Below are 70,197 nucleotides of genomic sequence, written 5' to 3' on the forward strand. Positions count from 1 at the left end.
CTATGCACAGAGCACCCTTTAATTGGGATGCATTGAAATTGTTATATATCATTGGATTATCATCAATAAAGTCAAATTTGTATCTGCAAAGTAAAGGTAATTACATTACCCAATACTGTAGCCTGATGTGTACTTCCCTAGATATGCAAGTACACGAAACAACGACCGTGATTGGTCGGACAAGCACAGGAAATTCGCTGTCCTTCTGTTTGGGTCAAAGGGCACAAACGTCATCCTCTCTGACGTCTTCTCACTTTTTGGTGTTGCAGCACCTTCAATAAGAGCAATGGTAATACTTAATATTAACTATACACTTTTCATTCATTATTAACTAGTTGCTTATTAGCATGCATGTTGCACATTGGCTTTACATTTGTCATCATAAAACACATAATGTTGTATTCTGCATGACAATATTCTACAACCACTAGGCTATTTAACAAAGAGTTTTACCTCAATACCCTCCTCACTACTGCTTATTGATTGTAAGTCATACGTTTTCTAGACATTTTATAGCAGATGTTAATACTTTAAAGTGTTACCATAGTAACTTACCACCCAAATTTAGTGTTTCGGTGGTGTAACTGCAGAGTGACACACACACACAGACACAAACGATCCTACGCAGAAGTACAGTACACCATTAAATTTACTTGTGTTCTGGAAAGCCCTGCTTGAGTACAGTAAAGGTCTGAATGCCAGCCTTGGACTTGTGCCGTCCCGTTACAGAACTGTTTTGATAGGACTTTGCAGACTTTGTCACTTAAAAAAGAAAAGGTTGTCCAATTTCAAAGTTTCATAGGCTGCTTTCCAGGACAATTGGTGATTGGTCGTAAGAAGGAGGAACAAGAGTTTCTCACAAACATTTTTCATTCTCAGGAAAGAAAAAGAGAAAACTGATGGAGCAAAGCGATGGAAAAGGAGGAAAGCGGAGGAACATCTTTGTAGCAAAGTGGTCTATGGCGAATATACTGGACATAGGACTGGTAATGGCACTGTTGTGCTACAGAGAGGCAACCAAAATGTTTATGGTTATTATTCCAGTCCATCGCATCTAATTTGACCATGACTATTCATGGTTGGAAATGCTGCACCTAGCACCTTTCATTCTGAAGAGCCTGTCAGGGACTCGGGCAACGAGCCAATCTAACCATTAAACACTGAGACAGAAATAGGCCACGGTAGCCGCCAACAGTAAACATTCTGCTGTTGTTATCTTTACTGTTCCTCAATCCATCCTGACAGCCTCGCCATCCTTTGGGGGAAGGAAGCGGGAGTCACTGGTGATTATAAAGCCCCCGCCACCACCACCGCCCCCCCATCCAGGGAGCCAAATTATGCCCGCATTAATATTTCATATTACATGGGACTTGCAGAGAAACCACATGTGTACTCAGCCCTTTGTCTTCGTGTCAAATGAAATGTGCTCGGCAATCATCAGAGGGTGAACCGGGTTGCTGAGAGGAGGGGTGACTGCGGGAGGGGGAGGCGGAGAGGAGAAGGGGTGGGAAAGGTAGGACAGAGATGAGAGGAAAGGATGGCAGGAGGGAGACGAGGGAGGACGAGAAGTGTGAAGAGTTGAGGGCAAAGAAGAGGGATTGGGACCAGACGGGACAAATACAAGGACTCTGAAGAGAGGATGTGATGTATGGATGAGTAGACAGGATGAGGCAAGAAGAGGAGAGGAGTAGAGGAGATGTGATAAAAAAGATTGGGGGAATCGTCGAAAGGCAAGGAGAGCAAAGAACAAAGTAAAGGGAAAAATGAGGAGGGAGGAGGAAAGAGAAATACCTTGCTGCTTTAAATAATGCAGGTGAAGGTGTGAGCTGGGCTGAGCAGAGGACAGAGAGCTTTGTACTACGTTTGAGTGTTTAACAGAGAGCAAGACAGGGAATGAAAAACATTTTTAGTTAGTATTTAATGACCAGCTGTCCTGGACATTATATTTGTAACAATAATGCAAAGTTAAATTGGCTTACAAATTCATTATGACAGACATGAAGACTGGAAGTAGCACCTGGGTTCTGGTCAAAGCTACTGTACAAAGCACCGGACTGAGGTCATCGGCCCTGCATGCCGTCACTGTGACGGTTAGCAAATAGAGCTGTTGTCCCGTCAACTCAAGTCAGAAATAAGAAACAAAATCCCTCAGCCTCAGGAATATCAGAGAAACAGAAGAAGACCCACATGCCAGGGACGCTGGAAGTCAGTCAGAGTTGAGGGTACAGTAATGTAGCTGCATAAAGCATCTTTTCCACCATATTCTTTATATTGACCAACTTTTCTTTTATTGCCTCTCCCACTGTGATGTTACAGTTGGACTCTTTCGGGAAAACGCCACCTGCGATTTGAGAATCTCCTCTTTTCTGGCGAAGGGGCGTGGCACTTCCGACAATTTTTTGAAAATCGGTTGACCAATCACAACAGACTGGCCCAGCTGGCCAATCAGAGCAGACTGGGGTTCATCGGGAGGCGGGGCTAAAAGAAATCCAGGCATTTTAGACAGAGGGTGAAAAGAGGAGCTGCAGGAATGGACAGTATGAGAACACTGATGCCTTTTCTGAACATTAGAGCATGTAAACCTTTTCAAGTGGTCACCCAAATTAAAAGTATGAACCTGAATATGAGCATAATATGTCACAGTTAAGAGGCTTTCCAGGCAAGGTGAGCCAAAATGTTCTACATCACTCTTTCGGGACTTCTCTTAAATTGGGTTATGGAAATGTTCAAGGATAATTTTGCTTACATCTGGCATATTATGTGTGTCGCCCACCTCTTGTATTCTTAAATAACCACCCTGGAAGAAAACCATGTACTTTATAGCGGTGAATGTGAACAGATGTGAGAGGAGGATCCCAGTTTAGGCAGCGTTCGGTTTAGTGATTGCTTGAAGGCTTTCCAGTGTCTTGTAATGTGTTGCCAAAAAATAGTGGTTTCAATGCTGAGGTCTGTTATTGGACCTCCTGTATTTGCTGGAAATACAAAGACAAAGGACATACTGGTAATTATGTCAGAAACCTTAGGTGTTTTATGTTCTGGCTAGAAAAAAATGTGGAATAATTATTCTCATACTTTGGTACACAAGTCAACATCACTGGCAATAATGACAGGTAGATTTGGGATATTTGTGTGAATTGTATTGTGTCCAGTTACCAAGATGCACGCATGATGATTATTTTCCTTTCAATTGTTTACATTTCATGAAATTTTCTGTTCAAAGAATAATAATCTGTCAACACACCTACCACTTTGACTTAAAACCAAGTTCAAACAATGTTGTAATGAACGTGTAACTTTTGAGTTTTCGAATTCATCTGAAATCCTAAACTATATTGTACAAATGAAAATAACAATACGATACTCCACGCGGACATCACTGTAAGGGACGGTTGCATTTTAACAGTGAGCAAACTTCCTGACCATTAGCCTGACCTTTATGCATGATTATATATATGTATATATATATATATTCATATATATAATCTAAAATATGTCCATAACTTCATGTCATGTCACAATCATCAGTTCAGCACTGTTTTCCGCTAGTTTTCTCCATTTTGCATTAAAAGAGGACATTAGTATCCTTTGACTGACAGGGGGAACATTTGTGCTATGGTCAAACGGTGCAAATGCTGGAGTTCACAGCATTTAGTCTTCCTTATGCTCAAAATAACCAAAGCACTTCTGAATTCTGAATAAGAAGTGACAGCGCGACCAGGAATCAATTTGAGCTGGCGGGGCTCAAATTTACAGAATCAGGTTCATGTAAGACCTCAATCAAATCAAACAATACCCTGTGGACCGGGGCCCATCCCGAAATTATTATCCAAGGTCGTCTGACCCACGGCAAACAATCAAAGCCACAAATCAAGCTTCTCTGCCTGTCGAGATAAATGGCACGCCCCCGTATAACTTTGATAACACAGATACAGGCGGCGCTGGGTTCATCCCATTGTCCACAAATGGGGATGGTCTGACCGACAGATGGGGTTCCTCTTGTTGAAAACAAAGACGCACGCACGGACACGAGTGGCGACAAGGTGACTGATAGATGCTTTTTAACAGACATAAATGTAGAACGAGGGGGGAAAGAAAAAGATCCTCTGCTTTTCTCTCCTCTGTATTGGTGACTACTTAGAGCTTCATGCTTGTTAATTACGCACACACACACTCACACTCACACACACACACACACACTTGACAGGAAGCTACGAGCTGGTTGGCTGGCTGATTAACACTAGCCCGTCTGCGGGTTGAGTATCTCCCATCGTGCTGAGATTGCTGCAGCCTCTTGTTAACCCTCATTGTATGAATCAGCCCAGTGGCTCACCTTCAAGCGCACTTAACCAGCCTCTTATTCCCGAAACCTCTCTCACTGTCAACAGCTATATCTGTGTGTGTGTGTGTGTGTGTGTGTGTGTGTGTGTGTGTCTGTCCCTTCCCTCCCACAGGCTAGGAAGTTAGCAGCGGCAGCAGCAGCTTCGAGGGCGCTTCAATTTCCTCTCCCTCTAACCTGATTATTAATTACAGTCTGCCTCTAGCCGTCAGCAGCCCAAACATTGTCTAACGGCGTTTCCAAGGAGACCGGGATAAAGTCATTCACAAACTAGATTCTGCGAATTAAAGCACGCTCACAGCTCCGGGTTTTTTGGTTTTTTTTCCGCTCCGTCTGACTGCGGCGTTTTAATTAACGCGCATACCAATGAAAAAGTCATTGAATCAAGTCATATGTATGTGAGGGGTATTAAGGGTCACCTGTAACTAACTTGGCGTCGTCTCAAACGCCCCCCCCCCCCCCCCCCCCACCGACTCCCCGAACACTCGGGATGAAACCCGTCACCTGGTTGCAAAGAAGCAATGTAAGCTGATCAAGGTGACGGCCTGCCAGAGAGCCAGTCATGCCTGAGCTGCACAGCACTCAGCGGTAATCAACCTGGAGCTGTGCCTGCAGCGAGGCGGAGGGACATCACTCTTTAAATGGGCCTCTGGCAATCAGGCCGTGCGTGTGCGCGTGACACACTTGTGATATGAGATGCCAAGCAGATTAGGTCCTTGCCAGCAACAAAATATGGCATATAATGCCCCACAAGTGAGCCCTATGTTATTTTAGTACTGGCCATACGGTGTTGTGAGACACGCACGCACACACACACACACACACACACACACACTTAGTGTTCCAGTCATCGGAGGAGCTTCTCTTCTACCAAAAAAAGAGAGGAAATTTGTTGTGATCATTTACTCAAACGTGTTTCAAGTTGCCTTGTTGAGTTTTTTTCTTTTTTGCAACATTCACTCACCACTCACCAGAGTGCACCGTGTGTATCCTTGACGCAAATAAATGGGTTGAACAACCTTTCTCACTAGTAGCAAAGACATTTTTTATATATATATATATGTATATATATATATATATTTCAAAATGTTGTAATGTTGAAATCCATGGCTTGTTATGTTCCTTCTTCCTTCCATTTGCTCCCCCTTCCTCCCAACTGTTAATCAGTGGAGGAGTGTGAAACAGTCTGAAGGAATGAAGGTCACGCATGTCCACGTTCCATGTGTACGAACACATCTGGCAGCCCAGTCATTCATACATTGCTCCTTAGACGCCAAAATGTTCTACCTCTTAGGTGAGGAGTAGGGCTAGCCAGCGTGATAATTGTGGAATATTGTAAATTAAATAAATCCTGCATCCCGGTTCAAACCAACCAGGGCCTTTTCTGTGTGGAGTTTCTTCAAAGTGCATTTTCATGTCGTGTTCTGTCAAAAACAAACATACTGCTGGAGATAAAAGTAGAAAAATAGCACTCATCTTACAGTTCCCTCATTTCTGTCCACAGGGGGGAGCAGAAGAGGCGACCACATTGGCATACTGTGACAGATGGGGCAGGAGGGATTGTGGGCCGGGGTCTCCCCATTGGTAAGAGGGATTAAACTGGGTAGGGAGACCGCGGTGCACAAAAAAAAGGAGGGGAGGAATAGATGAAGAGCAGGATACAGAGCTAATGACGGCCAACGGCTATTGGCTGTGACTCCCAGCCAATGGGTGCAAGAGAAGACTAAAGCGACTCTGATAGTGATTAGAATGTCTCATCTATTAGCGGCTGGGGGGAGGGGAGAGATGAAACCAGGCTTAGTGTGTGTGTGTGTGTGTGTGTGTGTGTGTGTGTGTGTGTGTGTGTGTGTGTGTGTGTGTGTGTGTGTGTGTGTGTGTGTGTGTGTGTGTGTGTGTGTGTGTGTGTGTGTGTGTGTGTGTGTGTGTGTGTGTGTGTGTTTGTATTTGTGTGTGTGTTTGTATTTGTGTGTGTATGTGTGTGTGCTGACTGTGCTTGTGGTCGTGCACTCGATGAATGAAAAGGAGGATTTATGTAGTAAATGGAAGACGGAAGTACAATGATCATCTCTACGAGTGTGTTCAATCCGCAAATATTATAACATAACACATGTAGTATTTGTAAAATGTTTGTTTTTATTTAAAAAAGAAACATAAATATGCTCAACTTCCCATTTGTACATATGAGAAACACAGTCATTAACATAACAGAAAGGAAGAAACTTTTCTGGATCAACTCCCCGTTTCCAAATCCTCTCATCTCATCTCTTATTTTCTATGTCTCCGTGAAAAAGTTGTTCTCATATAAACACCTGATTTCTTTCTTCATCTCCTCACGTCTTCTTCTTCTTCTTCGCCAGGTAGCTGTGGTAAAAGAAGTTACCGAAGAGAGCGATGAGGCTGAGGGAGTAGGCCAACACGACGACGTTCATGGAGTCAGGGAAGTCGCAGTCGGCAAACAGGTTGTGGCCGGTGTGGATGGTTACTATGAAAAACTGGAGCTGAAAGGGGCGAGAGACGGATGGAAAGACACCAGAAATGATAAAGGAATATAACAACCACGCCTTTACCATAGGAAAACTCAAACACCAAGAATTCAATGCTTTCTCCGACAATCACAAAATTACTTAATAATGAGCGGAAGAACTCACATTCTTATGGATACCGCTATTATTTCGAAAATTAATTAAATTAAACGATTTCAATTTCTTTCTGCCATGACACAGTTACTGTATGGTTTTGAAATTAATTATTTTGCCAAAAAAAGGGTTAAAGATTAATCCCACTGATTGCTTTATCGTTATTATTTGATTTTCTTTATAAAAAAAAAGATTAAAAGTTTATAGATAAGATGATAATATCACTGTAGTGAACTCTTTTGGTCACGATAATAGTGTATTGAAAATCTGATATTGCCACACCAAACAGAAAAAAGTTTATTTCCTCATTAAAAAAAATCCTAAAAGACACAATACGGACACTTTAAAAGACACAATATGAAATCTCAGTGAAAGACCAGTCTTATGCTAAAAAGTGCAATTAAATAACTAAGTTAAAATATTATAAGTCATGAAATAGAAGGCACAGTAAAGTTCAGACGACTGTGCAAAGTTGGCCGAAGCTGTTACACTGATAACCACCGTGATCAGACACAGACAAGAACGCCAAACCAACTTAGCTGGAAAAGTGATGCATTACTAGTCTACATGACGCTGATTAGATCGGTCACTGCCATATAGACTGATCTATATCCATGCGCTTCATAGAGTTCCTGCAGTATTTGTGCCCCATGCAGACAGAAATTATGTTTGAATGTACATAATTGATGCTGTGCATGTAACAATGCTTCCCACTACACATCACACCCCCTCCCCCTTTCAATGTATACAATAATTACCTCTAAAAAACCCCGCAAAAGACCCCACCTGCCCTCCCACCCCCCGTACACACAAAAACAAAGAAATACAGTCTCTAATCTCCCCAATCAACTCCACCATTTTAGCTTCAGCTCACCACATTGTGAAGCCGAGTGTAATGAAGGCTTGGGGGGGGGGGGGGGGGGGGGGGGGGGGGTCACGTCTAAGGTCAGTACTATTATTGTTACATAATGGCCAGTCAGCCACCATACTGACCTATATATGCTGTGGCCACATAGAAGGAAAAAAATCACACTACAGGGTGTATTGTCTCCTCATCAACTCAATAAAAAGAAAACAGATGGTCCAGTAGTTGTCGTGTCTGCGGCGCATCAGTGCCGCTAATCTGTCTAGCTATGCCAACAGCCAGCCAGAACAATGGCGATCCGAGCGGGAGGTGTCCACGTCGGACCTCTCAGGAAACTCTGAGCTTTTCTTAGGTCGGATTCTTGGGCACGTAACCAATCTCTCATGAGAGGGAAAAAGGCTCATGAGTTTTCAGACGACAAATCTGGTAGTACCATAATTTCACATGCGTGCTGCTAAAAGGAAAAGACTTTATTCAAAAATGTTTAAAGGGGGAGTAAGTGTTTTTGGAGAAAGATTGTTTGTTGTGGATTTTATGACTGCACTGGTTCTGGCTCGAACCCACAGCCTCGGGTTTGGGAGACTGACGCGCTGGAGGTAAAGTTCCAAACCGCTGATTCCATTTCCGGTTTCCGGCAGCGCTGGAAATTCAACGCGAATGCGACGTATTCTGGACTGTTTTGTTTAACCGTATACAACACGACGTAGCAAACATGGCGACTTGCACGTAGGTCGGGTCCACCTCATGTAACTGTATTTAACTCATTCAAAGTTGACGAAAAACATCGGTCCTTTGTTGCTGGTGATTATACTTATACGAACACGCAGTTATGGACAATATATTGAATTTCTGCGAACACAGAAACCGACAGCTAGTGGACCATGAGGAAATATTTGCTGATTTTTGGCAAAAAAAGTGTATTGGATTACAATTGCTTACTGCAATAGATGTTTGCAGTAAACAGAGTGGGGAGGTCCGCTGTCTTTATGTTACAGGTGGAACTGCAGCTTCAAATTTTGCTTCACAAATCAACCAAAAAATAATTAGACTGCATGAAAAGCGAGCAGATCACAAAAAAACTAAATTACCCAAAGAGGTGACCCAAGAGGCATTTGGCCACATTAACATATCAAAGTGGCTTGAAACAAGGAAATGAAAGCGGCACAGGGGTAAAGTGGACGTAGAAATGAATGTCAGTGAGGGGCACTCGGATACTGACCAGCTGCAGGGAAGTGAGGTGGCGTTTCCACCAGAGGTATTTGGTCACGCTCGGCCCCAGAGCTGCCAGACCATAGTACACATACATCACTATGTGGACCAGGGAGTTGATCAGACCAATCAGAAAAGCTATGGACAAATACACAGCATGAGTATTACATTTCGTGCCATTAGATGAACTGTATGTGTTCTCCTGTTAATAGATGGATATCATTTGCACAAGTTGTTCTCTTGTCATGACATTTTGTGTGACTCATACTCACACTGGCCGCCGGCCACATATTTAACCCCGGCCCACCAGTTGAAGATCATGGTGGCGTGATGGTAGACATGGAGGAACGTCAGCTGGCCGTTCTTCTTCCTCAGGATGAAGAATATCTGAGCCACGTAAAAAACACAGGAAAGGCAGGCCTACAGTAAAATAACTTGGCCGTGTGTTTTACTCAGCAGGTACCGGAACACGTACACGTGAGAAAAGTCTATCACTATAATTTTGGAGATTTTACATGTCATTTGTGATTAGTTTTCTCCCTTTTGTACTCACAGTGTCACTGAGCTCGATCACTTTGGAGAAGTAGAACCACCAGCAAACTTTAGCCATCTGTGCAACAACATGAAAACGTTTGTTTATATATATATATATATATATAATTTTTATTTATTTTATTTTTTTCTCGTTTTTTCTGCTGTTGAATATTCATCAGTTAACATTCTATTATCTGGCTGTGTCCGTTTACAGAAAGATGAATATACTGAGAATGTGTTAAAATAGTAGATTTAGGCGACACATGAACATGTGGATGGGTTCTTTTGGAGGCTGTAAGAGATCATATGGGGCTTTAGCTGGAAAATTGTCACGTAAAATGCAGGCATATGAAAAATCATTTACCCTGAGGGCCAGCGGGCTGTCACCGTAGTCGACTGGCTGGCACAGCAGACTGTATCTGGCCAACCAGGAAGAGGCTGTGAACTGGAAAGACAAAGGCTGCTTTCATGTCCGCTTTGGTTTCTCTCTCAATCAGCACGGGGACCTTTCATCCCATTCTGTTTCGCACAGAGATTTGGCCGTGAATGAGCGAAATCACTTCCTGTTGGACTGACGATTGTCACGGTGACCGGGAAACATAAAAACCGTGGGATCCCCTGAGATTTACCTCTGGTCTGACCTCATGTCTATGGAGGATGTTTTTGTCCTATTAATAGTACAAAAAAAATTGGCCACAGGGGGCAGCTGATTATCGGCCTGGCCGATTATTGGAGACGATATTGAACATTTTTATGATTATCTGTATCTGCCTTTTTTTTTAACGATTTGCCGATAACATAATTTCATTTTAAAATGTGCTACTTTGGCTCTGATGCAGCCGCAGTCACCGCTCTCGGAACTTTAGCAAGTTCCCCGTCCATGGTTGTTGTAATAATCAGTATCAGTAGCGGCCCGGAAAAAGCCATATCAGTCGACCCCTAATGTGAACAGGAACAGAACCGGTTCCATGTTGGTGGAATAGGAGTAGAAGAGAGCATCGAGACCAAAACAACAAAGGTGCCCATTAAAATCAAAAGAACAACCTGAAAGGCGTTAAAACGCTCAATAGAGCTGAAGGGAACTACATAGTTGGGTGAGAAACCCCTTTCACGTAGTGATTTTATGATCGTTCACAGGAAAATATTGATCACCGCAGCTTTGACGACAAAATCACGTTACATCTTTTTGTTGTTGTTCCATAAATGATTGCCCCTCGAACTACTGGACCAGTTCGGAGGGTGGAGGTTTACACAACCCAGTTGTTCCTAACCTGATGAACGTTTGGGAGGTTGTCGACCCACATTCAGCACAGCAGTACCTCATAGAACATGTAGGCAGACAGGCAGACCATGGCAAAGTTGTAGGCTACGAGGACAGGCCTGAGGTTCACTGGCTGCCTCTTGGCCATCAGCTTCGGCCCCGCCCAGATGATGACCAGGTAGCACAGGAAGATGCAGCTGATAGGAGCAGGGGAGTGGACCAGCAGCCAGTTGTCTGTCCTCTTGTCTAGACGGACAAAAAAAGAGCAAGAGACAAGCAGAAATCAAGGCAAAGATTGTGCCGATAACAACATAACAATATATAATTTAAAACATTTTTTTTTGCAATTGCACTTATGAAGTGGAAATAAAGACTCGCCTCCATTGTCCAGAAGCCCTTGGTAGAATAGCTGGATTTTCTGCCACAGGGTGAGAACCTGGAAACCCTTAGATTCAGAAACACAACAGCAGAGGAAATGACTCTTTTTCTTCTTCTTTTTTTGTACCTATGCAGAAGTGAATCAAACACTTTGTTCAAAAACTAAATTTGGCAGACGTACAACATAAAAAAAACTGGTTGATCGTATTAAAGAATAGACGGACCGGAAATGTATTCCTGGAGACTAATAAGCCAAATACAATGGGTATGAAAGACTCTTTGTTTAAACGTAAGGTTGTAGTTTTCCTTTCCTTTCATTTTAATTTAATTTAATTTGTTTTTTTTCTTCTTCTTATCTCATGCAAGATACTAGTTATTTACATATTAACAGCATTTGTATGTTGTTTAACACATTGGTGTTTCCATTGTTCTTTGTTGTGAACTCCAAAGGTGTAATCAAAGACATATTTGTAATAAAGAATAACAACTTTACCATTGTGTTGTATTAAAACAGGGCTTTGCTCTTTTAATCTTCACCAAAGCCAATAAGTAAAGTGCAACAAATGGAGAAGTGACACGTACAGAAAACACATCACAGAACTAATTAGAGCTACTTTGTAGAAGCTGAAAAACTATAATCTATAAATTCATTTAAAAAAAAAAACTCCTTTGAAAGGACACCACAACAAAATTTGAACAAACCACCCAGAGATGATCTGGATTATAATTCAAGGATTATGTTCACTAATCCAAACGTATCTCCTGCTAATGGATAATAACTAATAATCCTCTTGATGAAGGCGGCCTCACGCGGACAACAAGGGGGATTAGCACGTGCCGGTGCTGCCACCTAGCGTCAGTGGATGAAAGCTTTGCAGACCACAGGTCACCTCCTCTTCTTCTTCCCTCACATTTCACACAGAGCCGAGTGTGTCGGTGGCTTTTGTCAAGGCTGGAGCGCCCCCTTGTGGCTCGTCCGCTTACCAGCTGAGTCGTGGTCTTTGTAATGATCTATATAATGTACTAAATATGTTTTTAAGTTGAACATTTTGGGGTACAATAAACATATATCTGAATACGCACTGCTGACTTTGGTTCAGAGGGTATTGGATTGGATTCCAGGTCATCCCGGTGTGGGCCCCGAATGCTGCCTGCCTCGATGATTGTAAGTCGCTTTGGACAAAAGCATTAGCAAAATGAATGCAATGTAATGTAAATTGAATTAATCCAATACGGATCACTAAGGGATTTAGTCTTTCTCCACCTAAATCTAATCTCGGAGGTGTGGGAAAGAATTTGATACATTCATTCATTGATATAAAATGATCTCCCTCAGTAACTTCTCCCGGTCCCCTTCCCCACCATCTCATACTGGCTCAAAGGTGCACGTTGTATTTGACTGCAGACAATGACACAATTACGATCTTATTTTTATTTTTTATTATTGGAATATACACTGAAAAATGAGAATTGCTTACCAACATTAAAAAATGAATTCAATCGGTAACACACAAATGAATTAAGTTTGTTCAACCTGAAGTTTTTTGATAGTTTTAACTTGAATCTTACCAATTGAAGTTTTCTTTTTCAAGTCGGTGAGCAAACGTTCCTATTTTCAGTGTCGGTAATCACACCTTCCTCTTTTATTCCTTTTGCTATTCACGTAACATATATTTATCAGTCCATCAGATTCAGATCCATCATACATTATCAGATTTTATTTTTTTTCAATCCAAACGTTGAATGGAAGTCAAAGCAGTCATTACTGTATCGGATTGTGATTAGGTGACGGATGCTGCTAAGTCGTTTAGCCTCTCGTGGAGCCTCTTCACAGGGGTTTAGAGAGGGAAATCCCTGACAGAGCCATGTACCACCTGTTGACATTTATATAAGGCAACAACCAGACCACAGAAAAATCATAATACTTGAAGATCAGTGAAGCAAGGAAGTATTATGTTGCAAAATACACCTAAGTACTGTTGTAATAGACAACTGGATGCGTTGAAACACCAGCTGATGTTGTCCTACTCATCCGATCTGGTCACATGCAGGGACGCATGGATGATAACGGCTACCAGTTCATTCTCAGTCATATTAATACCGGTAAACTGATGGAACACGTTGATTCATGAATAAATAGCAAGAGAAGATACGTACTTGTACGCTTGTGTTAAATTCAAACATCTATTCACCTCAGTTAGATAATGACACATGTGGCAGCGCTGAGAAAGTGACTTACCTTCATTGTGGCGGTTCTGATTTTACTCCTCAGTTCATCCTACGGCCGAGCGGTGCTGAGTCTCAGTGTGTTGAGCAGCACTGGGGCAAGCCACCTGTTGTCACTGTGTGTGTGTGTGTGTGTGTGTGTGTGTGTTTGGCTTGACATATGGCAGTGTGCCACCTTACACAAGTGCGGCAACTTAATACTTTCCAGCTAAATCTCATCTGACACATTTTCAAGTGAAATACTGAGTTAACTTTCATTGCAATCGTAGAAAAAACAATAACAATTAAAATGACATAACATAAAATGAAAAAGATACAATTGTTGAAGTCTGATATCAGGTGTCAAATGGGTTTTCTTTATTATAAAGGGAAGAGGGAAGGACAATAAAGGATAAATAACGTCCCAAATTAACTACACACAGGCGCAATTCTTTTACAGATGAAATGCTAAAATGAAGCTTCTTTTTAAAGAAACGTTACGCTCAAGCAGTTAATTCTCTTTTCAGGTCAAGTACGTAACACAGAAATCACGCGTATAGGTTAATCCTGTAAAACAGCTTATTGCACTAAAGTGAACTACATTCACACTTTGTTCTTCTATACGTACTGACAAACAAGTGAATCAGTATACTGTGTTTATTGAATGATTAGACCAAGTTAATATATGAATCCTTACACTATCAGTAAAAGATGGCGCTTAAGTCGTGTTATGACAAGAGAACAGTATATATAGTAGCCAGCGGGAAGAAAGTATTCATGGAAGTACAAACTGAAGCTGGAGGAGAATTGAATCCATTTCAAACAGTAAGCTGACGCTGCAGGTCACACCATCCTCTGTCTCCGCGTGACTGACTCTACCTGTCGGTCCTCCCCGTCTCTCCGCACACATCCACCTACGGCCTCCTGCGGGGCAGGTTTCTCACCATAGACTTCATTAACTGGAGAAGACGGGGCAGGACGGCCTGGTTGGTCCACACGGAGGAGTGAGGTGCGTTGGAAGAGAGACCATGGTCTGATCTACTGACCAGAACGGATTCAGCTGCTCAAAGAACTGCCGACTTTCAACACATTCTAAAAAATATTCCCAGGAAACAGAAGATACTAAGTCATCAGAACATAGACAAAGAAAAAAAAAAGCGATTCAACTTCCGAACTTGCTAACGATTGTGGCGATGACGCTCAGGCTGGTGGTGGTTGTGGTGATGATGAAGATTCTGAGTTTCGTTCCGGCCCGTGTCCTGATGCCGGGACTGATTCCGCTGACTGGCGGGATGGTAATGGTGGTGGTGGTGATGATGGTGGAGGTGATGCTGATGAATGTGTTGGTGGATTACAGGTCGTGCCTTGCGCCCCTCCTCTGGATCAGCGGTGTCCGGCTGGATTGTGGGCAGAGTAGTCGTTGGGTCGGTGCTCGGTGCCGTGGCATTCTTCGCCAGGCCGCTCTTGCCACTTGATAACGTAGAATTAGCCTGCAGAGAAATATTTTTCCATTTAACAATTTGGTGGCAGCAGAACAAGCTAAAAACACAATATGACATTATTATATTATTTTAAAGACTGATTACAATTGCCTGTTTACACACCCAGCCGACATGACACACCATCATCATTCATTTTGAAGTTGCGTTCCTGATCATTACGCTCTTAGCTCTGGTTTGGTCTCCACCAACTCTCAAGGTTGCATTGTATGTATCTTTTGACTGAGTGAGATTGCAAATGACTTGTGAAGGGGTTTGTGTTACTATTCACACCCCACTGTGTGTGTGTGTGTGTGTGTGTGTGTGTGTGTGTGTAGTTCAAAAGCATCGTTGTGTGGCAGGTCCTAACAATTTCAAATGGATGTTTGAGGGTTAAGACTTGGTTTTAGGGTTAGAATTGGGTTAGGGATGTGTGTGTGTGTGTGTGTGTGTGTGTGTGCGTGTGTGGGTGCGTGTGTGGGTGCGTGTGTGGGTGCGCGCGGCTGTGCGCGTGCAAGATTACTCACCGAGCAGTTGCAGATATTTTTCTGATAAGTGGCTCTGATTGCAGCCTCTACATAGGGGTAATGCAGGAAACTGAATGGCAGCACAATGTGGAAGGTGAGGAGACCACACCTGGAGAGAGAAATGACAGCGAGAATCAAAGTGTAGATGGGACTGGGAGTCACTGGGAGTTCCCTATTTATATATCCTTGCTTTTTTTCACAATATGACATAAAGAGATTATATAGTGACGCAATTATTGTTTTGCTTCATACGATGAACTCTCTACTGTAATCCCAAAATTTCTGATTGTAAATTTGTACAGTATAATTAACCTGAAGCAAAGTGAGACATTTTAACTGTTTTTCATTCGAGTGAATGTTTGCTCTCTAGTCTCGGTAAAACTGCCATGAAACCTGCTGGAGGTGAAATAATCTGAACTCGATCTCCACGAAGAGGTGGCTGGCCCTCACCGGTCATAGACCAGGAAGTCGTCCTTGTCACCATCCAGCGCCTCCCACACATCGTTTTGAAGGGGAGCCTGCTGGTACACAGGAATGCCGGCTGGCGCCCGTCTCTTCAGCTCCCAGTACATCGCCCTGGACTGAGCCTCTCGCTCGTTCACTATCACGAAGGACACCTCGGTCAGGTTGCTGCGGTTCAGCTTGTCACGCAGGCCCCCGATGCTGCAGAGGGCGGAGAGAGAAAGAGGGGCAGCATGGGGGTGACCTCAGCCCACTGCTCATCCACACTAGGGCTGCAGCTAACGATTATTTTCATAATCGATTAATCTGTCGATTATTTCCTCGATTAATCGATTAGTTGTGTGGTCCATAAAATGTCATTAAATGGTGAGAAATGGCCATCGTGTTTCCCCACACCCCCAAGATGATGTTTTGTTTCGTCAACACACCAAAGATATTTAGTTTACTGTCACAGAGGAGCAAAGGAGCCAGAAAATATTCACATTTAAGAAGCTGAGAAAAGAGGATTTTGACTTTTAATCTAGAACAGATTAATCGATTATCAAAATAGTTGACGATTAATTTAGTCGTTACTAATCGATTAATCGATCAACTGTTGCAGTTCTCATCCACACAGTTTGAAAAGGCGCCTGAGGAACTGCAAGACACTGTGGACATCCACACCACCAAGAAGGTTTATTTTATTTCTACAGAAATTAATTTGCCCACTCGGTTTGGTTGGTCATGTTGAACGAGCTGTCATTTGTCTGTTTGTCATTCACAGGAGAAGTTGCGAATTGCATTGCCTTCTTGCTGACACCGCAGTTCTTGACATATATCTATCTATAAGAATCACATGGTTATGAAATATGAAAATGAGGCCTTTATGTGTCCAAATTTACTTAAAAATCATTTCCCTACGCAACCTTTTACACACGCAAACAGTGCAACTACACACGTGCGCGTATTCTGGATTATGGCTTGATATTAGATGGTCAGAATCTCCACTTGAGTTGTGCGAACTCATTGAGTGTCTAAATGAGTAGAAAAACTCAAAGGGGCAGTAAGCGATTTTGGAGAAAGCTTGTTTCTGTCTTTGTTGTTGTTGTTGTTGAATTTACTGCCACAGCCCGGGTCGCAGTCACACAATCTCCTGTTCGGGAGTCCGTCGCACTGACCACTGGGCCGAAACCGCGGCGTGGCAGCGCCACCTGCCAGCACGTTTACGAACTACACCCGAAGTGTTTTCTTGTTTTCGATTTTACAGAGCCAGGGCTGAGCCGAAAAACAGCGCGCACACCCAAAGGCGACGACTGTTTGGACGGTGAGGAAATATTTGCAGATTTTTCCAAAACGTGTATTGCTTGAGAATCGCTTACTGCCCCTTTAAGTCTCTGAATATGTCGCACACATTGAATTGTATCAGTCTAACTCGAGAATGCTAAGGGAAGCAGAACCAAGACAAATGGACGACTCACATTATAATTTACTGTACCATTTTTTAACTTATTATGCAGCAGCGCAAAGTTTCTTTCAAGAGGCGAGTGGCCAGTAATGTGAATGCATTGCGGTGCCTGCATAAATACAGTATCAGTCTAAGGAATGAATACTCGTGAACGAAGAATACAATATGACAGATACTGACAGAGAAAACAGAAACTTTGATTTTGTCCTGGGCAATTTGTACATTTCATCTACACCAAGAGGAAAGCTGTGTGATGTGTGAGCTGCAGTTGTCGTATCTGTGCCACAAGGTTACTGTGTTTCAGACTTTGACCATGAAATAGCAGTTTTTTTTCTTACTTGCGGGCCTGAGTGAGACAGAAGTGTCAGCTGGCCTTCAGCAGCGCCACCACTGCCACGTTTCCCAGCAGCTCTTGCATGGGCGCCCGTCCCTTGATCTCCCAGTGGGGGGCGGGCCTGCAGATCCTCGAGGCGTTGTTGTCCCCCTCCACCACCAGGGTGACATGCGAGGCCCACAGCACGCCTGGCAGGGCCGCGTACAGCCACAGCGACGAGAGCGAACGCATCGCTCCTCCCTGGCTGCAAAAGGACTCAGTGTGTCTGAGGAAAACACGCGTGTGACGACATTAGCTACTGACTGCGGCTTTTTAACCAAAAACATAAACCAACCAAGTCATCAGCCTCTGATCTTAAAAAAAATTGAATTACTATAATAAAGTAATAGAAAAATGCAGTCTGTATAAGGCCTCAGTGCAGAGCAGCCTGTACGGGGCAGCCGGTCTGATCTTGGAGCAGATTCAGTCTTTTGTCACTCTTTCACCTTCCCAGAACAAAGATGGGAGAAAAAAAAAAGTACACACTCTTTTGTCTCTCTCATTACATGCGGGGATAATCAGCAGCACAAGTTTGTTATGGGGTAAACAGCCAACAGACAAAAAGAATGTCTGGACAATGGGACGGGCAGGCTGGCAGGCGAACAGGCGAGCAGAAAGACAAAGAGGCGCAAAGAGACATCTGCAGCCACGATCCTGTCAGATTGCTGCGCCTCTTTTGGTTGTTGATTCAAGATTATTTTAGACAAACTCACAGCCAACATGACTCAACGCCAGGCTTGTCCCATAAGCAGAGGTTTACCTGCGGCGTTCGGATTATATTAAGTGTGTAAAAGTACAATCAATTTGAAACGAGGAGTAGTCTAGAGAACGAGACCCTACCAATCTGATGCCATCCCTGATCATCAATTTAAGAAAATGAATCTAAAGAAAAAATGAGGCTGAACACAACTACATGACATAGTCTGTAAATTACTCTTCAAAATAAAGGACTGACAGATAATAAACCCTTACCTCTGGCCCCCGACTCTGTCCTGTGACCCACATCAACACACAGTTGTTTTTAAAGCCTTTGGGGTTTAATAAGGACTTCCCCCAAATCAAACAGAGAGAGAGAGAGAGAGAGAGAGAGAGAGAGAATACGACATAGGCCCCTCCCTCATCAGTACATTCACTGTCACACTGCATTTCCCACTATCAGTTCACTCACTGCCATATAAAAATCAACTGTACATGAGACGGAATCAGAACCTGAGCCTTGTAAAATGACATTGAGTAAATAATCCCTGTACGCCGCCGCCTGACGCTGAAGTGAGATAATCGACCACAAAACACAGGGCGGAAAAAAGATGAGGTTTGAACACTGAGGGAATAAAAAACAGATTATGAGACGTGTGTATGAGACAGAGGGTCCCCCCCCCTTTCTGTTTTCTCCCCAGGTGCTTACGACCCCATTGGGTTCCACCTGTGAGCAGGCCAATCAGATGCTCCATTCCCAGGACCCTGGGTCTCTGCCTCTTTGTTTTTCATTGTGTTCTGTCTGTGAGACCATGTGTTTGTGAGTTAAACTCTGTGAATGCATCTCTGTGGTGGGGGAGATTGTGGACTCGTAGGTGAGTTGGGTACCCTAACATGCTCGTAGGTGATTAATGTTAGACACACTAGTATTATGGGTTGGTGCCAGATGTGTATTACTTCTCTAAAGTCTTTTGTTAGACAAGTCAGGTGGGTGTTTTGAGAATTTTTCCTTGTTTATGATAGCAGTCAGTTAGGCCTTGTTTTGTTTTCTTAATTTCAATCATTTGGCACCAGCACCTCTTCCCATCCCGTTACTGCGAATCCAGGAAGTGGGCCCCTCCAAAAGAGTCCCGAAGACCGACTGGTCAAATCACACCCAACTCTGTTCACCCGCAGACCAGCACTGCTTTCCAGCCACCAATCACAGGGAACCAAATCGTTAAATTAACATTAGATCTGGCCTATCTGGAACATTAGAATAAAAAAATCCAAAAAAATCAAAACAAAAACTTAATTGCTATCTGGCCCCAAACGGAATATAAATTGCCTCGTTGCTTGTCAGACATACAAAGCAGAGACAGAACGTGACCAGACACAGACTCGGTGACCACAGTGTGGCCTCAGAGAGGGACAGACATGCACGACCTAAAATGCGACAAATATTATATTATTGAAGTGGAAAAAAACATTAAATGTAATGTTGATCCCAAACTTCACCGGGCTACATTACAGGGAAAAGCAACATATTCTATTAAGAGAGATGATGATGCACATTTGAAAAAAAAATCTTTGTCTGTTTATTTTTGGCTTACATTGTACCATTAGTGTAAATACACAATTAGCAACTGGTTTTTCCACTTGAATCACTCTTTAACATGGTTCTTTACTAGGTGGCTCAACACGAAATGATCACTTCAATTTATGTTATTAGATCAGTGTAACTTCCTTTCTGATAATTCGTTGATTCCACCGGAGGAACAGTTATCCTGTTCCCCCAGTTCTCTGTAAGGTTTTTTTTGCCATGTGAATATTAATGAATGATAATATGAGTCGGTCCATCAATTTCGTCCAGACTTAAACATCTTAAATGTGTGAACTGTCATTCATGGTCCCGGGAGGATGAATCCTAATGACTTTGGCGATCCCCTGTCTTTCCCTCTAGCACCACCTTGAGGTTGGCATTTATAGTTTCAACCACTGGATGGATTCTCATGAAATTAGACATTCCTGGTCCCCTCAGGAAGAATTGTAATAACTGGAATTTTCAGATAATCGTGCCGCCATCAGGTTCAAAATTAAATTTCCCTAATACTTTCCCCCCAACAAAAGGACTTTCCCATGAGCAGAGCTTTGTGTTTGGTACTAATTTGCAAATGTTAGCATGCCAACACGCAGAACCAAGATGAGCATAGTAGATATATCTAAAAAAATTATTATTAGCATTGTCTTTATGAGCATGTTAGCCTGTCGACATTAGAATTTAAGTTTAAACACAGCTGCCCTTGCAGAGATGCTAGCGTGACTGTAGATGCTTCTGTTTACGCTTCAAAAGGCACCTTTTTTGTGTTGTTGTATTGATCCCATCACGGACTAATATTTGCTTTACTATGCCCAAGTCAGGCTTTGGACTGTGCCGGGGGTGAACGACACCGCGGCAAACGGACCCACTGTTCCACTCTTGTACGACGCAAGAAACAAGAAATCAATGACAATCTGCACAAGAGGGGTCAAAGGCACAAGACTCACTGTAGTGAGTCAACGAAACGGTCGTAAAAACTGTGCGGTTATGCGTTTTTACTGCACTGTGCTTTTAATGCATTGGTCACTCCATACACACCCGTGTGCAACAATTTGTCAAATTAATCTTTCGACCTCGTCTACTGTTACGGATTCACCTCAGGCTACGAGCCAGCTGCTGGACCAACATCTGTCATGTAAGCGAGTGCTCAAAGTCCAAACAGGGACCGAAGTATGAATGAGGCTTTTAATTCAGGTTATGGAGAACTTTAACAGAAGCAACACACATCAGCCCCATTCCAATGCTGATAGAACCAGTGTAGTGATACCAAACAATGCCGTTCAACTGATACTGTTCAACTGATAGCTGCATACTCTATAACTTAGATGTAGTACACACACACACGCAAACACGCACCGTGCACGCACGCACGCGCACACAGTACACAAATCTTTACAGCCCCTTCATTGTTTGTGTTTTGGTTACTAAATGTCATGTGACTTGCTGTGATTAGCTTGAGCTCCTCTGATAGTCTGATTTGTGTTAAATGCACTGCAACTGTAAAAAGACAGAACAAACAGTCAAATGTCCAACTAATTTACGTTTTTAAATCTAGTTTAGAAACTCCAGTGGATATTTGCCTTTATTTCCTCGACTGAAAACGGCTCCGACAGTGTGCTCCTTGATAAATCTTTGAATTTGAGACCGATCGAAGACTCTGTGGGAGAATGGCAATGGTTTTAGTTTTGCATCTGTGGTTGAAATGGAACTATACGACTTAAGAAATCAACATTAATTTATTTCAAACTGGAAGTTCTCAATTAAGAAAGAAACACTCGGGTGTGGGACATTCGGAACACGAGCAATAAAGTCAACAGGCTTTGTGCAAATTACGTCAGTGCTTCCCCCACAGTCTCAACCTCTCGGTGGTAGTCTGTTCTGCCAGACTGCGTGGTTCTCGGTCACGTGTTCAAGCTCATACTGCAGCTCAGCATCTTCGTGGTGAGAAACACTATGAGCATTAAAGCTAGGCTAACTGCAGTGCCAGCAAGCAGTGTTAGTGTAGTAGTGTAGATCCCAAACACGTCCCCAAAAAAAGTCCGTCAAGAGAAGCGTTTGTATCGACTCTTTCCTAGATGAGATAAGAAGCATAAGGTGCCCGTCTTCTTCAGCTTGACAACAAACCTGCAGATGTCTAAACACGGCGACTTCTGCACATTCTTCCTTTGGTTAAAGTCAATTGTTCGCGTTGAACGGCCGGGATCAGGACAAAACGCCCGCCAGCTCTTCCTCGTCATTGTCGCCGACACCCTCGGCGCGACTGTCGCAAGTGGTCACGAGCCCGAGTCCCAGCTCTGCCAGCTCCTCACAGCTCATGTCAGTCCTCACCGTGATCTTGGTCTCCAGGCGGTTACACAGAGTCCTGTATGTAGGCAACGGGTAACCCAGCTCTCGCAAGTACTCGTAGCCCTTGAAGCCAACTGCGCAGCGGATCTTGCGGGCCTTCAGGATGGTCTCTGGGGACCAGACGGCCCGACGGGAGCGCTTGGTGAGGGACAGGGCACGGATCTGATCCTCGTACAGAAAGTTCTGCAGGCCCCTCTCGAGCCGGTCCAGGCGATACAGACGTTTCTTCATCTCCTCTGCCTGACAGAGACAAAGAGGACGTTTGTTAAACTACACGTTGCTGCTTTTTTTTAACTAATGATCAGGGGTTGGGTGAGGTTTCCTTGAAATGCAGGCAGTTACCGATTACAAATGACATGGCAATTTATGTAATAAGTATATGCAAGCCGTTGGATTACAAAAATAATGTAATCTAATCAGAAAACTTTTGGATTACTTGAAAATTCAAACATTGAAATATAATATATAAATATATTTGAGTTCCCCAAATTACTCATTCATTTTTCAACTCAAATAAAATGCATTGAGCATATTCAGCATTTACAAAACAAACAAAAAAAAGCATTATCATTACCTATGAATCATAGAAAAATAAAATGAAACATTAACAAAACTGGCAACCTGAGAGGAGTAAAGTGTTTAGTAATGTACACAGTAACCTGTATATATATTTTTTAATTCTGATTTTAAAATTGCCCTATTTTGAAAGAGACATCATCAATATGCAATGAAGTCATCCTTGAGATCTCGACAATGTAACTAATCTAATCACTAATTTCAAATGTAATCTGGTCTGATTATAGTTACTTATTTTTTGTAATCTGATTAAGTAATCCAGATGAAATCCATTCCTATCCAGCCCTGTTCATGATTCTTTATGAGTTCCTTAGACAGTTTCCTTTATCAGAGTCCATATGACTAACAGATAGTTATAAACGGGTATACCCAGGTGATAAACTAACCACCACACATTTCTGACAAAGTCTGCACCAATGTTGGAAGATAAGACACGCGTATTCATCCCACCTCCTTCTGTAGCCTTGCAGTGTGCTGCATCTCATGCTCCAGCAGTGTCTGGAGGAGATGACACTGTGTGCAGGGCTGCCGACCCTCGACCGACCAGTCCGCATCATACTCCTCCATGCCAGGCAGAGGGGTGCGCCTGGCATAGCCATGGTCCCCAATGTTCAGCTCCTTCTCCACTAGGAACACAAAGCATCGCCTAACTAGTACAGGATTCCCTCAATGGGATCTGGTGCCTTACCATCGTTTTCAACAGATTGTTTTTTTTCAAATGATCAAAAGTATAACGTTAAGATATTCTAGGATAATGACATTTGACAAAGCCGCAATGTTTGCGATCACTTTTTCAATTACCAGATGAACCTGGTTTAATCAGTTCTAGCCCACTAGGGGGCTGAAAAACATCAAATCTGACAATACAGTAAAAACACAATATGAAAAGGTGTTTCTGCTTGCATGTGACCAAACAAAAGCATATTTACATAATGAGCCGACACAGAGGAACATAACTGTTGAATACGTCATGATTCCGGCACCTACATTTAGAGGAAGCCTGTTTCTCTCTTTGATGTTGATGTGATTTTACTACACTGGCCAGGGCTATGGAAGCAAGTAAGAGACATAAGTCTTTGAACTTTAACAGCCACTGAATACTTAATATTGAAATATTTTATTTTGAAAAACATGTATCTGAATTTATTTGTTCGGAATTCACCTCTTTGAAATTATTTTACTTCGGTATTCATATACAAAAAATTCAGATCTCAAATTTCAAAATATTTCAATATTAAGTATTTAGTGGCTGTTAAAGACTCATGTCTCTTATTTGCTTCCATACAGGGGCGCGAACCCGCAGCCTCTGCTACGGGACACTGGCGCGCTAACCACCAGGCCAAACCCCCAAGTCCTAGGGTCATCCGCTAGCACGTCTGTTAAAGGGATAGTTCAGGGATTTTGAAATGGGGTTGTATGAGTTCCTTAAGCACAGTTATTATGTTACCTTGTGGAGATGGTGATCATCGATTTCATTTTACGGAGTTTGGAAGAGAAGTGGAAGAAGCGAAAGTCCTAGTCCCACTGTTGCAGAGGGGACCACCGAAAAACGGCTTTTTCGCCACATTTTTAAATGCAAAAAAATGTATCTGTTCAATTGTACGCTAAAGGACGTATTTTTCATAAAATAAATATTCATAAGTAACTCATACAACCCCACCTCAAAATCACTGAACTATCCCTTTAAGGTGTCGGGGAGTGATGTGTTGTGTTGTGGTCTGTGGCATGTTTGGGGGATTTTGATTAACAGAGCTCTTTTCGGTGCACACACAAGACCGACAGCTAGCAGACCGTGGGGAAATATTCGCAGATTTTTACAAAACATGTATTGCTTTAGAACCGCTTACTGCCCCTTTAAGATATATTTTGGTTCCGGTGTAAACCACGTGTGTTGTGATGAGAGTGGCGACGACCACAGTGGAGGCTGGATGACAGCAATGAGATAAAGGTGGCTAAAGAGATCTGTAGATCTGAGGAGCATGAGGAATTCTTACAACACGGCCATTTTCATTCCACATTTATATTAAAAAAAAATTCATCCAATCATTTTATTAAAAAAAAACCTGAGAAACCAGCTGAGTAAGTGTTGTTTCAACAATGATGACATGGAGAGAAATTTCCATCCCCAATACAAATATTTATGTAGAAACAATCACTGGTTGCTTGGATCTGAATTAATGTTGTATTCAATGTGTTACAGTGCTGAGGCTTGTGTTTGCCTAGACCGCAATGTGTAGTGCTGGCTGTCTGGAAAGTGCCACACTGGAGACAAACAACGCCGCGTTCGTCAGTCCCTCAGAAGCTTCCTGGGAAAAGCAGACGTGGTTGAGAATGTAGTTCGTACAGTTACCTGGCTCAGGTTTCAGGGGCAGCAGGATGTACGGGGTGGTGACCGCGGGGTAGAGAGGGTCTCCGCAACTGAACAGAGTGGGGATGGCATTGGGCTTCAGCTTCTTGCCGCCGGCCGGAGACCTGGCTATCTCCTCGAACTGGCTCTGCTCAAAATGATCCTTGGAGACGCAAGAGAGATGCACACACAGATCCATTTTAATCCAATTGATGATGCAGCTCAAAGGAACACAGTCAGATGTGGCATACGTAAAAGTGACCATATATGAATGAATATAACTCATGACTTTATCTTTAGTGATCAGCCCGGTCCAGTATTACCCAGGGTCTTATTTTGGACCAATGGCATCGTCTCCGTGCCAGTGTCGGCGCGCACTCACCTGACAGAGCCTGGAGTGAGAAGTTGGTTCGAATTCGCGGCGACTGTTCATCACCCACTTCTTGTTGCGGACGGGGTCCTTGGGGAACCGGAACAGCTGTTTGCCCATGTTGGTCGAATTGGAGCAGTTCGGAGCGGAGCAGCCACCCATCGCAGCAGCTAGAACAAGACAGCGCAGCTCGACTCAGTGGACGCTAAGTTAGCTTGGCTGTGAGCGAAGCTCAGCTGGAGGGGTTGTTCTCATCAATATCGGTTGACTGCTAACGCGGTGTGAAAGCAAGATGAACGTTTTCTTGAAATGTTCACTGGCGGAAACCAGAGAGTCGCCCTGCCGATGTCGACGTGGTTTTTAAAGGATGTTATTTAGACAAGTGCGTCTGACATAAGTCGCTTCTTACTTTGTTTGAGCCAAAATGGCGCACGGCTCTACGACGGCTGAGTAAAATGACGCATTGTTTATATGCGCCCGTTGTGAACGCCTGACTGCAATTTTTGTTGAAAAGCGAAAAAAACGAAAACAAATTGAAACAAAACACACTCCACGAATCATTATGAAATATTTGTTTTAATATAATACCTATGAATATTTTTTTGATTCATATAGCGACAAATTATATTTATTTACGCTCTGGTAATAGTCAAACTACTATTGGTTGTTTGTCAGAGGACCCCAGGAAGCACGTTTTGAAATATTTACTGTCGAGCCGCTGTAAGTTGTCGCCGGAATAAATGCCAATAAATGAATAAGTGTATACAGCATTCGTGAAGAAAGTACAACACGTGCACAGCAAACCAAGCCTCCACATCGAGCAGCCGGCAATGAAGACCATTGCAAGTTAGTTCGCTAAGTTAGCTAAGACTGAGTTAGCATCGATAGCTTCAGGAAAAAACGTGTTAGCCGCGGGAAAAAAAAAGCGTTGTCGAGACAAACATGGAGCCTCCACTGGTGGTCCCGGTCATCGATGTCCAGAATGATAACTTCAATGATCTTTGGCCTGCAATGGTAGTGGCCATTAAAACGGCGTCATTCATTGCACTGGACACGGTAAGTGAAATGTTCGCGTGTGTGTGTTTGACCAGCGTGGTTTTCCCACTTATGACAGTTGCAGCTTGGGAGCCACGAGTTGCACCAGTGTCACGTGATTAAAGAAGCAAGCATCTCTGTTTTGTTTGCAGGAGCTGAGCGGTCTTGGGAATAGAAAGTCCCTGCTGGCCGAGTGAGTATCAACCTGCCCCTCCTCTCCACTTCTTCCCAACACACACATACACACACACACACACTCACACACCAACTCACACACCCGAGTCATCCACTTGCATCCTCTGAAGCAGGGATGGGCAACTCTGATGATAGGGAGGGCCACAAAAGTGTTATCCTCACTACCAGAGGGCCAGATTGTGACCCTGCATTTTCACCAGTAGGACACTGTAACCACATCGTTCAATTAGCCAGTTATAGCTACTAAATAATTCATGAATACAGCAAAAAAATAAAGAACGTTAATCAAAGTTTATTTTACCAACATCTCTATTTTTCATATTCAAATGCATTTAGTAATTATCCTATTCAGAAAAAAGCTGCCTCGATCACGTGTCACAGGGTGGAATCGAACTCACGACGCCTGGTGTGTGAAACAGACCCGCTAGCAGGGAGCAAACCCAGAATGAAGTGTAACCACATTGGCCAGTGCAGCACACAACTAGGGCTCTGACCACCGTTACAGGTGCACGACAAAACCAAACATGTATTCTGTTTTGGCCGGTTGTGTCTCTCTACGTCATGTGGAGTTGGCATTACGGGCAAGACCAGATGAGACCGCAGTTGCTTGGAAAAAAAAGTCTTGCATTTCGAGGGAGTGACCTCTAACGGATGGGCCGCTTGCACCTGTTAAATGAACAAAAATCAAAAATTTATATTTTATATCTTTTTTTTAATTTATATTTGGAAATTGGCCCGAGGGCGGCCAGTTGCCCATCCCTGCTCTAAAGTGTCTGCAAATCTCTTGAGTTCGTCCCTGACCCTGCTGCTGTGTTTCAGATCGATAGAGGACAGATATAAAGCCATATGCCATGCAGCGCGAACTCGCTCCATCCTCTCCCTGGGAATTGCCTGCTACAAGAAACTGGACAATAAGGTACAACAAGACGATGCCTCCTCAAACTGTAATACGTCCAATTAAATTGTTCTCACGCATTGCAAGGTGGTTGGGAGACATACCACAGCCGTGTCAAGGACAAGAACTTGCCGCTGCAGATTCCTTATGTGTTATTATGTCTGTGAAGTTCTCCACCGTCACCTTTTCTCTCATCTTCCCCCTTCTTCAGGCTGCAGACACATACCTGGTCCAGGTGTATAACCTCACCCTGCTGTGTTCAGAGGAGTACATGATAGAGCCGCAGTCAGTCCAGTTCCTGGTGCAGCATGGATTCGACTTTAACAAGCAGTACGCTCATGGAATCCCTTACTGCGGGGGGAATAACAAGGTAATGACACCTACATGCTTCATGCTCTGTCTGTCCTGTGCCCACTGTGCTTCTGTGTTGCACCTATTTGTACCAAATGCAGTTGCTGTGTAGATGCTGATATTTGACTTCTGAATGTCCGTTCTCTCTCTACCCTCGAATGTCAGGGAGGATCTGATTACCAAGGCGTCCACATCAGGGCGCTCTTCACTGAACTGCTGCGCGCCAGGAAACCCCTGGTGTTCCACAATGGCCTCATCGACATGGTCTTCCTTTACCAGGTACCAGTATTATTCATTCCTTTTTTATTTTAAGATGTTAAATGTGTTTCGCAGTTTTCTTTTGTAGAAGAAAATCCCACTGAATTGAGTTGGTTAGAAATCAAGTCTATGAATAAGTCAACTATTGTTCCAGTGCTAATTACGGATAATAAGTTCAAGTCCCCCTCCACTTAAAAAATGGTTTTCTTCTGTTTCTGTCTGATATTGATTATAGGGACTTGTATCTGAGCAAATTTTGTCACTTAGAGGTGTTTTCACATTCTTCTCCTGGAGTAGGAGATTTCTGTGCACTTCTCATTAATTTGAAATTCAAATGAATCCTGGGCGAGCTCGATTAAGTATGTCACAAATACAGAAAACCAATCGCTGTAGAATATGCGATTGTAGGCAAAGAAACCAGGTATGTTCCATGCACGCATAGGCAGCGCACCCACGAGAGAACGGCAGGTGTGTCTGCACCCGTCACAGTGGGAGAGAAATCTGAACCAGTGGTTCAGAGCCAGGCTGTAGGGTTTAGCCAGCCAGGGTTTTGGGCAGGCAGGCACCACAGATACCAAACTTTATGTGCACAAACACTGAAAAAGGGATTTTTTTTTTTTGGCATAATATGTAACATTTAAGTTAAAGGAAAACCTGTGTTGCACTTGTGGTCCATCATCTTGCCTGGTTGTTGTACATGTCTAGTTATACAGCATGTAAATAATAAAATATTATACATACTAGCTTTATAGTGTATGTCAAATGTACAGTATCAGCTGTGACTAAATCAAGAACGTAATATAATCAGTGATCTATATTGGTTTTTTTTCTTTGTCACAGCATACCTTTTTTTTTTTTAAATAACTTCTTTTTTGAATTTCAATTTATTTTGTGTTTCTCTCCCAGAGTTTTTATGCTCATCTGCCTGAACGCCTGGCGACCTTCACAGCTGACCTGTCTGACATGTTTCCTGCTGGCATCTTTGACACAAAATACGTCACTGAATTTGAGCTCCGGCTCACTGCCTCCTATCTGGAGTACGCCTATAAGAAATGGTGAGCATGGGTTTATAACACAATACACATTCATGTGAAAACACCGTTTGATGTTTAATAACAGTAAGAGATTCATGAAAATACAGATGGAAGTGTGAAAATAGGTCCAGTTGCCTTTGCACTGCGAAGAGAGAAGAGGTTTATGGTCTGTTGAACCTTTTTACATCCCTTTGTCAAATGGACCACAGCTGATTGGAACATGTCTTTAACCTGAGTTCTGAAATGATTCATTAAAACACACCAGTCACTAGAAAGGAGTATTAAGTTATCAATGACCTGGACCTACTAAAATGCAATCAAATTCAAGTTTGTACTTTTGAAATTCCCCAAACTATTTGCCTTGTGAACAGCCATATTACAAAAGCTGTTTAAAAGATTTTACCCTTTGTGTAGATTGATTAATGCACTTTTTTTTTTGCATAATTTGGCTTAATGTACCTTTTTTAGATAATAGACCTAAATGGTGTGGGGTACTTTTGGTCAGCTACTGATTGGCCACCATTAACAAGTTTTGATTATTTCCATTTCTAATTTAATTTAAATGTAAAATATTTTTGGATTTTTAAATTGTTGTATGCGTGGAAATTGATAGTTTGTTGTGTATTTGTATCTGTCAGTCGTAGTAGACAATGCCAGGACGCCTATCGTGCTTGTATCATTGCTGTGTTTCATCAGTCATAATTTTTCCTCATATTATGTCCTCCACCTTCCAGTCAGCTGGATAACAGCCGCAGTTTGACCTCTGGAGGAACCGGACATCATGTTCACGTAGAGTTCTGTCAATACGCCGGTCACATGTCCAGCTATGTGGACTACAGAGTATGTCCAGTTATAGAGTCTCCTGAGGGACAGACTGACATCTGCCAGCGCTTCTCTGTGAGTTTCCACCTTTCTTTAAAATTTTTATTTCCTGAGGAAACTTTTTCAAAAAATGTTCAAGCTTAAGTGACATTAAACAAATGGAGTACTGGATAAGAGGTACAGAGGAAAGTTACAGTCCCTTTTTATTTCTTATTTTTTGTATCTGACGAGCAGACGAGCTACGTAGACTTTGTGTATTTAGGGCCCGAGCACAAGGACCCTATTGTTCCCTTAATTTTCCATAATTCCACACATTTTTGAGGACAAAAAAATGTTCTTTGCACACGTCTACTCTGGTCACTCGCATGGACATGGTGAAATGGCTTGATTGCGCGCCCTAACAGTTTTAAAAACCATAAACTAACTGATTGCACTTGGCCGGAGATTCTTAATATTTGTGAGACACATATATTAGGCAAAGACTTAAACACCTACTGGAAACTAGGGGAAAGTGAAATTTCTTGCTTTGATATATTCTCCTAGCAGGCTCAACAGATGTAGACTTCTTTTTTTTCAAGGTACTTGGCTGTTAGATTGTTCTAAGTATCTTGGAGAACTTGCCATAGTTTCTCCGGCGTATTGGAGCTTTTCAGTTTTGTCTTGTGTAAACCCCTGAGGCCTGTTTATTACCAGTTTTTTATCCCTATCCCTAAATAAATGTATTTATCATTCTGTGTTTATGGCACAGGTTCAATTGTCATTAGTTGAAATGTGGTACAGCCTCATATTTTCTATTTACAAACCATTACTATTTTAGAAAGTAGAATTCATACCACAGAACAGCCTGCTCCTTTGTGCAGAATCCAAAAACCACGGCGTTTTTCCACGGTAATCGACATCTGTACCGACTCCGATGCGAGGTGCGAGGGCCCCTTTAATGCTGCTTGCCGCTTTAATTGTATGTCCTTTGTCTTTGTTTTTGTTTGACAGGCATTTGGCTGGTGTCCAAATGGTACCAAGTGTCCATTATCCCACGACACGGACCAGATCATCCTACTGGATGAGAAAAACAAAGACGATAAGAAAAAAAGGAGGAAGAGACGTCGAGAGAAGAAGGGCGGAAAAGCGGAAGCAGAGGGCTCCTTGGTCTTTGACGGTGCCCCCAAAAACAAAATATCCTTCCTGGAGGTGGATCAGGATGAAACTGCATATGACCAGCCAAAGGTGACTGCCGATCCGTGCCCAGAAAGTGGGCCCCTGATGGACATTGATGGAAACACCGGACAGAATGAAGGAGAGATCATGAAAATAGAAAGCAAAGGGAATGGAGTGTGTGAAGACAACACAGACACTAGAACCTCTGCAAGAATAGTCATGAGTGATGAGGTGACAAACATGACCACCGACATGGATGAAAGCAGAACAGTCGATGGAGGAAGAGAGTTCAGTGACCACGCAGCTGTGACTGATGCTCAGAAGAAGAAGGCTGAGGCGGGAACACACCGAGCGGGCTTCGACGCCTTCATGACGGGATACATCTTTGCTCACTCGTGCACCTTGGTCAAGACTGATGCAGTTGGAGCTGCAGGGGTGAAGGAGGAGGAGCAGTCGTGGCTTCCTACCTGTCTCAATAAGGTTTATCTGAGTGGCAAGGCGGCACCTCTCAACGTGGTGAAAAGCACCTTCTCCAAGTCGTCCAAGGCCCACGTGCAGAAGATGGCAACTGTGTGGGGACAGTGAATGCAGTGTGCACACTTGCACATAGCAAGACACTTGTCGTTTAAACAATTGGAGGTTCACAATTTAAGTTTTTTTAGCCATGCTAGCAGTGAGGCTCTATGGATGGCAATAACGTAATACCACCCCATGTTGAAATATCTCAACAACTTGTTAGCATTGGCTACCATGAGGTTGATTTAATTTTTTTCCTGAAATATCTTGGAGACTTTTTGATGGATTGTAAGAAATTTGGCAGAGGTGTCCATGTTTCCATTAGGCTGAGTTTAAAAAAACAACCTTTGATTCCCTCATGTTCGATGTAGGACCATGAACAGTTTAATTTGTCCAATACTTAATTCATGACCAAATACCTTCAAAACTAATATTTTCCTCAGCTGTACTTTGTGTTAATTCAATGTTGGCATGCTACCAAACAATTCGTCAAGAAAATAGCATATTTATCAATAATAGAGCCCCCCCCCTTGTAATTTGATTAGCAATTATGTTTCTGAAAACAGCTAAAGAGAGATGATGACTGATATGTTGTCATTCCACATTTTGTATTAAGACCCGATTCCGGAGAAAAATAAACTGACGCTCTTGACCACAGATTCTTGTCTTTATTTTATGTTCTAGCTTAAGAGGAAACATTATAACAAATGTATACAGGTGCACCTCAAATTTCAATATCATGTAAAAGTCTTTGAAAAATGTTTTCGTCATGAAGCTTTGGTGTATTCTAGATTCATTACACGTAAAGTAAAATGTTTCAAGCCTTTTTACTTAAGTTTTAACATTGATGATTGCTGCTTACTGCTCATGGAAATCCAAAATCCAGTATCTCAAGATATTATAATATTCTCTTAGGTCACTCAAAAAAAAGGAATGTCCGACTTCCCTATTCAACTTGTTGCACTATGCAACTTCTGTGCTCGATGCCACCGAACCTAGCTGACATTGGACACACCTTGCTGCCTCCTTACAAAAGGGAGGGAAAACATTCTTATTGTCATAAGTATTTATAATGTGTGGAGTAAAATGCAGAGTCCTTTCACAACTTGGAAAAACATGGCCTGTGACAGTGGTAAGACACTTGTGTTGTGCACGACTTAGCTGATATAAATGTCAAGACAGTTCCTTTGTGTCAAGGTAACTGTAAACATTTTCAACACAGAAACATATAACAGGAAATGAATTTGCTGTCAGCTCCTTAAGTCCTATGTGAACAAAATCACAGCAGTTCAGGTGGTAGAGTAAGATAAGAGGAAAAAGAAACTGCCTTTTCATTATTATACGAAATAATGTATGGTAAGACATGTTAACACTAAAACAGTCTCAAAATTCAGATTATAGCCTCTCTGTCCATATTGAGCTGCAACAGCTCAGAAAAAAATTGTTTGTAAGACAGAAAATATCCGAAATACCATCTCCATTTTCTACATATCTGTTATTATAGGGATATAAAGGTGTAGCGAATATAGCTAGTTTACAAAATCTATATTTAGACATATAAGACTGTTATTGATTATATTATATTTTCATTTGACCTTGTAGAATGTCACTTACATGTTGCTTAAACCAAATCGACCTGCATCAGCGTTTCTTTTTTGTATCATATTGAAAACTGTATTTATGGTTCTGACAATGTCGCTTGTAATTGCCGACTTCGCCTCTTTCACATCAACGCGACGATGACCGGACAAGAAAACCCAGGGTCGACTGAGACAGCTGATATCCAGCTCCGTAGTACAGGTGATCAGGATGATCAATGTTAGGTCAAGTCAATCCAGGGAACGAAAAAGTTATCCTGAATGTGTTTCAACTCGCTTGGTAGTACATGCCCCTGGGTGAGGACTGCAGACGGCCGTGTGTTACCTCCATGACACACATTGACAACCTCTCTGTTTTAATCTGCAGTTGGTGAGCTTCAGTGGGAGGGCATGACATGTGATGTTCAAGCCAGCCAACCCCGGCTCCTCTCCCGGCTCCGTAGACAGAAGGCCGACCCGTAAAAGTCACTTGTCCTGTAACAACAAAGATTGTTTGTTCCTCCATGCCAGGCAGAGGGGTGCGTCTGGCGTAGCAATGGTCCCCAACGTTCAGCTCCTTCTCCACTAGGAACACAAAGCATCGTGTAACTAGCACTGCATTTCCTCAATGGGATGCCATACCAATTATCAACGGTGTAACATTAAGATATATTCTAGGATAATGGCATATATATGACAAGGACGCACTGTTTTCGATCACCTGATAAACCTGGTTTAATCTGTTTTAGGCCACTAGGGGGCTGAAAACTGTGAAATCTGACAAATATACAGTAAACACAATACATAAAAGGTGTTTCTGCCTGCTGTGACCAAACAAAAGCATATTTACACATTGAGCAGACAGAGAGGAACATAACTGTTGAATATGTCATGATTCCGGCACCTACATTTAAGTTCTATGGTAACTGTCCTTTAAAATGGAAGTAAGCGATTTTAGAGGAAGCCTGTTTCTCTCTATGTTGTTGTTGTTGTTGTTGTGATTTTAATGCACTGGCCGGGCTGCGAACCCACAGCCTCTGGTACGGGAGACCGAAGCAATAACCACAAGGCCAAAACCCCTGAGTCGCAGCATCATCCGCTGGCACGTCTCTTAAGCCCCTTTCACACTGGCCAAAAAAGCCGTTTAAACCCGTTAACACCCGGCGTTTTCTACAGTGTGAAAACGTTTAATCGGCATTCAGCCCCGGGTCAAATGACTCTGCAATAGACCCGGTAATAATCGGCTTCACCTCCGATCGGCATTGATGTTAACGTCACACCCGGATGAACGCACTAATTTGCGCGATGACGGAGGCAATGAAGGCTCGACTCCTCCGTCGTAACTGCTGTCACCTCACCAGCTGTAGTAAAGAGACCTCTCGCGTGTAGCTAGCTCGCTTAGCCTAGCTTTGGCTCGTTGGTGGTAACAACTAACACAATCCAGATCATCGATGAGGTTCAGAACGGGGCACTTCATTTCAACCCTTCGACGGACACACACGGCCTCATCAGGCGGTCTCTCATTACACAGTGGCCATAAACTGTCGGTAACAAGGATGATGTGTGGAGCCCATTCTCCTTGTGGCTGCAGTTACGTACACAAACACAGCGTGCAGCGCCAACCATCTTCTTCTCTCATACACACACACACTTAAAAAACCCATAGTGCTACCTGCTTAAAGGACCAGGCTCGGCTCGTAACACTGCGCTGTTTCAAGGCTGGATGTAAACAGCCAATCAGAATTGCTCCCTACCCCCAGTCTATGATTGGCTGGTTTTTCGAGGGATCCACCGTGGATTCAACCACGTCAACCGCCGTATTTTGCGAGAGAAAGAGGGATTTTTACGCAAAGGAAGGGATTTTAAGATACAAAAAATACAGAATGACGGAAAATAACACCACAAACATTTCACCACAGCCCCAGGTGAGTAGAGATTTTTGCGTTTGTTTCTTATTTGCGGCGCCCATGGTCTATGGTTGACTGGGACTAGGCTGTTTACATCCAGGCTTGAAGCAGCCCCCCTAGCATTTTTGATGAGGCTGTGCCACCTCGAGCGAGCGTCCAGGCAGAGTTGCGAGTGCACATGAGATGTCGAGAGCGCAGAGACACTGTGCGCGAGAGTTCAGAGCGAACAGGACAATTTTTCTTTGGTCAGATTAATATCTTCAGCTGGAGAGTGCTCAGAAGAGTCTGACTGCACGCTCACTAATGTGGCACAATAATTGCGCCATACCTTTTTGTTGTTTACTACACTGTTCTTCTTCTTTGTTTTATGGCACGCGCCGCTCTCTACCGCCATCTATGGCCACCACCTGTCTCTACATGATCATCAGACCCTGGTCAGCACGCAGTGTGAAAGTGGCCAATTGCCGATTAAACACGGGTCTACACGGTAATTTTGGTGTGAAAGTGGAATCAAAGGGATAGTTCAGTGACGGAAAAGCAGGTGTGGTTGAGAATGTAGATTATACAGTTACCTGGTTCAGGTTTCACGGGCTGCAGGATGTACGGCGCGATCGGGGCGTATGTGGCGTATGGGGGGTACGGGGCGATTGGAATGGAGCCTGCGCGGTAAGGACGGTCTCTGAAACGGAACAGTGTGGGGACGGCATGTGGCTTCAGCTTCTTCCCACCGGCCGCGGTCTTGGCTATCTCCTCAAACTGGCTCTGCTCAAAATGATCCTTGGAGGGAGACACAAGAGAGATTGTACACACGGATACATTATAATCCAGTTGATGATGCAGCTCATAAGAAACACAGGAGGAACAAATTGGATGATAAAAACACCTTGTCAGGTTTAGTTAGATGTGGCATGAGTAAAAGCGATTATATATGAATGACTTTATTCTTGGTCCAATCTAGTTTTACCCAGGGTCTTATTTTGGACCAATGGCATCGTCCCCATTGTCAGTCTCGGTGCGAACTCACCTGACAGAGCCTGGAGGCAGAATCTGGTTCGAATTGGCGACGACAGTTCTTCACCCACTTCTTGTTGCGGAAAGGGTCTCTGGGGAACCGGAACAGCTGTTTTCCTCTTCTGGTCGAGTTGGAGCAGTTCGGAGCGGAGCAGCCACCCATCGCAGCAGCCTGAACAAGACAGCGCAGCTCGACTGAAGCTGCCTAGCTTAGTTAGCTTGGCTGTAAACGAAGCTCTGCTGGGGGGGGTTGCAATCGTTCGTTTTTTGGTTGACTACTAACGCGGTGTAAACGCACGATAAACGTTCACTTTAAATGTTCACCGGTAGAAACCAGAGAGTCGCCCTGCCGATGTCTACATAGGTTTTGAAGGATGTAATTTAGACTAGTGTGTCTGAGTGTGTGTATGTGTAGCTCTCGTTTCTTACTTTGTTTGAGCCAAAATGGCGCACGGCTCTTCGACGGCTGGGTAAAACGACGCATTGTTTATATGCGCCCGTTGTGAACGCCTGACTGCATTTTTTTGTTAAGAAGCAAAACAAAACTACAAATAAATTACGAAACCCCCACACATTTCATAATTCATTATTAAATATTTTTGTTCATATAATACTCATGAATATTATTATTTTGTATTCATACAGTGACACATTATAGTTACTTACGCTCTGGCAATAGTCAAACTACTATGGGTTTGTTTGTCAGAGGACCCCAGGAAGCACGTTGATATGTTTACGGTCGTGCCGCTGTAAGTTGTCTGCCGGAATAAATGCCAATAAATTAATAAGTGTATACAGCATTCGTGAAGAAAGTACAACACGTGCACAGCAAACCAAGCCTCCGCATCGAGCAGCCCATAATGAAGACCTCTGCATGTTGCTGTCAGTAAACTACGTCAAGACAAACATGGAACCTCCACTGGTGGTCCCGGTCATCACTGTCCAGAATGATGACTTCGATGATCTTTGGCCTGCTATGGTAGTGGCCATTGAAACGGCGTCATTCATTGCACTGGACACGGTAAGTGAGGTTTCGTGTGTGTGTGTGTGTGTGTGTGTGTGTGTGTGTGTGTGTGTGTGTGTGTGTGTTTTTTGACTTGCGTGGTTTTCCCACTTATGACAGCTGCTGCCTGAGAGCCACGGACTGGGGTCAGTGCAATGGCCCCGGACTGTGCGTCAGTGTCACATGTGAATAAAGAAGCAAGCATCTCTGTGTTGCAGGAGCTGGGTGGTTTTGGGAATAGAAAGTCCCTGCTGGCTCAGTGAGTAAAAACCTGCCCCTCCTCTCCACTTCTTCCCAACACACACATACAAACTCACACACCCGAGTCATCCACTTGCATCCTCGAAAGTGTCTGCAAATCTCTTGAGTTCGTCCCTGACCCTGCTGCTGTGTTTCAGATCGATGGAGGACAGATATAAAGCCATATGCCATGCAGCGCGAACTCGCTCCATCCTCTCCCTGGGAATTGCCTGCTACAAGAAACTGGACAATAAGGTACAACAAGACGATGCCTCCTCAAACTGTAATACGTCCAATTAAATTGTTCTCACGCATTGCAAGGTGGTTGGGAGACGTACCACAGCCGTGTCAAGGACAAGAACTTGCCGCTGCAGATTCCTTATGTGTTATTATGTCTGTGAAGTTCTCCCCCGTCACCCCTTTTCTCTCATCTTCCCCCTTCTTCAGGCTGCAGACACATACCTGGTCCAGGTGTATAACCTCACCCTGCTGTGTTCAGAGGAGTACATGATAGAGCCGCAGTCAGTCCAGTTCCTGGTGCAGCATGGATTCGACTTTAACAAGCAGTACGCTCATGGAATCCCTTACTGCGGGGGGAATAACAAGGTGATGACACCTACATGCTTCATGCTCTGTCTGTCCTGTGCCCACTGTGCTTCTGTGTTGCACCTATTTGTACCAAATGCAGTTGCTGTGTAGATGCTGATATTTGACTTCTGAATGTCCGTTCTCTCTCTACCCTCGAATGTCAGGGAGGATCTGATTACCACGGCGTCCACATCAGGGCGCTGTTCACTGAATTGCTGCGCGCCAGGAAACCCCTGGTGTTCCACAACGGCCTCATCGACATGGTCTTCCTTTACAAGGTACCAAGTATTAATCATTCCTTTTTCACGTTTGGAGAAAAAGGAATGAAAGTAATGATGAGAAATCAAGTCTATGAATAAGTTAAGTTTAATGTGGCTTTAAACAGTTTGTACATATGTAAAGGCAGGCACCACATATATATTTTGTGTTGTAGAGCAACAGACATTCGACTATATAGAGGGCAGTGTTATTCAGAAACGTAACATACTTCTTTAATTTCTAACTGTGCATTAACAACTCTACGTGGGCTTTTTTTTTAAAGGGGAAATGCAACGTGTCAAGGTTTCTAGTTCTGTACGGGGCTATGACACGCTCCAGTCAGTTGCTCACTCTGGAAGTCAGCAGTGTCATTCCAAAAGAAAAAGGAAATGTATACATAATAGCTGCAGTATCATTTTCATTTATATTTTCTTCACACAAACATTGATGTGAATTCTAATTTCCGCTTCACTTTAAGTTAAAGGAAAACCTGTGTAGCATCTAGTGTTTCACTCGTGGTCCGCCATCTTGCCTGGTTGTTGTATATTTATAGTAATACAGCAAGTGAATAATAAAATATTATACATACTAGCTTTATAGTGTTTGTCAAGTGTACAGTATCAAGGTAAAATCAAGAATGTAATATGATTAGTGATTTATATCGGGTTTATGTCTGTGTCACAGCATACAATTTTCTTTTGTAAGATTTCGTTCTTTTTTAAATTGCAGTTTACTTTGTCTCTCTTTACCAGAGTTTTTAAGCTCATCTGCCCGAGCGCCTGGCGACCTTCACAGTCGACCTGTCTGACATGTTTCCCGCTGGCATCTTTGACACCAAATAGGTAACTGAATTTGAGCTCCCGTTCACTGCCTTCTATCTAGAGTACGCCTATAAGAAATGGTGAGAATAACACATTACAGACTCAAAAGTATGTAAGACAGACAAAACATTTTAATAACCATCTTAAATTTCTACTTATCTGTTATTAAGATAGAAAGGTGAAGCAAATGTAGCTCGTTAACAAAATCTGATATATTACTTTCTGATTGTTAGATTGTCTAACTAAAGAAATGTTTGTCAAAGACAGAAGCAGGTACCTGTCCTTTTGGTCCACAATCACCAGAAAACTAAAATCTTTTAATTACAGAATAGGCAATATTACACAGCTAAACACAAAAACAGCTTATTCTTAGTAACTTATGCCATATGTCCACTACTAACTACGAACTTTATTTTAACATGGTGCTGATATTTTTATTCATCTGAGGGAAGATAATTGTTATCCACTTGTTTTGTGCTTCAGCTCCATTTTTTTCTGTCACACTCTGCAGTACAGTCCAATTATTGCTAACTCTGGTGTTGACCTGGGTGAGGACTGCAGACGCTCCATGACGCACATTGACATCCTTTCTGCTTTAATCTGCAGTTGATGAGCTTCAGTGGGAGGGCGTGACATGTGATGTTCAAGCCGGCCACCCCCTGTTCCTCTCCTGACTGTGTAGACGGTAGACCGACCCGTAAAAGTCACTAGTTCTGCGATAACAAAGATTGCCTTCATTTTAACACCCAAACAATATAAAAGTAACTGCCAGAGGCAAAACACAGCCCTCAGGGTTTGTCAATCAAAAGACCATTCCACGTTAAGAAATGGTAGAGATAGTTCCTAGTTCAAGACACTAGCTGGGGTTTCACTGGGCCTGCCAGACGCAAAGGCTACATGGGAATCTGTGATCCTGCTAGATACGGAGGACAATCGGCAGTGGCAAAAACAGTCACTACAGCCATCCTGCCAGATGCTCTGGTGTGATACATGTGGGATGGTTTCTCAGCCCCTGTAGAGCATCAGGGAGCTACTCTGAGTTGCTCCAATCACACACCTTGGCCTCTTAGCGGAAGCCTGCTCCTCATTGCTCTCCTCCCTGCTCCTCCTTGTTGAAGGGCTGAGGCCTGAAGTTGAAGGGACAACAGCATCGTCATCCAGAGAGTTGTCACCGCCAAAAAATCCGAAAGTTTCCTCTGTGGTGAGTGGCCCAATGGTCTCAGGGTAACCAAGACCAAACACCTCAAGTTCAGGGGGCTCAATTCCATCCTCTTCATCCACACCAAAGGCATCAAGTCCAGGATCCTGCTCGGGTCTCCCTTGCTGGTTCCTTGCAATCAGCTGCTCAAGAACACCATGAGGATCAGCATAAGGAAAAGCCTGTGGAGCAGCATAACAAGGAACATACGGAGCAGCATAAGGAGGAACATACGCAAAAGGATAAGCGTAAGGATGGGCATATGGAGGAACATTCGCAAAAACAAAAGGATAAGCGTAAGGAAGAACATACGGAGGAGCATAAGCAAAAGGAAAAGGATTAGCATAAGGAAAAGCACTAAGCAAAGCATACGAATAGGCATAGGGACAAACAAAAGGGAAAGCATAAGGTTCAGCGTTGAATAGAGGATAATAAACTGGATTTTGAATAGCGCCATGTCGTCTCCAGTCCATCTCAAAGTCCTGTGGTGGGAACTGCTGAAACTCAGGAGAGGGAATTCTGACATTTCTACCATTGTCATGATCCACTTCTTCCGCTCTTTCCTCTCCCCTCCTGCAGTTTGGCTGGTCAAACCTGCGATGACCATCACCATTTTCATCATCTATATGCTGGGGAAGAGGAGGATTGTCACTGATGGTGTTCTCTTCAGGCCTCTCAGCATCAGGGCATTCAAAGTTGTGGTTCAATGACCCAAAGAAAACACCTGTGGGTGGACAAATGGAGGGTGGAGTATCAAAAGTCACATTCTGCAGTTCCATAAAACAGAAATGCGCCGCATTGTAGGCCCTGCTACCTGCATCCAATCGGTGCCTTGTAAACTGACGTAACGTTATTGTACGTTAACTTTAGCGAACAATATTGGACATTTCAAAATGACCTCAGGTTCACTGACTTCACGTTCAACAATAAACACATGAACCGTCAAGTCGTCAAATTAACCTTGACAAACGAGACCAAGACGCCACTGAATTTTAAAGACTTCACCTCACACACTTGTTGCTATGTGGTTGTGTCCACAGCGGTCGACAGATGCTTGAAAGAAGCGGCAACGCTGACTAGCTTCTGTGCTGCTTTCCCAAGTGCGCTTGTAATTCAGAAAAACACTGTACCCCCCATTTCCACCACACTTTCTGAATAAATTTAAAATTAATGCATTTTTCAATTTTGCATCTCATCTGTCAGCTCATTAGACATGCCTGGCAAAAACAAAGTATAAAGTGTAGTTTAAAGTATACAGAGACTTCTGTAATGCATTTCTCGTGATGACCAATGGCTTGTTATTTTCCCCACGGTTCCCATTAACAATTAGGTGGTTAAAGTGACCCCACTTCATGAGAACTTGTGGTGTACAGAGAGGCTGCTGCCCTTGTGATGAGGAAGCTGGGAAGTGTCCGCTGAAATTTATTTATTAGGGTTGGTGCCTGTGAAGTCAGTTGTCCACCTGAACTGACACTGGTCAGGAAGTAAAGGTGAGACGAAATACTGTACATCCATATTGTTTTCAATGTGCTTACAAACAAGCTATGTTATTGACAGCATCATCAGAACTATGAGTAAACTGAGTTTACCTGTGCCAACAGGCTTCTCAGAATGTTTCATGTTTCCCACTTGGCAGGGTTCCACATCCATTAAATTTATCCTCTCATCATTTGCCAGGGCTGTGGCATATCCATGGTCACATTAGGTATGATCTTATCATTAGGTATGATCTTATCATACCTAAGTGCTGTTGCACTTTAAAATGTCAGTAAAGTACCTGAAATGGAATTTATATAAATTTTATTGGTTCCAGTAAAATTAAGGATTTAATTTATCATGGACATGACCATTGAATTATATAGAAACAATGTGAAAGGAGTACTACCAAATACCAAATACTAAAATAGGCCCAGTAAGGCAGTGCCCTTAAAAACCACAGCAAAAAAGACGAATGGGCCACAGAGTAATTGACGTAAATTGAGTAAACTGGTCTTTAAAGAGTACGCTAATATTGGCTGATTAGAAGAATGTGGCATTGTTTTGAATCTTGTATTCAAATTTAAGGTAAGTTTGTAGGATGGTGTAGAAAAAAAAGCTGCGTTGTTACAGAGACACTTGATGAATCCTAATTCGACTGCAACAGCAGATAACGAAGTACACTAATGTACTTTTGTTCTGGAAGCATTTGTTTATTTATTGGCGCATATATTTTTGATTTAACATTTAAGGGGATAGTTCATTGATTTGGAAGTGGGGGTGTATGAGTTACTTTTAGGATGTCTGGCGGAAAAGGGAAGCAGTGAAAAAATACTCCCTTCAGCGTACAATTCAATAGTTTTTTATTTTTTAGGTAAGCATTTAAAAATGTGATGAAAAAGACGTTTTCCGGTGGTCCCCTCTGCAACAGTGGGACTCGGACTTACGATACTTCGATTTCCCCTCACATGTCAATTGTATTTATCAATATATTTGAAGAACATGGTTGCTCATATCTCTACTGTAACACCATCATTTGACGTGTTACAGTAAGTGATTGCATATTATCACACAGTTTTAGTGGCAAGATACACTCGTTGCCAGGTAATTCGATAAACAAACATAAAAGAAAGGCAGTGTATAGGACAGACTTGTAATGATATACTGTCATGAGGGTTATGTTTTGTATTTGTTGTAAGTGTTTTAGTGAGGTGTTGAATCAACCCAAATGGTAATCTTGGAGGATGCTGTTTAGTTGTGTTTAGAAAGGCAGCAATTACATCACATGGCCTACTCGGTCTATTAATCCTCTGAAGGAATGCGCCCCCTGAATTGGGACACGGCTTACGTGCAAATACTGTATTGCACCAGATGCATCCCAATCACCAAGTTTTTGTCATGCATACAAGCATATCATTTGGAAATCACACTATTCAAAACACTCGATATCAATTATATACAGAAAAAATATGTGCTGTACGGGATATATAACGTGTCACCACATTGTGAAATGGGGAATTTTATATAAAACCTTTCTTGTATGTGTTACTAAACAGTCCGCCAACACCACTCTCTTCGATGTCCATGTCTGGCCGATGTATTTAAAACACAACTTATCAGGCTCATTGCATCATCAAAGCATGTGCGATATGAGAAGACGTCTTACCTGCATAGTTGCTGATCCACCGTCTGACTCTGGCCAGCAGGTTTTCCTCCATGGGGGGTCCATTAAAAGCCATTTTTCTACCTCTGTATTTTTCTTTAGTCCTTCTCCAAACCTTTTCCAGATGAGCAGCTATCCAAAAGTTCAGCTTCAAGCAGACAAGTTTGACATGGGGTCAAGTCCTAGTGCCAATGATGAATGTCAAAGACTTGTAACTCTAATGTGTTAACTTGCTTCACTTTCTGATGTTTCTATTACATAGCCTGCAGAGGCAAAGACTGTGTCCCTGCTCTGGATAGATTGTGCCTTTCCATCTGCTCAGAAGACTCACTGAGCACTTAGGAAACACATGTACACCTTCTTTTTTAAGCAATTATCCAATCAGCCAATCATCTGGCAGGAGCGCAATGCATAAAAGCATGCAGACACCGGTCAGGAGCTTCAGTGAATGTACACATTAAACATCAGAAAAGGGGAAATGGGATCACCCTGACTTTGGCCATGACAAACTTGTTGGTGCCAAATGAGTTGGCTTTGATTGTTTCTGAAAACTGCAGATGTCGTGAGATTCCACACACACACAACAGGCTCCCAACGTTACTCAGAATGGATTGAAAAACAATGAACTCAGAAATGCAGAATCTGGAGTCAACAGCATGAATCCATGGATCCAGGCTGCTGGTGGTGGTTGTGTAATATAGCTGTGGGAAAACACAGCTACGAGAGAGACATTCCCCACAGCTATATTACACAACCACCACTTGGGACATTTTGGGGCTCTTAAATACAAATCAATCACTGTTTGAATTCCACAGGCTATCTGAATATTGTTACTGACCTCGTGCTTCCCCGGCATACCTATCTTTGCAATGGCCACTACCAGCATGATTATGGTCCATGTCACAAAGAAAAGGTTGTGTCAAACTGGTTGCATGAAAATGTCAATAAGTCCCCATATATAAATCCAGTGAATCGAATAATCCTTTCTAGGGTCTAAGTCTTTCTAGGGTCTTTATAGGTTGAAAACGCCATGAAGTACAGTTGTTCTAAAAACAGCCTCACCTTTTATTGTCATTGATTCCACGTCCAAGATGTTGGAAATTCTCATTCCTTCCTTCCATTCTGCTTGAAGGTGACATGAATGCGTCATCTCTGCAGATTTGTCAGCCGCAAGTTTGTGTTGCGGCAACATAAATGGGAAGGCCAATACGGCCACTGCTGACCACATGTCTATCTTAAAAGTTTTAAAAACAAAACAAGAACCCTTAGTTAAAACTTAGATTGGCTTGGACATACTGTATAATAACTGTATAATGTCCTATTGGAGAACACGCAGAGGCATGTGTCTACACTCTATTCACACTATTCCCACCTGAACCCAAGTCTAACTGAACAGTTATTTATATATTCACAAAACAAGTGCAGCAAGAAATATGGAATGTTTTAGGACTGTGATGTTCATCATTTACACCATTTACTGTGACACTGCCTCGTGTACTTGTGATTCATATTGTACCGTTTATTATTTGATTTATCCTCTATTTCACCAGGAAGCTCCCATTGAGATACAATATCTCTTCTTCCAGCGAGTCCTGGTCAAGATGAAAGCAAATAAAAAGAATAAAAGTTCCAAACACAGATACAAACAAAGACAGATGACATTGACACACAACACAGCACTTAAAAACAATTTAAATCATCAAAAGCGATGGCAAAGTTCTGTAAAGTCTGAGATGGGCAAGTTATAATCGAAATCTATTTATTTTTATTTTGTTGAACTTCTTTTTCCCGAGGTCAAGAATGAACTTTCAATGAACAGTTTTGTGAGAGACAATGCAGAAATTCTGGAACTCAAAAAAGAAAGAAAAGAAACAGTAGCCGCTCCCATACAGAGGGGGCGGTATTGTGACGTTAAGCTTGACGCTGTTCTACAAAACGAAGAAGAAGAAGAAGAAGAAGAAGAAGAAGAAGTGCTCCGGTAGAGAAGAACCCACTACATCATTCATTCCCCCACAGCCAAATGAGCCGCACGCTAACGTCGGAGAAGGACAACAGCTGGTAACTCTCGCACACAAGACATGGCCGACGATGAAATCGACTACAACATCGTGTTTCCAGATGCGGGGACATCGGGTGAGCGTCGTGTCATTGTGCCGTGTTGCGTTCAATGCCTCTTGTTAGCTCAGCGCGCGCGCTAGCATCACGCCGTGTAAATAAAAAAAAGAACTCTTTGCTAACTCTTTTGTTAGCTCCGCGTAGCTCAGCTAACGCACGGCCCTGCCGCCTGCCTTGTTTCCCCCCAGAGAGACACTGGCAGGGGACGAAGGAGCCAGTCGTGATCCTGCTGGGCTGGGCCGGCTGCAGAGACAAGCACCTCTCCAAGTACAGCTCCATCTACAACGAACAGGTGAGAGCTAACTAGCCAAGCTAGCCTCTGCTTCCTGTGTTGACCCTGTGGCAGCTGTGTGACATCGCAGACAACTGCCAACACATCACTAACGCATCGCCCCTTCTTTCATTCATTCATTCATTCCCCTTCTGTCGTCCTCGCTTCTTAGGGGTGTGTCACCATCCGCTACACGGTTCCCTTGAAGACGGTCTTCATCTCCGAGTCGTTTGGCTACAAGGAGATGGCCCGCACCGCCCTGAAGCTGCTGGAGATCCTCTCCGACTACGAGGTGGAGAACAGTCCCATTTTCTTTCACATATTCAGCAACGGCGGCTTCATGCTGTACCGGTACATCGTAGAGCTGTTGCAAAGCGACGAGCAGTTCGGCTCGCTGCGTGTGGTTGGGGCCGTGGTGGACAGCGCCCCGGGCGGCGTGAATGTCCGAGGGGCCCTGCGCGCCCTGGCGGCCAACCTGGGGCCCAAAGTAAGCCCCGCCGTGCGGTACGTCCTCTTGGCGCTCTTCGCGGTGGCCGTTTTCCTGCTGCGGGTCATGCTGTACCGCGTGACCAAGTACGTTCACAAGAACCACTACGACGCCGTGCAGGAGAGGCCGCCCACCTGGCCTCACTTCTACCTGTACTCCAAAGCCGACCGCATGGTCCGGCACACGGACATCGAGGTCTTCGTGGAAGCCCTGAAGCAGAAGGGCGTCGCCGGGGACACGTTAGATTTCGTCTCCAGCCCCCACGTCTGTCACTTCCAGCATTTTCCCGAGCAGTACGCCCTCAAGTGTCGGGATTTCTTGGTGGCCTGCATGAAGGACCTGGAAGGGGCCGAGACGAAGAAGAGACACCGGGTTCAAAATGAATGACAAGCGGGAGGAAGCCCTCGTGGGATTTTGCAAACCATCCGGTCGACGTTCCAAGCCGTTACAACTTAGTTTTTTCCTCCGAGGTCTGAAATTTCTGCGCGAAAATTAGTCGGAAACTTTTGTCAAGGCAGCAGGAGTTTTTTTTTTTTCCACTGAACCTCGTACGGGATCCTGCCGACGTTGCTCCGTCCCCAGCGCACACAATGGGGAGGTTCCACAGATGCGGTGTAGGTCTGTCGTGTTTGATCAACATCTGGAAAAACCAGCCTTATGAAACGCTGTAACTCGCATACCCCCAGGCACGAATACGCAACCCTGCCTACTCCAACAGTCATGCACCACATGTAAATATGACAATACAAACATTTGCTGTACACTGGAAGATAGGGACTCAAACTCTTTAGGATGATTTCAATGGTATTTAATGTTGCTGTTAAATGTGACGCATTGTAGATTAGTAGTAGTGACTCTAAATTAGACTGGTTATTGGAAAAATATTAATCTGTATCTTATATTTATAAAATTCAAATGGTATTTGTGGTTTTAACCATTAAAAAGAGAAGGGTGCTTAGAACGAAGGCATCTTTCAAATGAATGATCACATGGGTTAATCATTAATGTTTTCTTCATACAATAAAGGTGTGTAAATTTTAGCCTTAAGCAGAAAATGCAATCTGATGTCTTTTGGGTCCAGAAATTGTAGAATAGCCCTGATGTGTGATAGGAAATTGATTTAATTAAAGGGAAAAGGTGATTGACCATGAATGTATTTGTCCAACACAAACTATTTGTTCTTTTTAACTGACGTGCCTTCAATAAATCAGAATGCTCCTAAAAAAGTATTTCAATTTTAATTATTTTGGGGCTGCACGGTGGTGTAGTGGTTAGCACCTTCGCCTCACAGCAAGAAGGTTCTGGGTTCGAATCCCGGTTCAACCAGGGCCTTTCTGTGTGGAGTTTGCATGTTCTCCCCGTGTATGCGTGGGTTCTCTCCGGGTTCTCCGGCTTCTTCCCACACACCAAAGACATGCAGAATGGGGTTAGGTTCATTGGAGACTCTAAATTGACCGTAGGTGTGAATGTGAGAGTGAATGATTGTCCGTGTCTGTATGTGGCCCTGCGATAGGCTGGCGACCTGTCCAGGGTGTACCCCGCCTCTCGCCCAATGTTAGCTGGGATTGGCTCCAGCGACCCCCCGCGACCCTTAAATGGATAAAGCGGTAGACGATGAATGAATGAATGAATTTTAATTATTTGTGATGATCGCCTGCCTAGTTGTTTTGCCTTATGGATTACACAAGAGTTTTGGTAGTTGAATCCGTCATCAAAGACTTCTTTTTAAGAAAAAAAATGAGAATTTGAGTCACTCAGATGCAGTAGGAAAGTGGTAAAGCGCCACTAGCTAAAAATAAACAAAAAGATAACGGGTTTCATAATGGTGTCAAAAAGGGTTGGGATTGCTGTCTCATCATCATGTCTTGTGTATCATGAACCACTGAACTAACGGGTTGTTTTTACAGTTTATTTGTTCGTGGTATCAGTTATAGTGAAAATGTGGTTTTTTTTTTAAATAAGTCTTGTACTGCTTTGAATGTTCATATGATTCTAGTGCCTTAATTAAGAAGATTTTGCATTTTGCATTAGTTTCGAGCCCCATAGCAACACAATGAGAAAGATTTGCCTCAGTTTTCGGCAGGTAGTGAAAAAACAAGTCCAACCTCACCAGCCATTTTCTTGAGAAACTGCCTGCTTGTTTACAGCGTTGTGGAAATGGATTGAATGTAGAGATCTGGTTCCTAAACCAAATGGACATGAAATTGGAATGTGTAATATCTCAGCTTGGGATTAACAGGTTAGTGGGGGAGTTGGTAAACAGCCGACCGACTGGGAGTTTCTAAAGTATCTGGAAAAAATGGTTTCCAAACAAGGTGCAATTCAGCCCAAATTGCAGTAATGGTCTTCCCTGTTCCCTCTTTTTCCCCCCTTTTTCGACCACAGTATTCTAGAAAGCATTGTCATTGGCTGCATTAGTCAGCAAAGAATTAAGACTTTTTACAGAAAGAGAATCAATAGGGATTTTGATGTTAAAAATAAAAACTAAGATATTGTTTTTATGACGAATATTTGACATGACAAGGTATAATTGAACAATTAACACAGGCTTAAAACTGGGAACATGGGGCCTTTAAAGTTATTAGAGGTGACGGATAAAAGTTTATGATAGCTCTTTATTTAATTGGTTACGAGTGCCGTTTTAATTTAAGCTTCACTTGATTCCTTTATCTTGCTCACTCGCAGAACACCAGCGGGCCTCACTTAGTTTTATGTAATAAACTTCTTTCTGAGAGGTAGACGGGAAGAGATGATGTCTCTGTGATCTCATACCCAGAGGCAGATCAAATCCAGCTGCTTCCCCTCGCCTCCCGTCATGAGACGTCGGGGGCTGTTTGAGGAGCGTGCCTCTGAATGGGTCCAGCAGGGCTGGTTGTTGAATGTCAAATTTGACATTTGGAGGAGCAAGCGAGTTGGCATTTGTCTCTGCGCCAGGCCGGGGCCCTGGCACTTCATGTATCATGTAGAGCTGCTTGGAGGGAAACGGAGAACAAGGAAAAGTTTACGTATCAATACAGACAGATGAACATCGCTTACTGGAGTGCACACGAGACGAGCTGCTCCGACCCTGACGCAATCGTTGCTGCAAATGATTTGTCTTTTGGACCATTAGGAGTCTTAAGCCACCAAGAAAAGAAAAAACACATTTTTTTACTCATTAGCTTGTTAATATTTATTTTTTAGATCGCAACAATTCTCGTAAACAATAAATGTAATGTCAGATGAGTGTGGGTGTTGGCTCACTGACAGAGGATTTAAAATGATACTGGACCTACACTGCACCAATATGATTTACTTCAAAAAAAAACTAGCAATATATCAAAATAACTTCATATCATCTATTATGTTGCCTGGCAACAATGACACTTGTCATAGACTATAACTTGCACATCAAGAATTTTTGCAAGACTGCAGATGTCAAATTTTTTGGATTGAGAAAAACATATTAACATCTCCGCAGTATTGGAAGAAATCTGATTATTTATGTGAGTGAAGTAATGCAACACCACAATGATCCATTGTGGTGTCAATTTCTCATATCATGTATTAACACATATTGGCTTTAAATTGTGTTTCTGATATGTGGGTAAGACTGTTTAAGAGAAGTAATAATTAGCTGAGCCTGGTGTAGAATTATTTATTTGTTCATTTCTTTAGGAGATTATACCCACCACATCCATTACTGCATATTTACATGTGAATGTTGCATTTTAAATTCTACTCAAGTACAAAGTAAAAGCAGTACACTACTTGTGGCTGCTACTTTCAGCCAAAAGTAGTACTTACTTATATATTATCATTGGATTATTATGAGAACAACGCTAATTATTTAGGGACATGTCAAGTACAGTAAGTTTCTTAGGCTTGTTATGTAATTCCAAAAATGTTTGTATTATCCGAATGTAAGCTGAGTGTATGCTAATACTACAATACATTGTAGAACGACATTCCTGGACTACACAGTGTAGTGTAAGAAAAAAAAGTTATAATAATTGGGGATCAAATTAAAAAACACTTTTTAATAACTATATTTACAATTTGATGTTTTAATCTATAGCACAGTCAATGTTACAAACCCATTTAATGTTTGTAGTGTAAAATGATCTGCATGGTAGGTATAAAACAAAAGTATGTGTCCCAGTTATAATGGTAAGCATGGCTGCCAACTAAGTGTGAAGTACAAACATATTGGATTAGATTTAGAATAACAGCAACAGTTCCTTTCAAACCGCACCTACAGTGAGTTCAGCACCGAGACATTTTGACACGTCACAGTGGGAAGGGCGCGTGTGGCTGAAATTAATGACACCTTCCGAATGGCGTGCTGCTGCTTTTGGTTCGAGGCTCCTGCGTGGCACAGTTCACGCTGGCTCACCTCCGGCCGTCACGTCTCACTGGCACACCGGCATAGAACAAGAGCCATGTTGGTTAATGCTGTTACAGTAGCAACACACTGCGCTCCTCCTACTCTGAAACCTGCGCGTTAGCAGAAAATGCAGCTTTCATCAGTTGATTCGTTACGTTATCTTTACATATCCCTGTAAAATGCCCTCAAATCATTTTTTTTTCAATTCTACAGACGTAATAAAAATTACAGTCTGTGAACATATCAGAGATCTCCTTACTCATATTTTCAAAGGGAAATTAGTTTGATTTGAAGATACTTCAGGGAATTATTTTTGTCTTTTGATTGATGCTTCGTCTATTGGATCATTTGAAGACTTTGGAGCAACCAAGGGGGAAAAAATGGATTTTCACACATTAGGTGGTTTAGACCCCAGATTAGATTCAATATTGCATGAAGACTCGCAAAACAATGTAATGTAATGTTGGCGGAAGAGTGTCTGTACTGTACCACACTGGACCCACATTGCAACAATATATTTTACAAGAGTCAAGACGAGAGGCAAAATAGTCAATGTCACACCGCACAATGAAATTCTCACTTCGGTCGTCCTCTGTCTCAAAAATAAAAGAATAAAAGAGGAAGTGCATTTTGCATATCGTATGTGCAAAGCAGACCTGATGAATAAATGAAAAAATAAAGAAACGTTGGGATGACGCAAAGACGTCAGCCACGGTGGGCGCCATCATTGAATTATACATTGAATTGAATACGTTTAACATATGTCAAAATGCGTCCATATCATCTGCAAAGTCAAACAGTGAAATCATTTCCAATGTGTAAGTGTAAGTGGGACCCTCTCAAAAAAACGAGATGATGCATCGAAAGGGGTTCATCCTACGTTTATAATAGTCACATTTCAGACAGTTGCCACTAACTGTGGTGGATTCATAAATGGCACCCGAGCGGGACAGTGGCCAATGAGGCAAAATGCAATATCTGATTGGCATTTTGAATCCACACAGTGGTGCTGATATTCCTAAAGAGGGCAGCGTTGCCTCACAGTTCCCATCATGCAACGTCTTCACCGAGGCCCCAGCTGTGCATGAGGGATCAGGTTCAGCCGGTTAAATATTTGATCCAGGGCTCCGGAGGGATAAAGGCCGTGTAACGTTACCTGCCCAGGCTGTTTTAAATTTGGGGACAAGACTGAAAAGGCTGAAAACACTGTCGAAATAACTTCTGCGGGTTAACTTTCCTTATGAAAACACGGCTTCATTTCTTTTTTAAAGGAAAAATGAGTCTCTCTCGTTCAGAGTGGGCGATGGAGACGAGAAAAGAGGCGATGGAGAGAGAGAATGGATGGACGCGAGGACGGCGTTATAATATCAGCCCCTCCTCAGAAAGGCACTGAAAGAAGAAATTACCCAACGGAAGTTAATGAAGTCTCACAAGTTGATGAGGGGAAAATTGCGGCGAAGAGGGGTCAGCGCTTTCTCTTTAGCCTTTCCCTCTGCCGGGGAAAATGGCTGCGGTCAAGATCCATACTTTTAGAGGACGCTGAGCACTCCAACGCAGAGATGGAGGGAGAGAGATGTGGGGGCGGCGGGGGGATGGGGGGTTGCACTGAGATTAATGGTATTAAGTGGTAGCACTTGGCAATGCGGTAACATATCGTCTGTGTTCTCTATTCCGCGCTGATAGTTTCATAGACCTTGGCTTTACACGTTGACTTTTAGCTGTGATTTACAGGATTCAAATAAGCTTTATCATCTTCTTTATCATCGCAGGACCTGCGGACGTCTTCGGTTTTGGAGTCACGACGGTGCCGGTCGTATCAAAAAAAAATACTATCAACACCTTTAGACGGGTTAATATTTGCCTTTTCCTCTTGGGTCATCATGGCAAAGCCCCAAAACTGCTTGTATATATATTTTTAAAGGAATATTTTTATTCTCTGCGACAGTTTTTCTCCTTGGTTTTAATGTCAGTTCGATTTGAGGAAATGTTTGTATTTCAAGTACATGTTGACATTTTGGATGCGGCCATCTGAACCCTCTTTCTAGATCATTGGGTGGAGATGTGCAGTATTTTATCTGACGGGCGCACATCGACACACGGGGACGCACAGAGGATCAGATAGCATCTAATGGCAAATCTCTGTGACTCCTTCTCCGCTGATCTGGACTGATTTCCGATTATGTTTGACATTTTGATTTTAAGTCTGACATGCTGTGATTTTCTGGCCACTGATAATCATGATTTTTTATTTCTTTCTTTCAAGTGGTCAGGTGGCAATGAGGCAACACAAAAGTACAGAGTTTGGGAATAATGAAAGCAAATTTGCTCTCTTGGGTTTGTATTAATTTGTTAGCTTCATGAAGCTAGATAGAAGGTGGACTTTTTATTTCACAACTTCATCCCTTTTCTTAATCTTCAGTCCTCCCATTTATATCTCTCCTTACACACATACACACACACACACACACACACACGCACACGCACACAGGTGTGTCATGCTGTCTTTTACAGGTGACACACGTGGCGCCTTTCTCTCTCGCTCCACGGGACCAGCCTTGTGATCAAGTTGAGCAGGGAGCCGGGCGAGAAGTCACTCGAGTCACCCCTCTCTTCCCCTCTAATGAGCAAAGTGTCCCGTGGAAGCCGAGTACCAGACAGCATGGGAGCTCACACACACACACACACACACACACACACACACACGCACACACACACACACACACACACACACACACACACACAGTGGACTAAATGCATCACAAGTGCCGGCAAGCACCTTCAATAGGATGAAATGCAGAGGATCAGGACCAAAGTCCAATCCGCCTTTGAGTAACTTTAAAAGGTGTCCTGGTGTTTTGGAGTGAAGAATGAAGAGAAAATCGATGTGTGTGTGTGTGTGTGTGTGTGGGAATGGAATCGGCTGGTTGGACCAGACAGGGAGCCATCATCAAAATCTCCCCTGGTCTATCTCAGCCCCTCAGCCCTCTACTTAAGACCAAAAGAGGCAAAAAAAAAAAAAAAAGCAATGGAATGTTAGATAAAGAGAAAAAAGAAAGAGAGACATAGAGAGAAAGATAGAGAGAGAGAGGGAGGAAGATGGAGAGTGAGAGGAACAGCAGTGTAGAAACCCCTCAGCGTGTGTGCAGCCTCTCTCCCAACGTGTGGTGCGGCAGGCTGCCTCTCACAGCCTATTCAAAGCGAGTGTGTGTTCGTGAAGGAGTGTGTGTTCGTGGTGAAGTGTGTGTGTGTGTGTGTGTGTGTGTGTGTTTCTTCACAGATGTCCTTGAACAGAACCCCCTCAGCTCTGTGGATCCCTGCTGCCACTGGAGAACATTTGACAAGCAGCAGGCTCTTGTTAGAGCGCTGTCAAATTAAAGGTGTGTGTAAGTCTGAGTGTGTGAGTGTGTGTGTGTGTGTGTGTGTGTGTGTGTGTGTGTGTGTGTGTGTGTGTGTGTGTGTGTGTGTGTGTGCGTGTGTGCGCGCGCGCGCAGATGTGTGTGTTTCAGAGGCTGTATTCAGAGCCCTGTCAAATTAAAACTACCAAACAAACTGTGCATGTCACACAGACAGGCCGAGTCGCGTCTGTGATGGCAATGGTAAGCCTAGGGCTGCTTTGTCTGTGTTTGTTTGTGGGTGAATATTTGTGTGTGTATACATGTGTGTACGTGTGGGGGTTCACGTGTGTGTGTGTGTACGTGTGTGTATTTGTGGAGAATAAAAAGGGAGTAGGATTTTGTGGCAAGCATCTCTTTTTTACATGCATCTTTGACTTGTTTGCTATAAACAAATACACGTGAGAAGGAAGAATCTAATGAGGTGTGTCTAAATGGGAAACATGAGTGTGCGTCTCACACACACACAACCTCACCATAGTGATGATCACTATGGTGAGGTTGTGTGTGTGTGTGTCTCTATTCTGATGCGTGATTATACAGAAGTTCGATGCAATGTGATAAAACAATCTTTTAAAACATAACCAAATATTACTTCAAAACAAATAATTAGTATTCAAGTCAAATTATTACTATTTAATTTCAGTTTGAACAAAGAAATATATTCAATGTACTGTTTATGTTGTTCAGAATTTGTACCAAACAAAATTTCTCATAAACCAAGTTACTTAAATAATAGGATGAACATCAGATGATATATGATTATTAAAACACAAAGGAAATCTACAGGATTCCTGCAGGCAGTGTGGACAAACGCACATGTAAATACATGCAACCTTTATGTCAGGACGCTGCATCATTTACAGGGTATCCCACTGTGTGTGTGTGTGTGTGTGTGTGTGTGTGTGTGTGTGTCTGTTCACATGCAGCGTGACAAGACAAAACAAATATGAGAAAAAATTCTGCCAAATAAGGTCAAATTTTGGTTAATCACATATATAAAAATTTGCATTTGCCATCAAAACTGGAGTAAGGGTTAGATAAGGTGTTATAGGCATTGGACCGCAGCTTTGGGGTGTGGACCACACAATGGAATGTAAACAAACTAAAACACGAGGGGTCATAAGATCAAGGAGAAAAAAAACCCATCAAACAACAATATATTGGTTTTAAAAGCTAATAATCACTTCAATCAAACAAATAATCACCACATCTGCCTCTCTTATTTCGATTTCCCGCCACATTTTTATATCTGCCACTGGCAGAGGAGAGGGAAAATCCGGAGCAGAAGGTGCCGCTAATGCGCCAATTGTGCCGTTTGCCAACTGCCATCAAAAAACGATGAGGAAAAATGTGCGCACAACCGATCACGTTGCGATCTGTCAACACGGCCTCAACCATAGCTCACTCTTGCACTTATTGTCCTGTAAAACCTCAACTAGATGCTCTAGTGTTTAGTTTTCTTTCGTGTCTTTTAGTTGGTTTTAATACAAAAAAAAAGTAACAGGTTTGTTTATCCGTGAGATTTAGTCTAGTGCTTGTAAAGTTTTTGCGGTTTTTTGGATTTTATTTTAGGTTTGGAAAGAGCCAGACTAGCTGTTTACTGCTGCAGTGTTTATGCTAAGCTAACAGGCTCCTGGTTCTAGCTTTATTTTTAGCGTACACATTGAAAGTGGCAACTCTTGGCGAGGAATGCAAATTGGCATGTTTTGCAAAATGTCCATCTATTCCATCCCAGGCCAAAAAGGTTGGACGTTCCGTGTTTCCCGTGTGACAGTAAGAATAAGAATGCTAATTTGAATAGTATTAGTGCATGTGGGTGTGTGTGTGTGTGCTGCTCTCTCTGTGTGTGTATGTGTGTGCACATTGCAGTGTTTGTACACTACAGAGCCTGCGTTGGGGTTTTAACCTTGCCTCCATTAGCAAATGTTATGATTTATGCAGTTGCTTTGCAGACTAATATCTTTAGAACTTTTTTTTCCTTTCCTTTATCTTGTAGCTGGGAGGTCGATTCATCTTAAAGAGTGATGAGGGGAGGTTTGCTCTCTATGCAAAACGCATTAAAGCTAAATGAGGAGTCTATTACTCAAATCTGGCTGATAATCCGTTAGCTAAAGACCCCTGGCCGCTAACTAAGCAGATTAAGATATGTCATCGCCACCGTGACCAGGATGACAACAGTACACCACTTATGATCTCTCTCTCACACACACACACACACACATATACACACACACACACACAAAGGAGCACCTTGCTGAGTATATTGCTTATAACCTCATTCACTGTTTAGCTTTCTGCACACACACACACACACACACACACACACACACACACACACACTGTTCCACATATGCACATGCACTTGAGTTGGTCAGTCAATCCCATCATACATTCAATACAGACACATACACACCCACACACACACACACACACACAAGTTGTCCACACCCCCACCACTTATCTACATACAGTGTCTCCTTGCCAGCTCACTTCATAGAATTAATTCTCTCTTCTCCGCCCACACTGTTGTGCTGTTTGTGTCTGTGTCTGTGTCTGTGTGTGTGTGTGTGTGTGTGTGCGTGTGTGAGGAGGGGGGGGCGAGAGGCATGCACTGGGGACTCGTGAAAAGGCCGCGTTTGTATGAACATGGACAATTCATCATGGCTTGATTAACATACATGATTTTATCTCCCTCTCTTACTCCCCGTGCTTTGGTCCTGTGGTGATAATTACAAATAATTTATTCCTCCTGCTTAATTAACAGGTATTCTCCACACAGACGCCTGAAAATACAAGAAACACTGTGTGAAAGCAGGAGTCAGTTGATCTTGTGGCACAGTTATTAGACATATATTCCCTCACATGGATGAGATCACTTAATGGAATTATTATGTTATTGTGTTCTGCCAATTGAGAAAAAGGTCTTACACGGCTCCAAAATTTCTTACCCTTGGAAAACTATCCCCAACTTGAAAATATAAAACAAATTACAATTCTGATCCAGCAGTTGTGTGGTTTGCCAACAAGTCACATCCACAAGCATGTGTGGTCAAATGGAGCATCCATTTTTCTTTTTTCCACATTTCCTGCCCAGTTAATGGTTTCCGTCTCTCCTGAGAAACTATGTTACCTGTGATGATTATGAAAATTCATCTAAAAATACTGCTTCTACTTAAATTTGACCCATTAAAATACCAGCAATAACCAGTCTTGGCACATGATCATGATATTCACATATTACAATGTCAACAAATGTTTTTTTTCTTGTATTAAGAACAACTTACGAGCTTGTGGCTGGTGATGAAGGCCAAGATTCACATTCTCAACATTCTATGATTTTACTTAAAATGTTAGACAACCTTGTTGGTATTCACAGACCCTTTTTTCAGATTCTCAGAATGTGCCTCAGATAATCGTTATGCCCTTTTCCTTCCAAACAATACACCACAAGAATGCACAAATAACTACCAATATTGGCACCGCAGATAAGTAAATTCAGGGAAGAATATGCCCGGTGTTGTGGCCAACCCCGCGTCGGTTGAGATGCGGTATGAAGCCCAGCTGCAGACAGTGGATGGCCCAGGGCAGACATCAGTGTCCACATCACTCCAGACCTTGGAGCTGGATGACCTGTGCCGGGCCTGTCTTGTTTCCAACGACCGTTTGTTACTAATTAATGGACTGGAGCCCATTCTCCAGTGCTGAGTGCAACACAAACCACATGCATTAAACATGACCATGCCTCCCTCTGCTGCCAGAGCTGGGAAGACAGAAAGATGGAGAGAGAGAGAGAGAGAGAGAGAGAGAGAGTCACGGAAGCGACAACAGAGGACAAACATGCGCCTGTAACGTTGTAACATGACAGACAAGAACCAAAAGGGTATCAATATCATTGATAATTCAGGAGTGGTAGTAAAAAGAAGTTAAGACGACTCTTTCTGCAAACTAATATTAAATAAAATATTTTCTCAAATGTTAATGTACTTTAGAAATCGGAAAAAAAATTGTTGGGTGTGCAAAAGTTTGGGCACCCATCTACTTCTATGAAGCAAATTGATGCCTACTCAGCTGGGGAGGCTATAAAACAAAAAGGCCCTTTCAGTTTGAAGTGCCCACTGTCTGAAATATATCCGTTAAAATTGATATATCAGTAAGACAAAATGCCGATGACGAGCTATGGGAAGAGACGAGATCTGGTACCTTCAGGTAAAACATGGCCATCTCTTGGGTAGAAAGGCAAAGGCAGTATTACTGCAAGGCAGCTGCAGGAGGAGAGTCAGATAGACTTCATCGTTGAAGTGAATGTGCAAAGCAACATCAGGATGAACCAGTCAACCAGCAGTCAACTGGGAAATTCTCAAATTTTTGGGACACTGTTAGTGTCAGTGTCCCTCAGAGTCGGTCGTCCACCAACACGAAGGTCGTCTGTTCGATCCCAGCTTCCGGCAGCGCTGTATGAATGTGTTGGAATGGGTGAATGTGACTTGTCCTGTAGAGCGCTTTGAGCGGTCGCCATATAAATACAGTCCATTTAGCACTTACCAAAATACTTACTGCTGCTCCTCAGAAGTCCAGCTCTACACAAGGACAGGGTTTCAGAGCATGAAAAGTTGTTTTTATCAGTAAAATTGTTTCGTCGTTGGGGAACACCAAGCAATGATCTCAAGTTTACTGAAGTAATTCGGGCATCAGGGAAGTTAGGATCTCCTTTGAACCAAAATTTGGAATATAGTTAGGCCCCAGTTTCAACATGAAGGCTGCAATCTTTTTTGGGGGGATTGTTGGTTATTTACCTTATGAAAAGAATCAACTCTCGGCCCTTCTCTGTGTTGCCTGGTTTCATTTTTACATTCGGTATTTGGAGTAACTCGCGTGACAGTGTTTGGGCTCGCCTTTGAAAGCTGTCTCGTGAGATTGGACTTGCCCTTTTAAGACTGAACGCGTCCTTGGGTGGCCGCCACCACGCGTTCGCGTGCAAACCGGAAAGCCGCACACACACCGGGACACACGTTAATGCATAAATTGCCATTATCCCAGCCGCCGCCGGTGGCAGAGGCGCCCCCACCAAGATCACCTCAGCTGACAAAAGTTAATTTGCACTAATGATGTTTTACTCCGCTCATTACCTTAAATCATCTCCTTCCCCTTCGCCTCCCTCCCTTCACTGCAGAGAGAGAGAGAGAGAGAGAGAGGTATGGACAGAGGACTAGAGAGAGAGACAAAGTAGAGTAAGTGAGACGCAGTGAGGGAGAGATTGGCTGAGAGAGAGAGAGAGCAGTCAGCAGTTTGTAATTGTTACGGTTCTGGATGGAGTTGATGTTCACGCGAGCCGCTAAATATTTTACACCGTCCCCTAATTATCAAAGCTACTCAAGTTCATTTTTGATGGAAGGCATGCGCACGCCGCATGTGTTTACTGTACAGTCCGCCGCAGCCTTGTATTTATGTTGCGGGCTTAAGTGGTGGACGTTGTAATGATAACGGAGTCCGAGCTTAACAAGTGTAGAGTGTTTAATGTGTAAATTAGTTTGTTTTTTTTACAGGTTATGGTTTTATGAGCGGAATAATGTAATGGGCCGTTTAGTTGCACTTTAGCCAAACTTGTGCCTCGCAGGTGGCGTTCCCGCCTTGGCCTGTTGTTACTGTGAATCACTGATGCTTTACAGGAATACAGCAGGATCGACTACAGTATCTTACAGCCTTTAAAAGGCTCCACACCCATGATTCCCCCCCACACAGGTGTTTTCACATATTTGGCCAGACTGAATTGCATCTCCCTCACTCCACTGCGGGTCTTGTTGTAGCTGTTGGAGAAGGACAACGTCTCATTCTTTCATGCAAATTCGTTGTGCTGACCAGCGGCTGACCGTCACGACGGTCAAGAGGCGCTATTGTAGCCGTGTCACGTCCTCTTTGACCCTCTGCTGGAGTATAAACTGCTCACAAAAGAGACTTTGGTACAATTACGTCTCTTGAATTAATTCCGGTATGCTTTACTGGCGTGAATGTCAGGTCAATATCGCCAAAATGTCAAGGATAATTCAATTCGATAATGAGATCAGTGAAAAATAAAAGAATATTAAACGCGTGACCTTACCGTCGCGTTAGCGCCCAAGCTAACAGACGTGCTTGCGTGACACATTTAGCAGTGTCTCCAAAGCGTTCTCGTTTCCAGCGGACAAGGTATCGCTCGGCAGCGTTGCAAAATAAACCTTCGCTCTTTGTTCTCGGGCTTAGATAGAAAGTCAATATTGATTAAACGTCGCCGGATCATGGGAATCACATACGTAAAACTCTGCAGATTTCACCTTTGCCGTAAAGCATCACTCCCCCCTCCTAGAGTTTGCAGGAAATCTCCCTCAGACAAAGATGATGCCGCTGACCCTTCCATCGCGTCAACTCTGAAACCTCGCGGTCATTAGCAGCCGATTGATGAGGGAAATGGTATTAGTCTGAAAAAATTTGCAGCTCATCCGCAGAAGAGGCCATTTTTACAATTGGTTTAGGGGGTTATGAATGTGCACATGTTCTGTTTGAAATGGGCAATGTTCATTTTTTATCTGTAATTGTTTCTGGAGGAGGCTTTTAGTGAGAGATGAGTTCTGGATTCTATTAGAATCCACTGCTCTCTTTTTCTTTCTTTCTTTCTTTTCTTTCACAGATACAGAATTTAAAAAAAAAATCCATAGGCTACTTACATTATCAAAAGTATTAGGGAAAAAAATGTTGCATTTACAGCCACAATTTAATGAGTGACTGAGCGTGAGGGTGATGATTTCTAGGGGAACTGTCATCTTTGGTGACGCCCATCGCCGTCCTCCCTGTTCGCTGATCCTCACAGTGCCTTAAAAAAAAGGCCTCAAAGAGGTTTTGTCTTTGTTGTCCGCACGTATCAGTTTCTCTCGATCATCATGTAGCCAGTAGCCAGGAGCGCGACGGATGTCAACATGGATACAGCTGCCTTTTCAGTCAGTTAGTGACAAAAAAAAGGATTCAGTACCGCACACACACACGTCCGGAGTGTTGCAGGGAGCACGCCATGTGAGTGATGATCAGTAGTTATGAAGGGGTGAAGGATCAGGAAGTGGCTTGCATGATGGATCAAAGGGTTACGTGACAACCAAGCGAGGGCTTCCTGGCTGACAGAGACATCCCTCAAATGGACATCACATCGTGTCATGATCTTTGTGTGCGTGTGTGTGTGTGTGTGTGTGTCTGTTGTGTGAGTGTGTGACAAAGAGAAAGAGATCCGTCCCTAAAATAGACAACGTCTAGTATCCAGGATGATGTGTTTTCTTCATCTCAGGTCATTCTGTCTGTCTGAGTCTTTATCTTCATCACTTGTCTCTGAACTGTCCTTGTTTGTTTCTCTCTCTCTCCCACTCCCTCACACACACACACACACACACACACACACACACACACACACACACACACACACACACACATTATAAGCATACAAGTATACAGTATATCAGTAAATGTGGGTCTCCTTATTATAAATGTATTGTATTTGAAGGACCAACTTCGCTGTTGATCAACTGCACTTTTATTTTTTAGCCAGTCATTAGTACTAAACGTCATATGCAGTTTGTAATAATATCAGAGAATTGTTTATGCGACAAAAAAAGAAGGGGCGATCATTCAGGCTGATCGTTTATTTCTGTCTTTGAGGAATGTTCAGGCTTTTGGGACAAACAAACTAAATTGTGAATAACTATAAACATTTACCATATAGATCATGTATAATTCATAATTTCTAATGGCTTTGGTTATTAATGGATTCATATTATTTACATATCTCTAATAAGAAATTATCAAAGACAAGTTATGGGTAGATGAGAAGGTTTATTGTCAAGACAAATACTATGACTTAAAAGTGAGCAAGTTGTCTATCAATATGATTATATATTAACCCAAGGCTGTAGTATGTACATTTTCTCTTTCATTTTCCAGTTGAAATATAGGCCAACTCCAAAACATATCTTAGTGAGGAAAAGTGCCGTCATTCAATACATTTACCTTTATTAATTTTACTTTTATCCAAAGCGACGTACGTCTGAGGGACAACACTAAAGCTTCAGTAAAGTAGGAGGCTTTGCAATAAGTAAAGTGCTAAATCTGTTCAATAGGACAAATTGCAGGAGATCAGGTCAAGAAGTGCTACCAAATGTGTTAGAGGTGTCAGGAGAGGAGGTGCTGTCACATGAGATAAGTCTTCAAGAGACTTGCTTTGTGAGCATTTGGTATTGTGGCTCACTCAGTCTGGACTGTGACTGCCTTTCGTGGAAGGATGGCAACGCGAAACAATGCTCCATGGGGGAACGCAGTGGCCGTGAACTCGTATGATTGAGTTCGAGTAGCAGGGTGCAGATCCAGAAGACGATCTGGAGGCAAGCATTAGTGGTTCAATTTGATTCTGGCAGCCATAGGGTGAGCAGTGGAGGGACATGTGTCCTTTTTGGCTGATCATTCTGGACCATCTCTACGGGTTTCATTACACTTGAAGGGAGGCCCGTCAGAAGGGCACTGCAGTAGTTGAGGCAAGAGATACTTGTGGCCTGTACCAAGAACTGGGTGGCACACTGAGTCAGGTAAGGCCTTGTTTTTCTCATGTTGTATAGAGCAAAAGGTCACGACAGACAGATAAAGGAAAGATGGCCATCAAAAACGACGCCCAGGTTTCCCGTGATCATACTAGGGGTAAAGGATGAAGAGACGTTTTTGAGAGATTGATTGTTCGGGATGTTCAGTTCAAAGAGAGGTTCAATTGTTCCCTCGTCCATGTGGATATGCCTGAGAGAACGGGCTGCGATTCGTGCCAAGTCTGTGGGGTGGGGAATGACAGGTATACAGGAACACACCTCTGGTCAACTCCCCTCGCAGTGAGGCTTCAAGCTACTATCTACTGGATGACTCACAGGCAAAAGAGTTCTCGAATTCCTGCTGCATAAGCTGGAGGCAGCAGACGTGATGAGCAGCGCAACAGAGCAGGGAGAGGGAAGGTAATGAGGGGGGGAAGTGATTTACCTTTAAGCCTTTTCTGCTGTATTGATTTCTAGAACTTTCAGATCGTTCATTATGTCCTCACTCTCGAATACACCACCAATTCTGAAGTTGTTAACACCGGTAAGTCTCAAAGAATTCTCCCACTCCAACAACAGAACAAGTGTCGGGTCGTCCCAATTGATTAAACGCTAACGAGGCAAATCATATTATGCTGAAGAAGGTGATAGGTTTATAAAACAATGACTATCGTTAAGATTTGTTGACCCAACCCTTCTCTCCTGCCTCTTCTCTACGTGGACAATGTCTCTCAATACCTTGAACCTGACTTCTTCAGGAATCCAATTAGAAGCTGACTCTTTAGGCCAACACGGACAACAAAAAAATGGGAATTTGAACCTCTAAAATTACAAAACATTTGGGGAAGATCATGATACGACAAAGAGCTCCAGAAAATGCACTAAATGGTTGTTTCAAAATTAAGTTCTTCAGTAATCAGGGCTGAATAAACACGGCTGTGTTACACCACAATGCAAAACAGTTTCTACAACTGAATCTGTCACACAAGTTACACTTGTCCCCCCTGTCGTATACACATGGCCCTTCAGGTTTCACTTTTATCAATGTTGTTGTTCGTAATTCAAAAAAAAAAAAAAAAAAGCCATGTATTACACAGAGACAAATGAGACAATGACAGGACACGCAACTCAAAGCAAGAGGTGAAAGACAGCTCACCGCGTTGCAAGTGTGCAGCAACGATATCGTGCGTCACTGGAGCTCACTCTTCCTTCCTCGGACTTTCTTTGTGCTTTTCGAGTCCAAACTGTGGCCTCGTAGCCCATCTCCATGTATCACCATGTCCAGCGCCCCGCGGACCTTTGGGAGGGTATGGAATCACACGCACCAAACATAATAAAGGTAATTTACTGCCAAGGCAAATTCCATAGCTCTGGGCCTCCACCCCATGTTAAACAGCCCGCTGACCTTTAGCGTCTGATTTCATAAAGAGGGACACAATCCGATTAGGCCTGGACGGGAAAGGTCAAACGCAACTGGCACTTGTGACGGGGAACGTCGCCACTAGCTGGCTGGAGAGGCACAGAATGGCCGCGGCTGTGTGGACTGCAGCCCTGTGTGTATGTGTGTGTGTGTGTGCCCGCGCGCGTGCGTGTGTGTGTGACATGGGTGGGTGGTAGAGGTGGGGGCAGTGACGGCAGTTAGCCTCCGTGGCCTCTGGAGCCGTTAGCAGAAAGGGCAGCATATCTGACATGGGTGGCGTGCTCCCGTTTTTATGTCCCAGTGACCACACATACACTCGCACACGAAAAACGTGTACACACGCCCGTTGGCATGGCACCGGCTTTACCTGATAGGATCATCTCCTCGACTGAGCCTTGAAGTGCATCGGCGTTTTGTGGATTTTTTGTTGATGTGCTGGAACCTTTCTGGTTCTTTTTCTTCTTCCTCTTCTTTCGGAGGCAGTGTTTTCTTAAATTCCTCTTTGACGGGCTTTGTCAAAGCTGATCAGGCCTTTGCTGTTGTCCACTTTGACCTGGATGGTCCTGAAAAGTTGCCTTAGTTACACGTGTTGTCTTTTAATGTTAGCGAATGATGAAGCCACGTTTTGGTGTTAGAAGGTGCATGAAGAGTTGGACAGTGTCTGACCCCGGCGGCGTCGTGAGGATGGGACGTCTGGAGTGCTGTGTGCGGTCACCGTGGCAACCAGGAAGCCAGCTCTAGTATAGCCCGTCTCTGACAGTTTTCTAATTAAATTAAAAACAATAAAAAAAAATAAGACTCCGGAGCTGGATAAGGCACCTATGACAAAACTGGATCTGAATAATGGAAAATATTGGAATGTAATTAAAATTGTTAATAATTTATTAAGTAATATAATTAGCTAGCAGTTGCTGACATTTTTCAACATAGATTATTACAGATTTAAAATGACGGGCACATTTACAGAAGTATGTTTTAAACATGAAAGATGAAACGGATTCACAAATGCAAAAATGTCTTGATGAATCTTAAAAAATCTGATATGGCACTGAGGTGCCCCTTTATTTCAACTCCTGCAGGAAGAAAACAACCAAAAAAGACGACTGAACGAAACTATCAGTTTCATGCTTGTTCTTGTGTGCTCATGGATGAGGCTGTACGTATGCTCCTGTATATCTTCAGGGCATATGTGTGTGTGTGTGTGTGTGTGTGTGTGCGTGTGTGTGTGAACACAGGTAGTTTGTCTCTCCTGTGGATGGTTTTGGTGGCAGAGCTGTCGTCTGTTTTTACGAAGTGCCCATTAAGGAGCTCACATGGATAATGTTGATTGCATGGGGCGCTGCCGGGACATGCTGTACTGTGTGTGTTTGTTCGAGTGTGAGTGGAGCAAAAGGGTTTAATGTGCGTACACGTACAGTATCTATATCTCAATATAAAGCTAAAAGTCTGTGTTTATTGTGTGCAAATTTGTCGCGGGAAAACCGTGAACAAACTGGGCTGGTGAGAGAGTGGAGATGTGGCGTGTGTGTAGTTTTCTTCTTCTCCTGTTTTTTTTTTTTTTTAACGAATGTACAGAATGCCGGTGTGTCTGTGCAAGTGTGAGTGTGTATGTGTATGTCTGTGTGTGTGTGCGTGTGTCATGGTTAATGTTGATTGTGTTGGGGCACAGCGAGGCGCTGACAGTGCCGCGGCTGCTGAATGACGGAGATGATCTTAACAAGCACAGGGAGGCGGTCACCAACCCCCTGTTTACAATGTGGGGGTGCTAAAGCTGTCGAGACCATAACTACTGCACACGCCGCTCTGGGTGTGTGTGTGTGTGTGTGTGTGTGTGTGTGTGTGTGCGTGCACACTAATACCTCGTTGTCCTCCACCTCTTTGTTGTCACACTCGTCTGGATCGCTGCTGGATTGCCTGGCACTCCAGCTGAGAGAGAGAGAGAGAGAGAGAAAGACTGAAAGAGAGAGAGTGAGAGAGAGAGAGAGAGAGAGAGAGAGAAAGACTGAAAGAGAGAGAGAGAGAGAGAGAGAGAGAGAAAGAGAGAGAAAGACTGAAAGAGAGAGAGTGAGAGAGAGAGAGAGAGAGAGAGAGAAAGACTGAAAGAGAGAGAGAGAGAGAGAGAGAGAGAAAGACTGAAAGAGAGAGAGTGAGAGAGAGAGAGAGAGAGAGAGAAAGACTGAAAGAGAGAGAGAGAGAGAGAGAGAGAGAGAGAGAGAGAGAGAAAGACTGAAAGAGAGAGAGAGAGAGAGAGAGAGAGAGAAAGACTGAAAGAGAGAGAGTGAGAGAGAGAGAGAGAGAGAGAGAGAAAGACTGAAAGAGAGAGAGTGAGAGAGAGAGAGAGAGAGAAAGACTGAGAGAGAGAGAGTGAGAGAGAGAGAGAGAGAGAGAGAGAAAGACTGAAAGAGAGAGAGTGAGAGAGAGAGAGAGAGAGAGAGAGAGAAAGACTGAAAGAGAGAGAGTGAGAGAGAGAGAGAGAGAGAAAGACTGAGAGAGAGAGAGTGAGAGAGAGACCTCATGAAACCTGTAAGCCTGTACACACTAGCAATGGTAATTTGAGCTGAGAACTTTTGTGTATTTTGTGTTTGTGTCTGGGAAGGCACAGAGTGTCTCAGCTCATGATTGTTATATCATGAACTAATGTAATAAAGTGATCTAGCATCTTTGATACAATAAAATGTCAGAAAAAACATATTCAGATTCCAAGATAACGTCCGCAAACTGCTTGTTCTCTCGGACCAATTGATTAAAGGCTTCCTGCGGCTTTTTTGACCACTATTAATGGAAAGGAGCTTGATTTTTTTTCTTCAAATGGGTCTTTGTTTTGTTCGTTCTCATGCACACTCCATTTGTGCCAATAGTTCCATGCGACCCCACTGACCTACAGGTGTTTGTCCACTGAGTAACGGACACATTTGACAGCAAAGGCTGGGGAGACGAAGACTGCTATCAAGCAGCCATGGATGCAAACTAAAGCATGTATGGACCTGTAAAAAAAAAATCAGTTTTGCAAATGTTAATGTTTAATTTGGAAGGGGATCCAATTAACATAACTAATACATTCAATTTGCCAGTAAATATATTTCTGAAATCTATGATGATTAGAAATAAAAACAAATCCCAGTTGTTTTTTATTGTTAAAAAATCCACCCATGTTGTCCATCCTTTTGTCAAGTTTCACTGTTTCAGATCTTGTCATATTTAATATTTCATTCATGGTTCTGCTGAAGATGTAAAAAGAATTGTGAATGAGGCCCATTGTGTTTGTGTTGAATGTGTCTGTAAACCTTGCACAGTTAAAATATGAGACAGCACAGCAGCCCTGGTCCAAAATGCATCTGGCTGTATACATCATAAAACTCACTGATTAGCTTTAATTGTGTTTAATAGACAGGTTTGCTTCACTCACTTCATAAATTTGTTCCATTTGTCAAGACACACATGGCATTATGTAATCCCGAAGGACTCAAAACATCCTGTATTGTGCAAAAATATTATCAAAAAGAATCTTTTAACATATTTGTTTTAAATTCCCCCTGCTTCCAACGCAGAAATGAACAGTTTCTCTTTGGAATCTAGCAGCTGCAACCCCCCCCCCCCCCATCGCCATTGATCAAAATATTAGCATAATGGCCTGCATCTCGGGTCACTTGCTATTCTGGCTCATCCGTCAGCTTTTTGGAATCCATAGTTGCTACTCGGAGTGAAACAGCAAGAGACGAGGCCCCCCTAATGGGTCCATGTTAAAAGCTTGGCGCTTGTAGAGCGGCAAAAGTTAAAAGCTTTACACAGAGTTATCATAATAGGCCACGCGCAGCGTCAGCCAAGTCGTCTTTTTGAAGCGGGCCTAATTTCCCATGATGATGATGATGATCGGCCGGACAACATGCTCAGGAACAATTAGCATGAGTCGCTGAATTGGACACTTTCCCCTGGTCAGGCATCGAGGGCCACGACATAAATAAGTCCCCTTGTCAGCCACTGCCAAGCGACAGCTAATGACTCTCATTAATATGCAAAATAGCAGCCATTTTTTTTTCTACTTCTCTGTGTGTGTGTGTGTGTGTCCCTCATTTTGTGCACACGGGCCAAATCCACTGCAAAGTGACCAACTCAAGAAAATTTCTAATTGTGAGTCAATTATGTCATTGAGCCCATTTAGATGTTCATTTGTATGCAAATGTGGAGGCTGCCGGGAGAGGAGAGAGGAGCTGGCATCAGACAACATGGAGGGCAGAAAATAGTCACTGAACGGTGACCCACACGCCGGAGCCTCGGCCGGAGCCTGCGTGACATGATTCATCGTTATTTTGGGAGCTTGGATCCTGAAAACTTGAGGAACGGAAATGTTGAAAGTCAAATAAGGATGCAAAATGTAGCTTGTTTAGATTTGAAGATATGTCTGAAGGCCCCTGTTTGTCTTCCGGTTCCAGTAATCAACGTTGATGTAGTTTTACGGTGTTGACGTCTCCTTTCTGAAGCGAGCAGAGATTGTAATTGTTTGATTAGAGCAGAAGAGATGAACCTCATTAGACTCATATAACTCTGAAACTAGTATTAGTATTGACTAGTATTGAAACAAGTATTTGATGAGAAATGGAAGAAAGGTTGACTTCATCAATTGCTTTTTCCTGGACTACAAGGAGTCCCCACATCAAGTCAAAATCAGATCAATAGAATTGACCTGTTGTGGGAGATAATATCAGAGGTTAAAGACATCAAACTACTTATGAACAAATGGGTAAATTCGGTTAATAATAATTTTTTTATTCGGCAATGAAGCCCAAAGACAACGTGTTAAATTCTACGGTCCTCAAGTTTCTCGGGCTCTTATTTAGTGCGAGCTGACAACTCGTCAGCACGCAGAGCTCATCATTTCATCGGGCGATCATCCTGAGGATTCGCGTGTGGTTTAGCAGAGTGGGCCAGTCCCACTAAATGATTCCCAGATCCATCATCCTGCTGCGATCTGATCCGATCCCCTCTGCTGTTGATTAGATGCTTATTGGAGCGAGGAGCTAAGACATCAATATAAAGGAGAGAGGAGGAGGAAGGAAGAGGACTAGAAGTTGAGGATGAGGGGAGGAAATGAAAGGAGGGGGAGAAGGAGCAAGGTGATGGAGGAGAGAAAACAATGACACCCTCTGGTGGATGAGGCTGATATCTGATGGAAGTATTTCTTTTATTTGTTTGTTTGCACCTGTTACTATCATGTAAACATGCCTCCCTATGTACTGTACTATAGATAGTAGTGTGTGTGTGTGTGTGTGTGTGTGTGTGTGTGTGTGTGTGTGTGTGTGTGCGAGTGCGCCCACCGTCTCCACTTCTTCATCAATAGCGGCAGAATATGCCGGTGACATTGAGCAGTCATTACAGCAGCCATCAGCAGTTAATGAACGGATGGAGTCCACAGCATTCCCACTAAATTCATTATCTCACTGTATTGGACTCGACGGTGCAGATTAATAATTGGTTTGTCACACAGATATTTTGGATGATTAATATGAGTATTGATTAAGGAGAGGAGGCGGCGGTGTGTGTGTGTGTGTGTGATGATGGGGGTGATATGAGGAAAGTGCGCACACCAGCAGTGGGCTAAAGGAAGTCAATGGTTGGCCAGTGAAGAGACTGATCCGAGCAGTGATGAGAAAATCACTGCAGCCAAAGTTAATCAGAGCTGTGGTTTGAATGCTGGCGTCGGGCCTCGCTCTCTCGTCTCTTCTTCTGTCTGAACGTAGCCGCAGCGTGTTTGATCGGATGAGATTATAAGCTTTAAACTTTGCTGTAGCAGTCAATGAACAAAACGTGGTTCAAATTTTATTACAAAAATCTAGTGATCTCTCAGACCCCTTTGCAAATTTACACGGTTTACCTATTTAATTACTTCACATACTGGTGTAAACAAAGTAACGTGGGTGCGTAAAGGGGTGCAGCAC

At 43.1% G+C, this 70,197-nt stretch overlaps 6 protein-coding genes across 12 annotated transcripts; 3 read left to right on the plus strand and 3 right to left on the minus strand.

The window, feature by feature from the left end:
* Window positions 1-6,574: 6,574 nt before the first annotated feature.
* On the minus strand, window positions 6,575-13,564 carry elovl8a (ELOVL fatty acid elongase 8a). Its single transcript, XM_035635559.2, has 8 exons — window positions 13,459-13,564; window positions 11,220-11,286; window positions 10,900-11,087; window positions 9,945-10,025; window positions 9,600-9,656; window positions 9,319-9,433; window positions 9,057-9,184; window positions 6,575-6,834 (listed from the first exon to the last, which is right to left on the minus strand). The coding sequence occupies exons 1-8, from the start codon at window positions 13,462-13,464 to the stop codon at window positions 6,667-6,669; spliced, it is 810 nt and encodes a 269-aa protein (XP_035491452.1). The 5' UTR covers window positions 13,465-13,564; the 3' UTR covers window positions 6,575-6,666.
* Window positions 13,565-13,780: 216 nt separating this feature from the next.
* On the minus strand, window positions 13,781-18,772 carry selenop2 (selenoprotein P2). The gene is made up of 5 exons (XM_035633093.2): window positions 18,681-18,772; window positions 17,674-17,934; window positions 15,880-16,092; window positions 15,430-15,538; window positions 13,781-14,914 (listed from the first exon to the last, which is right to left on the minus strand). The coding sequence occupies exons 2-5, from the start codon at window positions 17,898-17,900 to the stop codon at window positions 14,603-14,605; spliced, it is 861 nt and encodes a 286-aa protein (XP_035488986.1). The 5' UTR covers window positions 17,901-17,934; window positions 18,681-18,772; the 3' UTR covers window positions 13,781-14,602.
* A 2,382-nt stretch (window positions 18,773-21,154) lies between these two features.
* Window positions 21,155-36,814, minus strand: si:ch73-382f3.1 (uncharacterized protein LOC100151273 homolog). Its single transcript, XM_035633091.2, has 6 exons — window positions 36,392-36,814; window positions 35,940-36,144; window positions 25,635-25,792; window positions 25,256-25,415; window positions 23,356-23,531; window positions 21,155-22,569 (listed from the first exon to the last, which is right to left on the minus strand). The coding sequence occupies exons 1-6, from the start codon at window positions 36,539-36,541 to the stop codon at window positions 22,186-22,188; spliced, it is 1,233 nt and encodes a 410-aa protein (XP_035488984.1). The 5' UTR covers window positions 36,542-36,814; the 3' UTR covers window positions 21,155-22,185.
* On the plus strand, window positions 25,780-32,540 carry toe1 (target of EGR1, exonuclease). Its single transcript, XM_035633090.2, has 8 exons — window positions 25,780-26,678; window positions 26,810-26,850; window positions 27,672-27,768; window positions 27,959-28,117; window positions 28,264-28,377; window positions 29,263-29,411; window positions 30,125-30,287; window positions 31,203-32,540. Exons 1-8 carry the CDS (start codon window positions 26,565-26,567, stop codon window positions 31,950-31,952), a joined length of 1,587 nt encoding a protein of 528 aa, XP_035488983.1. The 5' UTR covers window positions 25,780-26,564; the 3' UTR covers window positions 31,953-32,540.
* Window positions 36,815-36,877: 63 nt separating the features above from the next.
* Window positions 36,878-42,084, plus strand: LOC118310296 (target of EGR1 protein 1-like). Of its 7 annotated transcripts, none has more exons than XM_047331783.1 (7): window positions 36,878-37,399; window positions 37,600-37,640; window positions 37,780-37,876; window positions 38,069-38,227; window positions 38,374-38,487; window positions 39,220-39,309; window positions 39,772-42,084. In XM_047331783.1, the coding sequence occupies exons 1-6, from the start codon at window positions 37,253-37,255 to the stop codon at window positions 39,226-39,228; spliced, it is 567 nt and encodes a 188-aa protein (XP_047187739.1). In that variant the 5' UTR covers window positions 36,878-37,252; the 3' UTR covers window positions 39,229-39,309; window positions 39,772-42,084. The 7 variants fall into 7 exon arrangements, with proteins under 7 accessions (XP_047187739.1, XP_047187738.1, XP_047187737.1 ...); XM_047331782.1 differs by having other exon boundaries at window positions 39,800-42,084; XM_047331781.1 differs by having other exon boundaries at window positions 39,895-42,084.
* A 2,601-nt stretch (window positions 42,085-44,685) lies between these two features.
* tmem53 (transmembrane protein 53) lies at window positions 44,686-47,727 on the plus strand. The gene is made up of 3 exons (XM_035633092.2): window positions 44,686-45,758; window positions 45,929-46,032; window positions 46,184-47,727. Exons 1-3 carry the CDS (start codon window positions 45,704-45,706, stop codon window positions 46,883-46,885), a joined length of 861 nt encoding a protein of 286 aa, XP_035488985.2. The 5' UTR covers window positions 44,686-45,703; the 3' UTR covers window positions 46,886-47,727.
* The last annotated feature ends 22,470 nt before the right edge of the window (window positions 47,728-70,197 follow it).

This window comes from Scophthalmus maximus, chromosome 5 (assembly GCF_022379125.1).
Source record: "Scophthalmus maximus strain ysfricsl-2021 chromosome 5, ASM2237912v1, whole genome shotgun sequence".
Lineage (NCBI taxonomy): Eukaryota > Metazoa > Chordata > Actinopteri > Pleuronectiformes > Scophthalmidae > Scophthalmus > Scophthalmus maximus.

Excerpts from the sequence above, each read along its gene's own strand:
- elovl8a (XM_035635559.2), bottom strand. Across the intron at positions 9,185-9,318 it reads ATATGTGGCCGGCGGCCAGT|CTTTTCTGATTGGTCTGATC; the intron begins GTGAGTATGAGT and ends ATTTGTCCATAG. Across the intron at positions 6,835-9,056 it reads ACCTCACTTCCCTGCAGCTG|CTCCAGTTTTTCATAGTAAC; the intron begins GTCAGTATCCGA and ends CGCCCCTTTCAG.
- toe1 (XM_035633090.2), top strand. The coding sequence starts at position 26,565 with ATGGAGCCTCCACTGGTGGTCCCGGTCATCGATGTCCAGAATGATAAC. Across the intron at positions 28,378-29,262 it reads ACATGGTCTTCCTTTACCAG|AGTTTTTATGCTCATCTGCC; the intron begins GTACCAGTATTA and ends TTTCTCTCCCAG. Across the intron at positions 30,288-31,202 it reads ACATCTGCCAGCGCTTCTCT|GCATTTGGCTGGTGTCCAAA; the intron begins GTGAGTTTCCAC and ends TTTGTTTGACAG.
- si:ch73-382f3.1 (XM_035633091.2), bottom strand. The coding sequence starts at position 36,541 with ATGGGTGGCTGCTCCGCTCCGAACTGCTCCAACTCGACCAGAAGAGGA. Across the intron at positions 36,145-36,391 it reads CTGCCTCCAGGCTCTGTCAG|GATCATTTTGAGCAGAGCCA; the intron begins GTGAGTTCGCAC and ends TCTCCCTCCAAG. Across the intron at positions 25,416-25,634 it reads CTCACTCCAGGCTCTGTCAG|GATCATTTTGAGCAGAGCCA; the intron begins GTGAGTGCGCGC and ends TGCGTCTCCAAG.
- LOC118310296 (XM_047331780.1), top strand. The coding sequence starts at position 37,253 with ATGTTGCTGTCAGTAAACTACGTCAAGACAAACATGGAACCTCCACTG. Across the intron at positions 37,400-37,599 it reads CATTCATTGCACTGGACACG|GAGCTGGGTGGTTTTGGGAA; the intron begins GTAAGTGAGGTT and ends TCTGTGTTGCAG. Across the intron at positions 37,877-38,068 it reads ACAAGAAACTGGACAATAAG|GCTGCAGACACATACCTGGT; the intron begins GTACAACAAGAC and ends CCCCTTCTTCAG.
- tmem53 (XM_035633092.2), top strand. The coding sequence starts at position 45,704 with ATGGCCGACGATGAAATCGACTACAACATCGTGTTTCCAGATGCGGGG. Across the intron at positions 45,759-45,928 it reads TCCAGATGCGGGGACATCGG|AGAGACACTGGCAGGGGACG; the intron begins GTGAGCGTCGTG and ends GTTTCCCCCCAG. Across the intron at positions 46,033-46,183 it reads GCTCCATCTACAACGAACAG|GGGTGTGTCACCATCCGCTA; the intron begins GTGAGAGCTAAC and ends CTCGCTTCTTAG.